Source organism: Lycium barbarum, chromosome 3 (genome assembly GCF_019175385.1).
Source record: "Lycium barbarum isolate Lr01 chromosome 3, ASM1917538v2, whole genome shotgun sequence".
NCBI classification, from domain to species: domain Eukaryota; kingdom Viridiplantae; phylum Streptophyta; class Magnoliopsida; order Solanales; family Solanaceae; genus Lycium; species Lycium barbarum.
Genome location: NC_083339.1, coordinates 7,609,043 through 7,669,990, shown reverse-complemented (window position 1 = coordinate 7,669,990; position 60,948 = coordinate 7,609,043). Strand labels below are relative to the sequence as shown.

At 34.8% G+C, this 60,948-nt stretch overlaps 2 protein-coding genes and 1 long non-coding RNA gene across 4 annotated transcripts; 1 reads left to right on the top strand and 2 right to left on the bottom strand.

Annotated features, from left to right (window-relative positions):
• The first annotated feature begins 207 nt into the window (after window positions 1-207).
• Window positions 208-5,376, top strand: LOC132630108 (nuclear transcription factor Y subunit B-10-like). The gene is made up of 7 exons (XM_060345650.1): window positions 208-396; window positions 1,334-1,574; window positions 2,030-2,159; window positions 2,282-2,287; window positions 2,365-2,442; window positions 2,546-2,596; window positions 5,008-5,376. Exons 2-7 carry the CDS (start codon window positions 1,336-1,338, stop codon window positions 5,044-5,046), a joined length of 543 nt encoding a protein of 180 aa, XP_060201633.1. The 5' UTR covers window positions 208-396; window positions 1,334-1,335; the 3' UTR covers window positions 5,047-5,376.
• Window positions 5,377-5,946: 570 nt separating this feature from the next.
• Window positions 5,947-8,097, bottom strand: LOC132633696 (uncharacterized). Its single transcript, XR_009579750.1, has 3 exons — window positions 7,254-8,097; window positions 6,507-6,567; window positions 5,947-6,421 (listed from the first exon to the last, which is right to left on the bottom strand). It is a non-coding gene; the product is annotated as an uncharacterized LOC132633696 (long non-coding RNA).
• Window positions 8,098-20,384: 12,287 nt separating this feature from the next.
• On the bottom strand, window positions 20,385-35,178 carry LOC132630106 (subtilisin-like protease SBT6.1). 2 transcript variants are annotated; one of them, XM_060345648.1, is made up of 11 exons: window positions 34,933-35,178; window positions 32,008-32,878; window positions 29,199-29,327; window positions 28,864-29,016; window positions 27,683-27,799; window positions 26,577-26,761; window positions 24,922-25,185; window positions 23,770-24,838; window positions 21,769-22,263; window positions 20,758-20,818; window positions 20,385-20,663 (listed from the first exon to the last, which is right to left on the bottom strand). In XM_060345648.1, the coding sequence occupies exons 2-11, from the start codon at window positions 32,584-32,586 to the stop codon at window positions 20,581-20,583; spliced, it is 3,135 nt and encodes a 1,044-aa protein (XP_060201631.1). In that variant the 5' UTR covers window positions 32,587-32,878; window positions 34,933-35,178; the 3' UTR covers window positions 20,385-20,580. The 2 variants fall into 2 exon arrangements, with proteins under 2 accessions (XP_060201631.1, XP_060201632.1); XM_060345649.1 differs by lacking the exons at window positions 32,008-32,878; window positions 34,933-35,178 and having other exon boundaries at window positions 27,683-27,809; window positions 29,199-29,296.
• Between the last annotated feature and the right edge of the window lie 25,770 nt (window positions 35,179-60,948).

The following is a 60,948-nucleotide window of genomic DNA, read 5'->3' as shown; positions in this document are numbered from 1 at the left end:
GGCTATTTTTTTACAATATAAGTGACTAACTTGTGTATTTCTGAAAAATTTCCTTATTTTTTTTTCCTTTTATCTTTTTCCCAATCATATTACTTTTTTTAAATTTCGTGATTGCAAAAAAAAAAATTAGGAGAGAGAGTATTGAGATAGGTAGATGACCCTAATGGGACCGACCAACCCACCAAACAAACAACACATTCATGTGGAAGAAACCGACAACATGTGGAATGAAAGAGTAGTAGTTTTATATTAAACGAACGGTGTTGATAGGGGAAAAAGTAAAAGAGAGCTTCATCTGAGTCGTCTCCCTTTCTCCACTCTTCTCCAACGTCCGATCTTCTTCTCCTTCAATCCCTCCATTCCCTTCTTCTCGCGCCTAATTTTACATATCCCCAGGTTCATTTCAAAATAAAATAAATCCCCCCTTTCTCTCTCTATCTCTTTCTCTCTCTACAATGGCAAAAATTAGGGTTTTCTTTGTTGGTTTCTGAATTACTATGAATCACGGATTAATTAATTTCTTGTCCTTTGATTTCTGCTACTATATGTTGTTTCTTGTACTTGTATTATCCTTTTAATTTGTGTTAGTCATGAATCATGCCTTTTACAGTTCTTTTTTTTTATTTTTTGTGGGGGGGGGGGGGGGTGGTTATGAATTATGAATCATGTCTTTGTACTAGTAGTAGTAGTATTATTACTCTTGTAGAATCCTAGAAGTAGGATTAGTATTATTTTCCTTTCTTGTATAATCAACATTAGTTCTGTCATTTTTTTTTTAAATTTTAGTATTCTTGTATTCTTCTGCTTTAGTTTTCTTGCTATCGTGATGTTATTTCTGCTTTACTTGAGCCACTCTACCCCTCTCAAGGTAGGTGTAAGGTCTGCGTGCACTTTAACCTCCCCAGACTCCACTTTGTAGGATTGCACTGGGTATGATGATGTTGTTGTTGTTGTTGTTTCTTGTCCTTCGATTTCTGCTACTATATGTTGTTTCTTGTAATTCGAGTATCTAGTACTGCCCCTTTTTTCTCAATCCTTTCCATTCCAGCCCATTTTACATATCTCCGAGTACATTTTCAAAAAAATCTCCTCCCCCTTTCTTTCTGTCTATACAATGGAAGAGTTAGGTTTTTTTTTTTTTTTTTTGGGGAAAAGGTAAAAAATACAGGGGTATATTTGAAAATTTTAATGACGGTAGGGGTGTTTTTGATCCAAATTTGTAATGGAGGATATTTTTAGCTCTTTTTCCAAAGTAGAAGGGCATTTTTGACCCATTTCCCCTTTTTTTCCTTTCTTCTAACTCATGTGTTTTTTATGCTTTTGTTTGTTTAAGGTATGGCAGATGGACAAGGTTCATCTAGGTCACCTCCGAGTCCTAATGGAGGTGGTAGTCACGAGAGCGGTGGGGACCAGAGCCCTAGGTCTAACGTACGTGAACAGGACAGGTTTCTACCTATTGCTAATATTAGTCGAATCATGAAGAAGGCTTTACCTGCTAATGGAAAAATTGCTAAGGATGCTAAGGAGACTGTTCAGGAATGTGTTTCTGAGTTCATTAGCTTCATCACCAGCGAGTACGTTTTCTCAATCCCCTGTTCAGGCTTTATGTGTTTTGATTGTTTTATTAGGATCCATTTTCCGCTCCTGGCGACTATTGGATTGCAAGGATCCAATGAATTCGAAAGAATTGAATAGGTTAATCGCTGAAGACAAGAATGAGTGAATCTAGTTTTGAGAACCTGCCTTACTGACTTTATCTTTAAGAGTGCATCTTTTGATTGTTAGTGAACATGATTGCTTTTTTGAACTATTTTGATTAGTATTGTCCTGTTACAAAAGACTCCATCTTGGTGTAGTGTATGTTAAGTTTGGTGTCTGTATATGCTATATATTGTAGATGATGTTCACTATTGTTGTATTCCTTTTTTTTTTTTTTTTTTTTTTGGTTTTCTTTGGGAGAAATTTATATTTTCAGTTCGACACAGTTGATTTCCTTGACAATATTACTTGTTTCCTTATGGAATTGTAGGGCAAGTGACAAGTGCCAGAGAGAGAAAAGAAAGACTATTAATGGTGATGATTTGCTATGGGCAATGGCAACTCTTGGGTTTGAAGATTATATTGACCCACTCAAGGTGTATCTTGCTCGGTACAGAGAGGTAATGATCACTACGTTTCTGATTCAGCTTTTCCCTGTGACCCTTCTCGATGGAGTATAAATTGATGGATTTTTCTTTTTGTGGTTGGTGGGATACCTGTTGGGATGAATGGATTGTTGCAGATGGAGGTAAGTGAATGTCTATTATAGTCATTTCCATTTCTTTTCTTTTCTTTTGCTGTGGGAGCAACTGATTCATTTGTTAGGGTGACACAAAGGGGTCGGCAAAGGCTGCTGATGGCTCTACTAAGAGAGATGGGATGCAACCTGGTCCTAATTCACAGGTACTCTTTCACATTCTCTTTTGTCTTGTTCGGCGTCTCAAATTGCTTAAGGGAATTTTTAGTACAATGTCCATTAATTTGCTACTCCATCATGTTGTTACAGCTTGCACATCAAGGTTCATTCTCCCAAGGAATGAATTATGGGAACTCTCAGGTAACTTTTTCTGTGTATTCATGAAGTTTAATTGCTGCAGTCATTTTTCAGAGTGCTTCACTATGCATCGAAGTCTCAATCTTCACCTGTTATATGGGGAAGTATTGTTTGTCTTAACCACAAAAGTGGTGGATTGACCATGATTCAAAATCCCAGCAGAGCGAGAAATGCTAGGGAATTTCTTTTGATCAATCTAAGTCTTGTTAGGCAAGGTTAACCGGTATGCGCGCTTGTTGGAGGTATTAGTATTCGGTAGATTAGTCAGTCCAGACACCACTATTAGGGGGGAAATAGCATGTAAAAGTTGAAAATGAGAAGAGTGTTTAAATTTTTTTTCAACTTATCAAGTTCTCCCCGAAAGGTAGAGGTAAGGTCTGCGTACATCTTACCCTCCCCAGACCCCACTTGTGGGATTACAGTGGGTATGATGTTGTTGTTGTTGTATCAAGTTCTTTCCAATCATAAGAAAATTGACCATTTAGTGGCTGTTGCAGTGGAATATTACTGACAAATGCTATTACTGATTGGCTGATTGCTACTTGTGAAAAAAATGTTAAGACGATGAGTGTTATTTCTTAGTTCAAATCCAAGAAGTCCGTGCTTTGAATATTATAATCATCCAATGACTGATAAAATTATATAAGGGATCGTAGGTGATGTTTGTGTATCTTTTCTTATAAGACTTGGGGCCTTTATGTGATTTCACAACTTCAAAAGATGCCTAGAATTTTTCCAAACTGCAAAAGATATTACCATAATTTATTCATTATGGCGTAGGAAAAAAAAAGTAGCTTCTTGAAGAGTAAAAACTAAAAAGAAAAAGTAAAATGAGGCAAATACTTAGATGATACTCCCTCTGGATCAAAAAGAGTGTCCACTTAGCATTTTTTTCTTGGGTCAAAAAGAGTGTCCACTTATCAAATCAAGAAAGAATTAATCTTATTTTTTCAGATTTGTCCCTATTAAGTGCTATGTGATCAAATCCCAATACCTATTTAGTTAGGGGCATAGTCAAATTACCTATTTTTTTTCTAGGAGTTAGTATTTTCTTAAGGGGTGTGCAAATGGCTAAGTGGACACTCTTTTTGATCCGGAGGGAGTATAAAAGAAGGGCAATATGGATAGCCTTTTTGCACATAGGTTCTGACTTCTTCCTATTAACACCAGTGCAAGTAACTAGTTCGGAGTTGATCTCATTTTTTCTTCCAGCTTTATGGTGATCATGCATATTGCTCAAAGGGCTTCTTCTTTCTTATGTGATGTCAGAATTTACTCGATAGGTATAGGAGTGATGGAATGTGCGACAGTTGTTTTGAAGTGTCAAGTCAGTTTAGAACTTGAGTGGGAAACGGTATACAGTTTTATTGGATACTTCTGCCAAGTATATGTCATGACTTGAAGACATTATGCTACACCTGGGTATTGGTGGCTACCAGATAGTTAAAAACTTCAGAACATTGTTCACATGTCGCTTGAGTTTGAAAAAAAGATTATCGGGGATTAAGCACTTGATCCAATTCATAGATAATGGTTATCTGAACTGGGAGGGGAATGTTGCTTGTTACTCCCTCGGTTTTGTTTATATGAAGGTGCTTGAATAGGCACAAGGTGTCATGTGCACCTGCCCTTCTTCATGGGCAGCACAATATAAAATGTACCAAGGGGAGTAGAAGCTTGCCGGTATAGAAGCTTGTCAGTCTCTCTTTGATCCACCCTCATCAACATGCCCTCCGTCATGGGCATCACAATATAAAATGTACCAAGGGGAGTAGTTCTCACTTCTTTGCATGTATAGGTGCTGGAATTGTCATATTTTTTAATTGTGCCAGTTGACATGGATTTCGCCTACTTCTGCCTTTGTTTTCTTCTTTTTCTACTATCCTTTTTTCTATTATGTGTTAGTCTGGGGTAGCGGGTTGAGGCCTACTATGACTTGCTCTGTTACAGGGAGAAGTGGAAATGGCTCATTAACTTGCTTCTTCTGTGGTATGATTGCCTGATAACTTTGGTAGCTAGATGAATTAGTACATACAAGGAAATTTCAGCAAAAAATTTAAGGATAGTCAAGCTTGATATATTCTCTCAGGGTCCTGCCACTTCTTTGAACACTAAGCCTGTTGCTTAATGAGTAAATTCTACCTATTGCTTGTGTCTAGCTGTGGTCGACCATCTCAGCTTGTAAGACATACATATGTTAAGATGACAATTTAAGTAGTGGGGTTTTACATGTTACTTCTCAAAAAAAAATAAAAAATAAAAAATAAGTAGTGGGTTTAATCCAGAAATTTGCGCTGGCTTATGTTTGAAGGCAATCTAATAGTAATCTTAACTGATATATTCATTCTTCAGATCCCATGCGAAGTCTTTATCTCAACATGATATTTATTTCTCGCTTGAATTGCCTTTTGCAGGGTCAGCATATGATGGTCCCGATGCAAGGGCCAGACTAGCCCGGTTGTCTTTGCTCTGTTTGAGATGGTTGGACTTAAAGCATATTCTATATATAGATCCTCCGTTGTAAGCTCTGCATCATGGTCGATTTATTTTAGTGCTCTCCAGTCAGGGCCATGTCATAGTTAAATTTGTAAATTTAGGAGATGTTCAATATAGACCTGATTGTTTGTAGTAATAAGGAGAACCATTACCTAGTATTTCATTTTTACCTCATGTCAATTGCAGGATGTTGATCCGTTTTGGATGTTAAATATTGCCGTTTTATTTTTCTTCTAGACTCTATTGGTAATTCTAAGGTCGTATTTAAGAAAAGATGATTTCTGGAATATGCTATTCTTCACTAATCTGCTTTTTTGGTAAATGTTGATATGATGAATGAGGCTGAAGTCTGTTGGCCTTTGGCCAATTCTGTTCTTGTGAAATGGTTAGTTCCAAGGCAATTTCACAATTTTAAGTTATTATGCAATTCCATTTATTTTATAAGAAATGGAGGGGTTTGCTATACAAAAGTTATGACATGTTCAAAATAATAAAATGGAAGGAGCATCTCAGAATTCACTTTCTTTTTTAGCTACGACTTTTTTGAACAGTTTATAAAATAACGACTCTTTATTTCAATTTATGTTTCTTACTTTTCTTTTTAATATGTTTAAATGTAAGCCCCAAAATTCTAGGCATTTTGGACTTTTGGTACATCATAAACATTAGTTTAAAATTACAAGATTCAAAAGTTTCTCTTACTTTCTTAAACTTTATGATCAATCAAACTATAACATATAAAATACAACTGGGAGAGTAATATTTTAATTCATTTCAATTTGCTGCATTGATTTTAATTCATCCCGAAAGTCAGTTGCATTGACTTTACACTTCAATCCTCACCGGTCCTTTTGGTGCTCAATAGAGTTTGAAATTTTTTTTTTTTTTTTTTTTTTTTTAACGTGATAATGTTCGCCCCTATTGGAGAGGTAAAACTAACACGACCGGAACCCGACGAGTGGAGGCAATTGGAGACCGATGAAAAATTATCAGGCAAACCAGCAAAGCCATAACTCCCACCAAGAGAAATAAGAGTTATTTCTTCTTTTTCTCTTAGAGAGTGGCTAAAATTTCTTTGATTTTACTGTCTAGAAATCAATCTAATCAGGGAAAAAATGTTATAGATAACTACACTAATAATACAAAACTCACCTTTCGATGATCTAGTCATTTTTTGTATGATATTACAATAAAACAACCTACAGTAGTACAGTAAAACTAAAGAATGCAAGCAAAGTCAAGTCTAAGGCTATAAATTAGTAAACCGACCTGAACCAGAACCTCTCCTCCTCCTTCGACCCTTTTGCATGCGCCAGAATAAGATCAATAGACCTAAAAGTAATGGAGATCAGTTTGTAAGAATGATGAGTGAACAAGATAAATTTTCAAATTCATCTAACAGTCCGTATACACTAACCTGCGATGGCAAAAATTGCAGGCACTAACCAATGAGTAGCTACAAGCACAGGCATGTCAATCTGCAATCAAGTAAAATGAGACAAAATGAGACATTCTTATCTTCTGGATTTTGGACAATATTTTGTTGAAGTTGAAAAAAGAGAGTATGAGCTGAAAAATATTTCAAATATTTGAAAAGTTGTTCCTGTTGGCCATAAATTACTATTTGCAAATATTGAACTTCAGTATTTGAGAAACTGGTGAGGTAGTCACGAAAACCAAGCTAAATTGGCTATTCCGATAAGAAGATGAAGCCTGATCGGGTCAAAATTGAAAGCAATTGAAATATGGAAAAACTTGTTTGAGGAGTATTTCTAACGAAATAATAGTTTCACTCACAAAAAACCAACTTTTTCCTAGTGAACTTCATGTCAAAAAATAAAAGACTTCGTTAGATATACTTTAAATGTGATTGGACATGATTTGGTTGAAATTTGAAGAAAAAGAGAGCATATTTGAAGTGACATGAATTTCACTTGGCAATTCTTTTTGAAGTTTTATGAGTTGAAACTTGAAATAGAGAAGCTGAAGTCTGAAAAATTCCTAAAACATATTTTTCTAACTTCCAATTCTCTAATCAAGCTGAAGTTGATATAATGAACCAAATTGATAGGCAAACATTTACTTGAAAAAAATTGAAAAGATTTGCACGGAGAAACACCAATGAATCAAATTTTAGAAACAAATGAGACCAAAAGTTACTTACATCATCTAAAAGAAGCCCCAGTACGCATTTCCAGGAGAGTCGACATCCTTCTGAGTCGTGTTAGATGTTACTGAAACAGGTGCGTCCACTGTAGAATTTAAACCTCTACCCAAGTCAATGACATGATAGCCAGGTAGCTTACGATTCCTTCCTCTGACCTGTAAATTGTAACCCTTAGTTCCCCATACTTCAAACCTGGAGTCACGCCCGCATAACAACTCCTTTCCAACAACTCTAGAATAAGCAGAGAAATTCACATCCGTTCTACGGGTTGGTAGCTGGTTCTTATCAACATATAACGGGTTCTCCTGTCGAACTGAATCTGAGAAAAGCATAGGATCTTTTATATTCCTTCTTGTAAAATCTAGCATTTTCTTCAAAAGTCCATAACAATTGGTAACCATATGGCTGCTGTCCAAGCAGTTAGAGTCCCCGTATACTGCTATTCGACCCCCCGCCAACCTCCAAAAGACCAAGAATAGGTGTATCTGTCTGCATTATCAAACTAAATAGCAAGTCAGATTGGCAGCTCAACCATCACAGTATCATTAGCATAATTGTGCTCATTGGAGTAAAATGGACTTCTCTTAGAGGATGTGATACCAAAAAATTATTAGTCAAAGACACTGGACAAGTGAAGAACATTCCTTACTAACACCGTCTCCCCTTTCACAATCCCATAAAACAGCTATATCTACACACATTTTTTGTTTTCCGCGAAACTCCATCTTCATTTTTAAGCAGAGGATATATAGATAAATATGTAGAAAGGCAACTTTCTGGGGTGTCATTTTGTAGTTAAGTGGAATGGTTATTATCATAGCAATTACTCCCTCCGTGCTAGATTATGTGACATAGTTTGAATTTGCACAGACTTTAAGAAGGAAATGAAGACTTTTCAAACTTGTGGTTATAAACATGTCACAACATTTATGTGGCTATAATTTTTTTGAAACTTATCGCCTTAAACATGTCATAACATTTGTGTGGTTATAAAAGTATCTCATGAGGGGGGTGTATATATATATATATATATATATATATATATATAAGGCAGGAACGTTGGAACCTCCCGTAACTAGGGTCCACCAGATACGCGTATTATCATCAAAGAACCTCATCTTTACCATTGTGTCTACATTGTACCAGTCAGCAAATACAACTACACTTAGACCTGAATTAATGACATCATCTCTCAATTTTTTAATCTCTTCAGGAAAGTACTCATCCTCAAGATCCACCAGAAGAAGTGTACCATACTGGCGAGCATCGAAGCATGTAAGAGGAGAGCCAAGAGTTTCAATATAGCCCCCGTTTGGCCATAAGAAAATTCACTTTAGTCCGGAAATGTTTTTCACTTTTTTCCGAAATCTGCGTTTGGCCATGAGAATTCCGACTAAACAGTTGTATTTCAGAATATCAAAAACTCAAAAAGCTTTTTTTTTCAAATTTTTTTCACCTTTTTACGATTACATTTCACCAAAAATTACAATTTCAAAAATTATGACCAAACACAACTCTAACTTCAAAATTTCAATTTTTTTTTTTTGATATCTATGGACAAATGGGGCCATAGTATCCAGCATCTCTTAGTGTGTCGAACATTACGTGGAAATTTGTGTTCAGATGATCCCCATGCCGGTCAAGAATGTCATTCCGAACACCTAACGAGTCCCTAGGAATATAACATTTTTTTTGCGCGGATTGCCCTTCTTTTGGGGTGGTCTTTAAATTTTGCCCCTCATATTTATAGTCTTTAAATTATGCTCCTCATATTGCTAGTCTTTAATTTTTGCCCTTCGCGTTGCAACCCTGAGCGTTCACGCAGAAATCATGAGGTTCTGGATTCGAACCCCGCTCAAGCATAAATTAAAAAAAAAAAAAACGCAAGGCAAGATTTGGGTCGCGTGTATGCCGGACCCGACATACACTTGTTAAGGAATTACTAAAGTTATGCCGAACCCGGCATACTCATGCCTTATGGACAGACTTGGCATAAGTATGCCGGGTCCGGTATAATTTTGATAATTCCTTAACAAGTTTATGCCGGGTCCGGCATACTTATGGGCAAACTTTTAATGGACAAACTTTTAGTTAAGCATAACTAAAAGTTTTTTTCTAGTTATGCCTTACGGGGCAGACTTTTAATTAAGGCACAACTAAAAGTATACCCCATAAGACAGAATTTTTTCTTAAGGCATAACTAAAAATTTGCCTTATAAAACAAAGTCTATGTCTTAAGGAAAAGTTATGCCTTATGGGGAATACTTTTAGTTATGCCTTAACTAAAAGTCTGCCTATAAGGCATAACTAGGAAAAGACTTTTTAGTTAAGGCTTAACTGAAAGTTTGCCTATTAAAAGTTTGCCCATAAGTATGCCGAACCCGGCATAAACATGTGAAGGAATTACCAAAGTTATGTCGGACCCGGCATACTTATGCTAAGTCTGCCCATAAGGCATGAGTATGTCGGGTCCAGCATAACTTTGGTAATTCCTTAACAAGTGTATACCGGTGGGGGCATAGCGAAATTTAAACTCTGCCTTGCGAATTTTTTTTAAATGTTTGTCTGAGTGGGGGTTCGAACCTGGAACCCATGAGTTTTAGCCGAAGGGCAAAATTTAAAGATTTCAAATATGAAGGGCAAAATTTAAAGACCACCCCAAAAGAAGGGCAATTCTGCAAATTGCCCGGAATATAACCCCTGGGAATAGGGGTGTCAAATTTGGCTAAAAAGGTGATGGCCCGCTCAATCCGCCCAAAATTTTATGGATTGGGCTTAAAATATTTTCATATTGAGCTGATTTTAGCCCAATCCAACATAGATCTCCAACTTAGCCCAATATTAGCCATTTTTAAGATGTACTTAAGGTAAAATTACTCAAATGACTACCTTATGGTAGTTTCCTATCATTTATAGCTACCCTTTTAAATATTACCATTTGTAGCTATGTTTTCTCAAATTAAAGTATTTTTTCGAATGTATTTGATGCTTGTAAATTCATAGAAACACAGTAAAAAAGAAAAGATATCCTTTGATTTTAGGTCAAAACGGTGGGATCATTTAATTAGTTATAAGTTGGTATTTTTACCATACTCTTCCACAAAATCAGATTTTAGATTTCTTTTCCATAACCGTTTTCTATTCCTTCATTCAATCTTCAACATTCAAACGTAAAAAATCAAAAATTCAAAATTTGAAAACATTCAACAACCAATGTATTTGAAGTTTTCAATATTGATTTCGTTTTTTATTTACCCATGTATTTGATAGCATAACTAATGTATTTGAAGTTTCCAATCAAACTTCATGTATTTGTGTGAGTAACAATTTGCATCACCCATGTCTTTAGTGGTATTTGAAGTTTTCAATATTGATTTCGTTTTTTATTTACCCATGTATTTGATAACATAACTAATGTATTTGAAGTTTCCAATCAAACCCATGTATTTTATATTAAATCTCATGTATTTGTGTGAGTAACAATTTGCATCACCCATGTATTTGATGGGATTAATTTGAACAAAATACATAAATATATAGAAAACTTACCATGTATTTGCGGCACCCGTGTATTTGAAACTAGATGAACTGATGGAATTAATTTGAACAAAATACATAAATATATAGAAAACTTACCATGTATTTGCGGCACCCATGTATTTGAAACTAGATGAACTGATGGAATTAATTTGAACAAAATACACAAATATACAGAAAAACTTACAAAAATACACCACCAACCACAACAATTGGTAGTTATATCATATAACATACACAACTACATATATTTTTCGTCTTCTCAAAACCCTAAAAAACTTTTTCTCTCCCCTTCTCTCGTGTGCGCCGCCATAACCACCACCACGGCCTGGAGCAAAAACAATCACTTCCACCAAGTTGATTTTGTGGAAGAATAATAACACAAGTAGCGAAAATTTCACGAAACAAAGGAGATGGGATAGAACGTGAGTACTTTAAGGCTTTTTTTTTTTTTTTTAAAAAGAAAGAATACGACGAATCTTCTTGATTGGTGAGAATGGAAGTGAAATTTTTGCAGAAGGGTGAAGAGAGGAAGAAGACGACTATTTCACTGGGCATTCACAGATTCTTCCCTTTTTAAAAAGGTAAGAATTTATAAAAAAAAGGAGAGAAAATGGTAATGTATATTAAGTGATTAATATTATTACCATTAAAAGGGGATATGGGATTGTGGGTGCTAATTCTTAGGTGTATTTGTGAAATGATAATTGAAAGTTACTGTGTAGCTATAATAGTTAAATTAGAAAAATATTTAGTTATTATTAGTAATTAAAATAAAAGGTAGTTATTACCACTAATTATGTATTAGAAGTAGCTATAACGCGTAAAAATTCCTTTACGTAAATTTGAGTTTATTACTTGAGATTTACTTTATTTTGTTTATGTACACACTTTTCTTGTATCCTGTATCTTATAAGTTTGTGGTATGTTTAATATGAAGGGAAGTATTTTTCACGAAAATATGTTTAATGTGAAGGGAAATATTTTTCACGAAAAATGTTTTTCTCGAAATTATTTACCACGGAAAATATTTTTCACAAAAAATCCACAAAAATATTTTTCTAGAAAATAGACCTTTCAAAAAAACTAGGTCAAGTTGGGCGGGTCATGATCCAGCTCATTTTTAGCCCATTTCAGCCCAAGTAACTTTTGGGCCAATGTTAGCCCAACCCATTTATTACCTCAGCCCATTTTGATTGGGTCAATTTCAGCTAAACCCGTCCATTTAATACCCCTAGCTTGCACCTATAGGTAGCGTTGAAGCAAAACGAATTCGAAAAGAGAATCAGTAACAGCAGGGGTTTTAAAAATACCGACTTAACCGACTGAATCGTACCGTATCGAATCGATTTTTTTTTAATAGAACCAATTCTTTTTATATAAATTTATAACCGTATAGAATAATTAGGTTGGTTTTTAATTTTATAAAGATAAACTGAAAAAATATCAAACCTTACCGAATAAGTTTATATGTGTAAAACATATTTATACGTTAAATTTAAATAAAATAAAATATTAAAATTTTCCCCTTGGGTTCGGGATGATGAAAACGACTACAAGCCGGTAACATAATTAACACCTAAAGTTTCAATTCCAACACTGAAACCTATTATACTACTACTATTGAAATTAAATTCGTTCTAGCATCTCGAGAAATAACTAGCTTGTAAGCTACAAGGTATTCCAACGATCTTGAACATAAAGCTACAAAATATTAAATATCTTTCTTCTCGTATGATTTTAAATTTATCTTATTGGATACTTAATCTTTTTGAGTCTCATCTTGATTGACTTTTTTCCCCTTGTGCGATCTAAATTATATTTTTTTTTCTTTACTTAACATTGTTTTACACTATCATAAAATAGTGGGATCAATCTTTATTCTTGTCGTCTTTCATGTTTTCTTGATTCATCACCCTTTAAATAATAAAAATGTCTAGAAAGTTTTTGCCAAAGTCCTATAGAAGTATGCATGATATCGTGACTTTTAACTTTTACTAGTGACTGTACATGATGTTTTTTTAAAAAAAAAAATACAAGAAATTAATCGAATAGTACTGAAAACGAAGAGAAACCAAGATGATGGGACGGGTTCGAAAAGTCTAATTTTGATTCTATAAAATTAAATAACCAAAAAATTGATATGATATAAATTTTATAAAATAACCGCCCGAACCGTACCATTGGCCTTAACAACTCCTCTTGCTTGGTAAAGTCACAACTCACACATTACTTCCTCCGAAACCGCCAAAGAGAAAAGGTAAAATTTTAAAATATTTTAAAATACTTGAATTTTTTCCTTTCTTCCTCATATTTTATGTGATATTATTACTGTTTGGAAAATTTTAAAAAATCTTTGACTACAATCATATCACATATTCTTAAAAGTGTTACTATTAACTGTAGAGTACTTTGAATAAGTAAGTCTTATCTTAAAATAATTAAAATGTGCATGTCTATATCTACGCAAATAATAGTAACAATGTTGTTTCTATTACTCCAAAGTCCAAATACTTCGTATTCATTTTGGGAGAGAAATTACTCGCACTTTTTCTACTAAGCCACTTAAATTGAGACGAAAAGATTAATATTTTGTTAAGCTCTTAGACTGCCTTCAAGGAAACGCTATTGAATTCTCTTTTGCTGAAAGTTTGGACAAAATTCTTAGTCAATTCAAGCGTTATATTAAGACTGGAATTTACGGAACAACCTACAATTGAAGAATTTTTACGTCAAACTTGAAATATTTTAATTTTCAATTATTTTTAAATGCATATGTTCGTTAGATTTCAATTTTTTATCTGTAAGGTACAATTAGTTATGAATTTATTACAATTTGTTAATCTTTTTAATTTTGATTTATGAAATATGAAAATCAATTGAGATTTTAAAATTAACAAGCATTTTCTTTCATTTAAAACATAAAAAGTACAGAAAATAATTTTGCATACTTTTGTTTATAACAGCTAAATAGATCTAAACATTAAATGTCAATATACATACATAACAACACTGCACTATAACAGCCATGAAATTTCCAAAGAAATGTTGCGATTATAGAAAGGTTTGACTGTAGTAATTTAAAGGAACCCGTTTATCACTTGGTGCATCGAGCTATGATTTTTCTCTTTCAAAGTTTGTAATATCTCAAATGTACTCTGTTTTTTCTGCTTATCAGTTGGTACATCTCTTTTTTGTCCTCTCTTCAACCAGTAAAATATTTTCGAACAATGATTGTAATTGATCTTCAACCACTTCCAAACATATCATATGTAGCTTTTTCGTTAATCCCTCTCTTTTAGCCCTGTTTGGACAGTATGGACAAAGGGCTTAGTTGCTAATGAGATCAGCGTGTATTCACTTTATTTAATATTTTTAGAGTAGAGTCATTCTCCAAATAACATGTAGGTGCAGAAGAACGTATTTATTTATAAATAAGAGGCTATAGATGAATAAAGAATGGAGAATTTTTCTAAATGCAAAATGCGAATATTATAAAGGCAGGCAGTAGTAGGATAACTTTTCTTGGGCATTTGCAACTCATTAAGGGCAAAAATTGTAACGTGTATGATATAATTTGTGAGATTTTGGACTTAACATCACAGAAAGTACAATTTATCCTTTGTCACATAAACATCAGATGGTTTTTCTCTCTTTTGATGTGGAAGCTTATTGTTTCTCTACACCTAATTGAATGACTACATACAGGGGCGAATTTAATATAAAAAATGGGGCACGTGAATTCATGGTCTCCCCGTAAAATTAAATATTTTATGTATATATTTTTTAGAATTATTATAATATTAACTGCTGACACTCTTGCTCCAAAAAGATTGAATAGTGCACTTGGTTGAATGCTCAGTTAATTATCTAGTGGATTAGGAATCAATTCACACGTGCTACTTTTTGTTTTTCCTTCTTTTTCAAGTGGTGCACCCATGTTATCCTAGATTCGCCTCTGACTACATATATGCCGGTTATTGACGATCCCTTTTGTTTTTCTGTTAGGCCGAGAGTGCTTCAATGGTCGCACGAGTAGGAGATAAGATGGCAGACATACAACTAAAAGGGCAATGGTAACTTGCCCTCAGATTAGCAAAATTCTTGTTATATTTTCATTCTTCTGAACTTCATCTATCATATAATAGGAAAGAAAAACCATGTAAGCATTAAAGTAGATGAAATAAACACAGAGAGATAAGAAAAAGAGTAGGAGAAGAAGACCTTGAACTTGGTCAATTCCTTTAATGTGAGAAGAGTCAATATTAACTCGCAATTTAATTGTGAATCTCTAAAAATTTGTATTTGATACACCATCATAGTTTTGGGTCACATACTCACATGGCCGAGTAAATGCACACCAGGAGCTACTGAAGAATGGAAATTAAATCAAAGGAAGACAATTGTTTTTCAGGTAGTTTTACTGGGGTTAACTTCTCAGTAATTCTGAAGTCATGCTTCGATAAATTTTACTACAATCATAGTATCTCTGCTCCATCACCACTTTAATTTGGCAGTTTCCCAAGTTTAACGTGTAGCAACAACTTCAATGCTTGATTGTGAAACTTAAAAATATGTTTTGAGTTTCCTAAGTGACTTGAAAATTAATGTATCTGCATGGAATGTTTTGATAATAAATTCCATTTGAGAGGTCACTTTTGTCAAAGAATCGAAGCGGGGGTGGCTCGACTATAAGGCCAATAAATTAGGGCCCCATTTTTTTTCCTAATGTATTTTCTATGTAAATTGTTGCCTATCTTATCCAAGATCAACAATGTCTCCAAAGAGATTGCATGGATTAGCTATATTATCGATTGAAAAGGAATTGTTAGAACAAATCGATTTTAAAACAACAATTAATGACTTCATATCTCAAAAAGCTGAAAAAGTAGACTGTAAATAATAATATATATGACGATCTTTTCTTTTAAAAAGTTAGCTAGGACCTCTTTTTGAAGTTTGGTTTTAAGCCCCCAATATTGTTGAGACGGTCCTGATTATCGAAGATGGTCTTTTGAGGGAATCCATGGATTAAGTCTTTAAGGATATTACTAGATGCTCCATGAATAGTTGCCGAATGAACGCAGAACCGGCGCAGTCCCTTATTCTGTGAGGTGTCGTTTTTTCTTTTTCTTTGCTGGCATATTTCCATGGAGCAATTGAAGTGAGTCCGCAACTTATATGATTCCAAAAGTGGGATTTGAGTTCAAAATAACCCACCAAAAAGAAAGAATTACAAAAGTATTTTTTGCGCACAAATTTTATGCGCAATAGCAGTTAACGGTAACGGTCACCGTTAAGTGCTATGGCGCACGGTTGAATAAAAGCCCGACAGTCTCTTCCTCGATCGGTCCCCCCACCTTTTTTAAAGAATATTTACGCCATTAACACTCAATTTTCTAGGTCCCACGTTCTAAAAGTGTCATTTTCGTGTTGTTTTTTAACCCGAAAATTAATATTCTCGGTATATTCAAGTCAAGGAACAAGTTTCGAAGCGTGAATTTCGGAATAAAGCGCCGTAGAACTCGATTTCAAAAACTCAAAAACAACCTTTAATCTAGGTATTTTACTATGAATTTTGCAATTACAATGTTAAATATATTATTATCCTAAGCATGATTAATGTTTAATAGTTGTGGGTTTCGAAAACAAAATTTACGCACTATTTTTGTGCGCAATAGGACTATCTAGCACTTTTTTTTTTATTCTTTTTAATTTGTTAATTATTTGTTAATTGTTTGATTATAGGAAAATATACTAATCTCCTAATAATATCTTTATTTGTTAATTATCTAATTATTAATTTAATTATTTGTAAATTTGTTTAATCCATGTTAATTATTAATGTGCTAATTAGTTATCTAATTGTATGTGTTAATCTAATTTTATTTGCTAATTAGTTATCTAATTAATTATCAATTGATAATTTTCGACATGTTTGAGAGCTAAGATGTAAGTGTTTAAAATAATTATTTTAACAAGCTAAAATACTTATACTAATTATTATATAATTTTTCTTAGGATCCAGCTCCAGCTCCAACACCATCTACAGCTCCGGTTGTGGGGCCCGTTCAGGAGCCTGCTCGGGAGACCGCTGAGGAGCCCGCTTGGGAAACCGCTAAGGAGCCAGCTCAGGAGCCCTCTCAAGTTTGATTTTTTTTTTTTATCAAAAGATAATGTATTAATTAAATCTAAATTAAAATTAATACTAATTGTTTATATGTTATTTCAGGTTCATCCTTCTGCGCCTGTGGACCCATCTCCTGATGCTGATGAGATTCTGACCGTATATAGCGCATGTAGACCCCAGAAGAAGCATATTATGGTCAAGGGCCCAAGGAAGGGGAGGAAGGATGGTCATGACATAGAGCATCCTATTATTAAGAGGAAAAAAGGAGGGAGGGGGAGGGGGGGAGGGGGGGATGGAGATGATGGTGAGGGTGGTGGGGGTAGTGGGGATCGCCTTAGGCCTAGGGTTACTCTAAAGACTCCCACATGTGAGACCCAAGGTTACTCTAAAGGCTCCCACATGTGGGATCCATTAGAGATTGTGTATATGTATATAAATTGTACATTTTATGTTAATATTATATTTTTTTGGGTATTATTTTCTTAAAGATAATTAGTTATCTTAGTCTTTATTATCGTTTATTAATAACTCGTGTGACGTCCTAAATTAATTATGAAAAAAATCTCGACATATTCGAAATAAAGTAATGCCTTGACTAAATAATAAAACGCTTAAATCAAAACCTTATAAAACAAAACACTTAAACCTAACGATAATAAGTTTCCAAACAAAACTTACTTCGGGACACTTTACAATCCCTAAAACAACGATCCAAACGTTTAGGTATACTTGATGTATTGAGCCTACATTATTGTTCGCAGAAAAGGATATCAGGTTCTATATAAAATATTGATATTCCGGAGTTTTAAGACATGACTAATCTTTGGTCAAAGTATGAAAAAAACGTGAATTTTAAAACTTTGAAATTATACAAAGTGTAGGGAAAATAAAAATAACCCCTATTGCGCACAAAATTAATGGGGCAATTCGCAAGAATGCCCTTATTTTGGGGTGGTCTTTAATTTTTGCCCATTAAATTGTTGGTCTTTAATATTTGGCCTTTGCCTAATACCATGAGGTTTGGGGTTCGAACTCCAGATCAGTCAAAAAAAAATAAAAATCGCAAGGCAGAGTTTGTAGCAAGTTAGGCCTCAGGCAAAGTTTTGAATGCAAAACTCTACCTTAGGTACAGTTTCAAACTCTGCCTGCAGGTACAGTTTTGTATGCCTTTAGGTAGAGTTTTGCAAACTCTACCTGCAGGCATACAAACTCTACCTGCAGCTAGATTTGTATGCCTGCAGGCAGAGTTTGCATTCAAAATTCTACTTGAGGCATGCAAAACTCTACCTTGCAATTTTTTTTTTTAATTTTTGACCGAGCAAGGGTTCCAACCCGGAACCAAGGGGCTTCTAACGAGAGTAAAACTTAGAGACCACCAATTTAAGGGGCAAAACTTAAAGACCAGTGCTTTTGAAGGGCAATCCGCACAAAAAAAAAATGAAATTAATGCAAGCTTAACTGTAGCCGTCACAGTTAACTGCTATTGCGCACTAATTTTGTGCACAAAAGGCACTTTTGTAACTTTTTTTTTTTGTGGGTTATTTTGGACTCAAATCCCACTTTTTGGGTCATTTAAGTTGCGGAAGTCACGCTGCTCGACTTATTTACAAACTAGTTTAAGTGTACACGCTTTCACGTATTTCATTTGACAATAAACACTAGAGAAAAAGAAAAACTTAGCTACGAACTTCATTGTTAATCCGTCGCTAAATTGCTCGTAGCTAACAAATTTTCTTACTAATTCATTGCTAATCCGTTGATATAGGATTAACAACGAATTTTATTATCTAGCTTTCTGTCGATATTTCATGTTTATTTAGCAGTGAAATAAACTAATATATAAAAGAATATTAAATAGTTTTCATTTGTTGAGAGTTGAAATATCTTTCCTAACAACATTTAATTAAAGTCTGCAATATAAGGTAAATAAGGAGATCGGGAAATCTTTGTTGAGAGTGCAGCCTCTGCATCTTGCTAGTACAACTGATGACTTTGTGGCATGTATTTGTTCGAAAGAGATCCCTTTACGTAGAGAAAGAAGACTTAATAGCATGTAAGATACGTAGAACTTGCACATTTTTTAAGAACAGATTGCGAGAAGATGAAATAAAGAATCCCAGAATTCTTGGAGGGAAATAGGTGGGTTATATTTTGGATGTTGGTTTGGCCAAATGAATCGAGTCTTTAAATTAATCTGAGGCCCTCCACGTGTCTATTTTAGAATTGGGTGGGTCATTTAATGCATGGGGCCATATTTGAACCAAATTATAATGGTTGGGGTATTTATAACAGAGTAGTATAATAGAGGGCATATGAACAATATTTGAAAGTAGAGGGGTAAATATAACTTTTCCGAAATTTAAAAGTCTTTTAACTACTTTTTTAAACTCCATGCCTAATTAAACTAGGCTTAATACCTAGATGGACCCTTAAACTTGGCATGTTTTGTAAGATAGGCATATAAACTTACAAGGTGACCAGATAGACACTTAAACTTACTCAAAGTGTATTTTTCAAGTTTTCCAGTTGTTTTGAAAATAAAAACTATATTTTTCAAACACTCACAATTTTCATGGCCAAACAAGCCCTAAATATATCACAAAATATTTTTTTTAAAATGCAAAAATAAGGCAAACGCATATACATGAGACTATAAATGTGCACTTAAACCAATAAATACTCGCTAATCGCAATTTTGCAGCTTTCAATTAACTCGGATTTTTTTTTACACTTGAATAATTAAAAAACAATAACTTTAATCAATAAAAATCCTTAAAAAAAGAAATTTCAAATTAAGAAATTTCTTTTTTTAAGGATTTTCTTCTCGGCTTTACAATTTTCTTAATTTGATTTTTTTTTTTAAGGATTTTTATTGGTTAAAGTTATTGTTTTTTAATTATTCAAGTATAAAAAAAAAAACCGAGTTAATTGAAAGCTGCAAAATTGCGATTAGCGAGTATTTATTGGTTTAAGTGCACATTTATAGTCTCATTTATATGCGTTTGCCTTATTTTTGCATTTTTAAAAATATATTTTGTGATATATTTAGGGCTTGTTTGGCCATGAAAATTGTGAGTGTTTGAAAAATATAGTTTTTGTTTTCAAAACAACTGGAAAACTTGAAAAATATACTTTGAGTAAGTTTAAGTGTCTATCTGGTCACCTTGTAAGTTTATATGCCTATCTTACAAAACATGCCAAGTTTAAGGGTTCATCTAGGTATTAAGCCATTAAACTACGACACGTAAAACAAAACGGAGGGAGTAATATTTTAATTCATTTAGAAAGCCAGTGGCTTTGACTTTACACTTCAGTCCTCATCATTTCCTTTAGGTGTTCCATTGAGTTTAAAATTCTTTTTTCAAAATCCATTATGAGATTCACCCCAATTTAGACGGACGAAACATTATCTGGCAAACCAGCAAAGAGAACTAGAGTTCATTTGATCATTTCTCTGGGAGAGGCTGAAAATTTCTATGATCTTTCTCCATCTTGAAATAAATGTAATCAAGGACAAAAACTGTTAAAAATAACTACACTAGTAATACAAAACTCACCTATCGATGATCTAGTCATTTTTTGTACGATATTACAATAAAACAACCTACAGGAGTAGTATAGTAAAACTAAAGAACGCAAGCAAAGTCGAGACTAAGGTTATAAATTAGAAAACCGACCAGAACCAGAACCTCTCCTTCTCCTCCGACGCTTTTGCATGCGCCAGAATAAGATCAATAGACCTAACAGTAATAGCGATAAGTTTGTAAGAATATGAGTCAACAAGATAAACTTTCGAATTCATCTTACAGTCTGTATACACAAATGTACACTCACCTGTGATTGCAACAATTGCAGGCACTAACCAGTGAGTAGCTACAAGCACAGGCATGTCAATCTGCAATCAAGTAAAATGAAAGATTCTTATCTTCTGGCATTCGGGCAATATTTGGTCGAAGTAGAACAAAAGAGAATGAACTGAAGAACTATTTCAAATATTTGAAAAGTTATTCTGTTTGGCCATAAATTATTTCACTACTTGCAAATACTAAACTTTAGTATTTGAAATATCGGTGAAGGTAGTCCCAAGAGACCAAGCTAAATGACTATCCCATTAAGAAGATGAAGCCTAATCTGGTAGAAACTGAAAGCAGTTGAAATACTTGCTTCAGGAGTCTTTCAAGTGATTTAGTTGTTTTCACTTGCAAACGTCAACTTTTTCCTAGTGAACTTCATGGTCAAAAATCATCTCAAAAAGAAAAAACTTCATGTCAAAAAAATAAACAATGTGTGTAGATATACTTCAACTAAATTTGAACATGATTTCGTTGAAATTTGAAGAAAAAATACTCCCTTTACCCCAATTATGGCACTTTCCCTTTTAATCTGTCCTAAAAAATGTTATCTTCCTATATTTAGAAACAACTTAACTAAGAAAATTTCAATTTTACCCTTTTTGAGATGATTTATAACTACTGCACAATTGTCTAAGGCTGGCTTTATACTACAAGTTTCAAAAGTCTTTCCTTTCTTTCTTTAACTCTGTGCCCAGTCAAAAGGTGTCACATAAATTAAGACGGAGGGAGTAGTACTTTGAGCGACATAAATTTCATATGGAACAAAAATTGACGTTTTTGAGTGAAAACTTGAAATGGAGAAGTTGGAAATTTGAAAAACTCCTAAAACCTGTTTTCAAACTTCAAATTCTCTATTTCAAGTTGGAAGTTGAAAAAATGAACCAATTTGATTGACAAACACTTATTTGGAAAAGAAACTCAAAATATATTTTGCATGGACAAATGCCAACTAATCAAGCTTTAGAAACAAATAACACCAGAAGTTACTTACATCATCTCTGTAAAAGAAGCCCCAATAATTGTTTCCAGGAGAGTCGACATCCTTCTGAGAGGTGTTAGATATTACTGAAACATGTGTGTCTACAGTAGAATTTAAACCTCTACCCAAGTCAATGACATGATAGCCAGGTAGCTTACGGTTCCTTCCTCGGACCTGTAAATTGTAACCCTTAGTTCCCCATACTTCAAACCTGGAGTCACGGCCGCATATCAACTCCTTCCCAATAACTCTAGAATAAGTAGAGAAATTCACATCTGTTCTACGGGTTGGTAGTTGGTTCTTATCAACATATAATGGTTTATCCTGTCTAACTGAATCTGAGAAAAGCATAGGATCTTTTATATTTCTGCTTGTAAAATCTAGCATTTTCTTCAAGAGCCCATAACAATTGGTAACCATATGGCTGCTGTCCAAGCAGTTAGAGTCCCCATATACTGCAATTCGACCCCCGCCGACCTCCAAAAGTCCAAGAATAGGTGTATCTGTCTGCATTTATCAAAATAAATTGCAAGTCAGTTTGGCAGCTCAACCACCGCCTAAAGAATATTGAGAAAAGTGCAGTGTCATTAGCATAAGGATTCTCCTTGGAGTAAAATAGACTTCTCTTCCAGTAATACTTTGTGCAACTTAAAAGATGTGATACCAAGAATTTATTTGTCAAAGATATTGACAAGTGAAGAACATTCCTTACTACACCATCATCCCCTCTGACAATCCCCTAAAACAGCTATATCTACACATTTTTTATTTTCCACAAAACTCCATCTTCATTTTTTAGCAGAGGAGATATAGATAAATATGAAAAAGAAGGCAACTTCCTGGAGTATAATTTTTCAGTTAAGTGGAATGTTTACTATCATAACAATCACTCCCTCTCTTCTAATTTATGTGACATAGTTTGAATCAGCACGGAGTTTAAAAAAGAAACGAAGACTTTTGAAACTCGTGGTCTTAAACATGTCATAACATTTGTGGCTATAAATTTTTCGAAACTTGCGGCCTTAAACATGCCATAAAGGCTTCTCATGAGGGGTTAAATGGGAAGTATAAAGTCAATCCTACCAAATTTAGAAGTGTATCATTCTTTTTAAAATGGACTAAAAAGGAAAGTGTGTCACATAAACCGGCACGGAGGAAGTAGTTGATTAAGAGAATTGCTATCTCATAACAGAGTATACTCTTCCCCATGTTTCATTAGAGAGATAACAGACTGCACTAGATTAGAACACAATATCCCCAATTTATTTCAAGTACTAGAGCCTCATAGAGATGCTCAGTATTCTGGAATAAGCAAAAAGAGAAAAACCCAGAAGTTTTTCTTAATAGTCGTGGAGTCTGGGCCAGCTTATGCACATCTCGACTAATTACACAAGAGGTACCTGCTACCTCCCACCAGCACAGGTACCAAGGTACCAGGTAACTCACAGTGTTGTCAAAGGCGCGCTTAAGCCTTGAAGCGAGGCTCAAAACATGTTGAGCGCTTCGCCTCACTTTATGTGTGCTTCAGTGTCATCATCAAGGCTCTAAGACATACTTTTCCTTGCCAATGAGCCTCTCTTAAAGACGTGACACTAGATAATTGATATTTCACTTTATCGTAATGTCTTTACAATTTCTTTGTCCATATATTTGTTATTCATTCTTATTATTATTAGTCTTGGACTAAACATATATATTTTTCCATTGCGCCTTTTTTCATTAAAGCCCACAGTTTATTTGCGCTTTCCGCTTAAAGCCCCAGGCAGACCTTAGAGCTTTTTTGCGCTTTTCGCTTTTGATAACACTGGTAACTCAGTCCACCAAAGCTTGAACAGATTGGACGGGATTTGAACCTGATAACTCATGGTTCTCAACCCACTTTATTGACAACCAGGCCACACCCTTGGGTGCAGCTCAGAAGTCAACTATCTGCTTTTAGTAAAGATTCTTGTGTATCTCAAAGAGGAGCAGTAGGTGGTCACAGAACTAAATTCTGAACAGCCTTCAACTCACCTTGGTCATGCCAGATAAAAGAATATTCTGAGTGGCCCCACTCTCTGAGCTATCCATGAAGGGAAAGCTGTGCAAGTATCCACCTCTTGGGAACTTCAGAATATCAGTTCCAGATGCATATCGACTCTGTTCACCATTGAGGACAAAATCTCCATTCAGAATTTTATTCCCAAATGCAATCCCAAAGGAAGCCAAAAGATCATTTAAGGCAGGAACATTGGAACCTCCAGTAACCGGGGTCCACCAGCTACGTGTATTGTCATCAAAAAACCTCATCTTTACCATTGTATCCACGTTGTACCAGTCAGCAAATACAACTACACTTAGACCCGAATTAATGACATCATCTCTAAGTTTCTTGACCTCTTCAGGAAAGTATTCATCCTCAAGATCCACCAGAAGAAGTGTACCATACTGGCGAGCATCAAAGCACGTAAGAGGAGAGCCAAGTGTCTCAATATAGTATCCGGCATCTATTAGCGTGTCAAACATTATGTGGAAATTTGTGTGCAGATGATCCCCATGCCAGTCAAGAATGTCATTCCGAACATCTAATGAGTCCCTTGGAATATAACCAGGCGGATACTTGATACTGTGAAATTGATCCCACAATATCCGCACAGATCTTGGTGGAGTAGGAACCACTTTCAATTTCAATTGAAGGACACAAGTACTACTTCGACGGCTCTTCTCACCTGGAGCAGGTGGACTGTAGATCTTGACAGTCACGTTGCCTTCAATTACCCCTGAAAACTGAGCCCCTTCTTCTTTGATTTGCATATGCAGTGCAAGATAACCAGTCCAGGGCCAAATGACATCTGAATAAGTAAAATGGACGTTAAGAAGGTTGCCTTCCTCACCAAAAGGATGCCATGTAGGTGGGCTTTCAACAAAACCAATTACAGCCATTCCATTTAGAATAGTGGCATTAAATATGACTGGCATGGCACCAGCATAAAGTGGTTGACGGCAAAATGGCCAAGAGTATGGGCAGTCAGTGTAATCAAGAACACCTGGGAAAATGCTTGCTCGAGGTTCATAGCTCATCAAAATTTCAAAGGACTCCAACCTGTCATTCAAGTTAAATGTTGAGAAGAACATCAATGTGCATTGAGTTGGAGTTCAAACTACAAGCATAAATAAAGAACTCACAAATTAACCCTGCCTGCACCCTGCTCGTATATGTTGGGACCTGGAAGCTTTGCAGCCCCCTCAACCAGTGCTTGTTTGACACTAGCTGGATTCAGAATGTCCTTCCGCTTGCTTTCAGGAATCACGCTAACAAGAAGGCATACTATACCAGCAACCACAGGACTTGCCACGCTGGTGCCAGATAAGCTTTTACAACCTGTACTAATTTTGGATCCCATTATCTCCCGTCCATATGCAACAATGTCAGGCTTTACACGACCATAACTGTCAAGTAAAATATCCATTATTATTAGTCTATGAATTGGGCGGACAAGTATAAATTACTCTTATAATTGAGAAAAACAAAAAAATAACTGTTATTTTCTTTCATATTTAAAATAAGAGAAGGTCGCTTCAGATGATTTGGTCATGTTCTACGTCAACCCAGACACACTGATTTGTAGGTGTGAAACCATGGCGAGTGAAGATGTTAAAAAGGAGACTAAATAGACCTAGAATCATATGGAAGGAAGTTTCCTTGAAAGGCCTACAAGCTCTTGCAGACTGACCGAAAGATAGAACACTGGAAGAAAAAGATTTACATAGGCGATACAATTTAGTTTGAGATATATTCTAGTCCTGTTACCATTTTTATTTCAGGTCCCATGCTTTTTAGGAGACTTTTAACCTTACTAGAGATTCTCACGCCAGTAGGAAATATAGAGAACTTCTAGTACTTATCAGTTTTATTTTTCTTTTGTAGAACGCTGGGAGACAAATTTAAATGGGGAACATGGTCGGTGAAGGTTCATATAGTTGACCCGACTTGTTTGGTAATGACACATAGTTGTCATATTTAAATATCATCTTTCTCTTTTCCCTTTTTCCTTCTTAGGAGAGGAAAAATTTGCAGAAAGTGGGCATTCTGCATTAATTGTTTTATATTCATCCACCACAACTCTTTATTTACCATCAAACAGCTTTCCATCTCTGAACTTGACAAAAAAACTATTAACTTTCGTACGGGATGTAACTCCTATGCCACATAATGGCTGTAGACCTCCGAAAAAAAGATGTGTAGAACTGAACATTGAAGAAATCCCAAGAGAAATAAAAGATTCGATGATCTAATCAAATAATAGTACTATGGTTCGAGAGAAAGTCCTGGACCAATAGGGAAATCCCAATTCATTGGGCCTTTCGATACAATCAAATAGAAAGCCCCAAGGGCCCCATATTCTAGGAGCCCAAACTATGTGATTGAATAAATCCTCCTGCGGGTCAAGGGCTCCTTCTCCCTCCCCTACTTCAAACTCCGATTCATATTTTTCATAGAGAAATCTCTGATCAAGGATAGAACAAGAGCCCTTTTGCATCATATCTAAGGGATTCCTCGGTTCGGGCCGAAGAAGCAATGTCACTCATCATTATCAAACTGACTGCGTCACAACCATGGACACAGAGAGCTCATAGACTGCATATATGTTTTAGAAGAGCTGATCTTCAAGGAATATGCAGCTCTTTTATTTCCTTTCCCCTGTAAATGAGGCTTCCACATCCATTCACACCTAAACCCTATACAGAATGGTGAAACTAATTCCAAGAGCGACAGGGAAGGCTAATGCTAAGAAAACATATACCCAAAAGCATAATATAAATAAGGAAAGAAGTGATACCCATGAGGAAGCTCCCAGGTACTCATGCCACGAGAAGAAAAAGAGGCTATGTGATCACTGTAATCAATGCCACCAACACCAATAACATCACTTTGATCTGCTGGATTGTTTAGAGTACCATATAGTGGTCCGTCATTCCCGATAGCTGAAACCATGATAATATTGTTTGCTGTAAGCTCCCAGACCTAAAAATAGGTCACATGTCATCAATATAAAACTAAAGCTTCCACTGCTACTGCTTATTCAGTATTCATGCTGACAAGAATGGTAAATTCAGCAATATCACAATCTTTACAAAGAGTCTTTACTATTAAACTGCATGCTAAGTAAAAATGTTACCCTCATGCTTGAGACCTCCATGAACATGGTGCAATTTCCACAATTAATAGAAATATGCACAGAATCAGCTAAGGAAGAGTGCTATTCTAACTAGTGAAGGGCCAAGCAGGTAAAGACATAAAGCAGTATTCACATATGCAATTTGCACTTGCATCAAAATTCATGGAAGCTAACTAAATAAGAGCTGAAGCTACTAATTCTTATTGGATCTTGGTTCTCCTTAATAGCGATGGCTATTCACTTCAGTCTTTATGTCAAGCAGCAGCGGAGACATATCATTCACATGCTGACAGTTGAAACCAACCTTCTAATAATTCTGAGACAACGAATGGCAGAAATCTTAAAGCAGGAAATTACATCGACTAATACAGCAGCAGAGAAATGCATTCATTGCAGGAGATGATACATGCCCCAAGCATCATACCACGTTACAGGTACTAGCTCCATTTGTGTTTCACATGGGTCGTTTGAACTGGGCCAGATGGGAATTTAATTTGACGTGTACATCAATTATCACATTGGTAGTAGAAGAAATATTAAAGTTGTTCAATAGCCATAGGATAGGGAAACAAAATTTAAATTTGAATTGTTAAATGATTTTTGAAAATTTGTTCCATTACTGATTTGCAGTCTTGATCGATGTGAAAGTGTATAAATTACTATAGAAGGGCGTTCAGACATTTTCAGATGCCCCGAAATGGGAAGTTCAGTATGTATCATGACAAAGAGGGTACTAGAAAAGAAAAAAGAAAGATTGGAGACCTCACCTTTTCCACAAAAGGAAGATCTAAATAATCAGGTCCACCAATACTCAAATTCAGCACATCCATGTTGGTTGCAATTGCATAATTGAATGCATCAAGAAACCATGATGTGTAAGAGACCTGCAATGAGCTGAAGATACAATTATCATAATTCATAACCTTGACAAGTGAATTAGTGATCTATCTTTTTTTCTTTTCGGATGAGTAATACAACAAGATCCATCTTTTTTACAACTTTCAGAAGTATCTAAGACAGGAAAGTGCAAAAAAGTCTTTCTCGTTTTGTATATGTTAGGATAAGGAGTAAAGGCTCACTGTTTCTATTCCCAGCATTTCTTTATGTGAAGATTCACTTTTAGGACACTTCATGACAATATTAACCAAAGCCCAATAGAGTAGAAGAGTGAATTAGAACTTTTACTCGGTCCAGCCGAACCGACTTCTTTCACACCGGAAGAACAAGATCCGGAGGAACGACCCCACGGTTTGGAAGATATCTTAACTCTTGAGGAAAGAGTTTGCACTGGTGTATCGTAGATGCAAGCTTCTTAGGGCTTCAGAAATGGATACAAGCCATGTGTACATATCTAGGTCTTTCCAAGTTTTAGGAGTCAAAAAGCAACCAAGTTTGTCTTAGCTTGTTAAACAGTGTGTTACCCTCACTGGAAGAGAAAGAAAAGTAAATGAGCCAGACAATTTCTCGAGTTTGCAAATTAAATGATGATAAGTTATTTGCAAATATTAAGCTTCCATTTACATGCTTGGTGCAATTCAAATCTCATGACATAGAAGTTCCAACAAGATTTTGGTGGCTAAATTTGATCTTTTACATAGCAACTACGACTGTAAGGTTTTACCGTATTAGATTTGTCATCCAGGTCCTGATGTGACAACTGACACATTATACTTGCAGACTACTATTGGGAGATCGTAAGACAGCTACGGTCTGCTGTACTTCTAACAACTAAACACTGAGAGGGCTTGCTTTTTAATCATGGGAAACCATTAGCAGCAAAAAATTCCCATGAACATTAAGCCAGGCTAATAGAGACACAAAATCATTAATACTAAGTCTCCGCCTGCATACATGGTTGAGTATATATGTTTTTTCAAAAAGAACATGGTTATAATGTATAAAACGCCGCCGCTACAGAATTGGATGTCAAAAGATTAAAATCCATTACCTGTGCATCTGTGAAAACACGGAAAGCATATATCTCTGTGTCAGGAGCAAAACCAAGACATTCTTCATCCTGACCAGCAATGACACCAGCCACAAATGTTCCATGTCCTAGATTGTCATTCAGTGTATCTTCATTGGTCCAATTTGTACGTTCCTAAAATATATCAGGTATCAACTCCAATGTATGCTAGTAATAGGGTCTCAAAGTCAAACGCCATGTATGTTGATGATAAGGAAAAGATGGCACCCAAAGATGTACATTAAAATATATAAATGTACGTAAATTCGTTTGCTCAAACAGTGAATTAAACTAAAGCATTTGTTTGATCTACATACCTTAATATTCCGGAAATGAGGGTGATCTGACCGTATACCAGTGTCAAAAATAGCCATTTTAACTTTTGCACCAGTGTACCCTCTCGACCAGAGTGAATCTGCCCCAAAAAGGGATGTGACTTGAGATTTCTACAAAATGAAAATGCAGAGGAGACAGAATAAAGTATATCAAGACACAAGTAGTAAAGTAAAGCTTAACCTTAGCTTATTTAGAAGTACTACCAGAAACAACAACCACGTGCAACCATGCATTCAACAGCTCATTCTTTACCATCGTACCCAGATTAAAAGAAATTAATAGAAGGGAGAGGTGAAGCATGAAAAAGGGCAGCTTGGTGCACAAAGCATCCGGCGTTAGCAGGGTCCAGGGAAGGGCTCTGCCCCAAGGGGTTTGAAGCATCAAATGGCTTAATCTCATTCCTTTTCCCTCCTACATTAGCCAAAGGAGCACAACAATCTCACCCTATATTTGTTAAACAATTCGACTTTGAAATAAATGTTTTTTGGAAGCAAGAATATGCAGCCCAATTTTAGTTTTCAACATGCATTCTTCTTAATGGAAGTACCTAACTGACCTGATAATTAACTTTCCCTAGAACCCACATGTTTATGCATGTTTTTCTAACAAGATATCTACTTGCATTTAAAACCTTTGTTTCTGCCCAGAAGGTCTTTCAAAGAGCCTAACTAGAGAAAAAACAGCACGGTGAAGAATGTCAATAACATAGATACGCAAACACATGCACCTAAATAAAAGGACAAAGTCTTCTTTCTTTATAAATGAACCTACACATATATCTTAGCAAATAGAAAACACTGTTCACCTAAGCAGATGTCATATATCAGTGGTCCTTTTTTTTTTTTGATAAGTCATATATCAGTGGTCAGTGAAATGCAATTCTGCATAAGGGATCTATCATTTAACAGATATCTACTTGCATTTAAAACCTTAGTTTCTGCCTGGAAGGTCCTTCGAAGAGCCCAGTGGCGTCAGTGTTATCAAAAGCGAAAAGCGCAAATCAACAGTGAGCTTTAATGAAAAATATGCAATGGTGCAAAACTACAAATATACATATGTTTAATCCAAGACAAATAATAATAAGCATGAATAACAAATATATGGAAAAAAAAACTGTAAAAATATTACAATAAAGTGAAATATCAATTATCTAGTGTAATCTTTTCAAGAGAGGCTCATTTGCGAGGAAAAGTATGTCTTAGAGCCTTGATGATGACACTGAAGCACACATAAAGTGAGGCGAAGCGCTCAACATGTTTTGAGCCTCGCTTCAGGGCTTAAGCGAGCTTTAAGCGCGCCTTTGACAACACTGAGTGGCGTACGCAGGATTTTTCATAATCGGTGTCACAAATTAAAGGAGTGAGCAAATGAATAAATCACTATAAGGGTTTTTAAGGGTATGAATCAAAAGTTTTCTGACGAGTTGTGCCCACTGAGGAGGTTTTATTTAAGTGCCAGTTTCTTTTAGAATTTAAAATAAAAGTGTAAGGAAAAAAAATGAGGCTGAGCAAGTTTGAACCCACGACATCTCATGCAAATCTAGAGCGCCTAACCACCAGGCGAGTGCGCAGCTTTGTTTAGAAGCAGTGTCCTTTATTATTATTTTAGTGCACCGGGCTGCCCTTTTTTTATATCCAGTAAAAAATTTCGACGGAGCAGTGTCATGTGACACTCCTTGGGCCACGTAAATCCGCCCCTAGAAGAGCCTAACTAGAGAAAGACAGCAGGGTGAAGACTGTCAATAACAAGGGTATGCAAAAACATGCACCTAAATAAAAGGACAGTCTTATTTCTTTATAAATGAGCCTAATATATATCTTAGCAAGAAACAACTTGTCACCAAAGCAGAAGTCGTATATCAGTGGACAGTGATATGCAATTATTGATAAGGTATATATCCTTTAACAGAACCCCAAAACACAGTGTCACAAATAAACTACTACAAATATGAAATAGCATAAGACAAAACTTCAGTAGAATAAGGAATTTAAAGCAGATGGCTCTAACTATTCAGTTTCAGGTGAATCTCTCCCCGTCTCCCTTTTCCCTTCTCGCACCAAAGACATTCATTCACTGGTTGGTCTTCAGCAGAGAAATTCTAGAAGAAATAACCAGGTGGACATATATAGCTATTTCACGTTTAATTTTGTAGGACAGTCTCATCATTTTTACCTACCACAAGGACAGAGGCATAAAGCAACTATGTAAGTCCACCATTTTTACTAAAAAGCAAGTAAGAGCAAACTATAAGTTTGTAACAACTTCCAGAATATACGGCCACCTCTCCAGAAAAAAGTAAAGCTAAAAAAAACATAGGGAGTTAGGGACTCTAACCCGAGGCATTGGGTTGCAAAACAGAGAAGAACTATTTTATAAGATTCTATTGCAGTTTCTAATTCAACTCTTTAGCTCTGACACCTTTCCTTAAAGTCCCTTAGAAAAGCAAAAGTTCTCTTCGATAAATTTATAATGCTTTCAACTTCAAACATAATGCCAATTATAGAAGAGAAGATCCATGATAAGACTCAAAAAAAAAAAAAAACAAAGATAAAAAATGGACCGACATCAGAGTTGCTCTATTGGTGACCTTTATGTCACGACTTTGAGGTGTAGAAAAAGCCTCTTTGCTGAAATGCAAGGAGAAAGCAGCGTAAATATACGCTCCCTCTCCCTCTACCCCTGCATTAGCCAGGGAGAATTCCATGCATGGCTAAGCCCTTAATGTATTGCTACAGTCAAAGCAAGCAGTAATTTCACATGTAACAAAATACAAGATAATCAAAGTCTTACCTGCATCAGTAGCTCTCTTTTCCAACTAATCGTCATGTTACTTGTGTTAGCCACTGCATCATTTTGATCTTCACTGAAGGACATAGCTGTAAAAATCTTTCCAGCCCTCTTATTCTCATCAACAAAAGCCCCAATCTTTTCATTTTTCTCCTCAAGAACTACCCTTTGATAGCTCAAATCCAAAGAAACATCCTTTACAAGAACTAATTTTCTGAAATTTTCCAAAAGAAGTTCTTTCACGGACTCCTCAATTGCCACCAATCCGAAGTCTGTAGGAAACCTTGCGGCAGGATTTTTTCTCTCAATCCATTCCCACCCCTTAAATTTCACATTGTTTTGCAGATAATTACGGAGATCTTCAGCTTCCTTATAATGATGGAACCGAACAATATAGTTTGTGCTAAAGGATTGCTGCCTCCCGGGCTCGGATTCTGTTGATGTAGTAAAGGGACGGGTTTGGTTTTGAGGGCTCCACAGGAGGGGAAAGGAAATAGAAGGATACAAGCGGAGGAGAGTATACGACAGAAGGAGGGAGATAAGAGAAAGTGTGAAGACTGATCTTTGCGGAGTTCGGGGCATGTTACAAGAATGAAATATCCCTCATCAAAGCACAGAGGGACGATTAAAGATTTTCCCCTGTACTCGAACACGATCAAAATCCTCTTTTAGAATAGCAAATGTCCCGAGTCACAATTGTTTGCTTTAACAGAGATCTACAGATCCCAATTGACTAAAACCTATAATCCTCTGCAAAGCATGGTCAGCCTTTAACTGACAGTAAAATGTCCACTTCAGCCTGTAAATCACTACCGTATGATAAACACAAGCTGCTTTCCCGTCTAAAAAACTTGAGATCCTGCCCTCTTTAAGGCTGAAAGAAATATCGAATTAATTTGGAACAATTTCAACAAGGAAAATAAAAGGCATATGTTAATGGAGTGCAAATTCAAGACAAGTGATTAACTAAAAAGAAGAAACGTAATTATGGCCATCAAGGGTATCAGATATCTAGCTGACCTTTTTCCTATGTAAGGATATCTTACTGACTTGGAGCATGTGAAAAGGATATCTTACTGACTTGGAGCATGTGAAAAGCTTACCTTTTTTTTTTTTTTTTTTTTTTTTTTTTTTTGGGTATTGTAAAGCAACTAGATTCACTAATTAACATTTCTTAGAGCGTGATTCAATGTAAATGTCTCCAATATTTCAAACTTCCACCAAAATCTTGGAAGAAGAAAACAAGATTTCCTTGAAAATGACATAGTGGAAAACCGAAGCCATAATATGAAATGTAAATCTACCAAATGTTTAGACCTCTTTGTCAATGAAGTGGGCTCAAATAAGTGACCTCGATGTTCACAATACATGGACTAGTTTTGGATAATTAGTAATAAATCTAAGAAATCAAATATTCATAAACTCTAATTTTCATGTTTTGTCGATCCAACACTCGATAAAATTGCCCTTTCAATCTCTCACAGTCCCTCCCTTTCACTTCCCAAGAGCAAAGGCGGAGACTTTACCCAATAACTAACTCAGAAATAATTGATTACCACAATTATCAGACAAGAAACGAAGCCAATACAAACAATTTAGTGATTAATTCAAAAAACAACCCGCTAAATGTCAATCAATTAAATCTCAATCGGTCAATCCCAAACTAGTTGAGGTCAGTTATATGAACCCTCTATATATACACACTACTTTCCAGCCCATTTTATTGGATTTAGAGTTAGCTATACGAATCTTCCACATCCATTTCATTCCCAATAGGTCAATTTATGATTTCACTCCCAAAAAGGTCAATGTTCTATTTCACTCCCAAAGACTAAATTTGCAGAACCTGATCAAATCGTAACGAAATTTAGTTTAAAATATGCATATTGCAAGCACAATACAATACAATCTGATCAAGAAAATCCAAAAAATAATTAAAAAAGAACCCTCTAAATCTCAATCAACTATATCTCAATCCCAAACTAGTTAAGGTCACTCCACTACATTTGAACCCCTTTTTTTTTTGGATTTGGAGTTAGCTATATGAAATTAGCTCAATTTATGATTTCATTCTCAAAAAGGTCAATTTTTTATTTCACTCCCAAAAACTAAATTTGCATAACCTGATCAATTGCTACAAATTTAGTTGAAAATATGCACAAACACAATCTGATCAAGAAAATCCAAAAAATAATTAAAAAAAGAACCCTCTAAATCTCAATCAACTATATCTCAATCCCAAACTAGTTAAGGTCACTCCACTACATTTGAACCCCTTTTTTTGGATTTGGAGTTAGCTATATGAAATTAGCTCAATTTATGATTTCATTCTCAAAAAGGTCAATTTTTTATTTCACTCCCAAAAACTAAATTTGCATAACCTGATCAATTGCTACAAATTTAGTTGAAAATATGCACAAACACAATCTGATCAAGAAAATTAAAAAAAAAAAAAAAAAAAACTCTAAATGTAAATCAACTATATCTCAATCCCAAACTAGTTGAGATCACTCCACTACATTCGAGCCCTTTTTTCTAATTTTTTTTGGTCAATTTATGATTTCATTTCCAAAAAGGTTAATTTTTTATTCCACTCCCAAAAAACTAAATATGCAGAACCTAATCAATTGTTACAAATTTAGTTTAAAATATGCATATAGCAAGCACAAACACAATCTGATCAAGAAAACCAAAAAAAAAATAAAAAATCAATCCCCCTTCGCAATTTATGTGATACTTTTCGCTTCTCGAGATTGAGATTTAAGAACTTTGACCAATATTGTAAGATGTACTTTTTCAAATATATTTAAATATTAAGTCAATCTAATCCAATTAAGCTTCAAAATTTAGTCAAATCGACTCTCGAAAAGCGAAATGTATCACGTAAATTGGGACGAAAAGAATAATTAAAATGAGATTTAAAGGTACCTGAAGAATTATAATTGGCGATTGAAACGAATATACGTTTGTATTGAATAAATCAATCCAATCTAATCTAATCAAATTTCACTTAAAATTATATAAATTTTGATTTTTTTTCCCGGTGACCCGAAACGGTGACCCGAATGAAACGGTTGGAATTTGAAATGTTGAATCGCTGATTTGGTGTCTGTTCTATTTTCGTATGTTGTCTTTTCCCCTTCTAGACTTTGACTTTGTATGTGTATTAACGACTTTCCCCATTTTTCATACATATTTATACATTCAAACAAGTTCATTAATTGTTATAAAAGTTTTAAATTTTAATATATAATATTTCTCTATCAAATTAATCTTATAGGGTGTGTTAGGTAATCACGGAAAATATTTTTCTCTACGAAAAAGTTTTTTTTCTGGTATATTTTTTGTGTTTGGTGTGCAAGTTGAAAAATGTCATTTTAAAAACATTTGCATATATTTAAAGAAAAATATTATATTTCCATATATTTAAAGAAAAGCATTAGGAGATTTAGACCTATTCCAATAGTTCAAGGGCATTTTTGACCCTTTTTCGTAAATTATATGTATGTATTGACGTTTTAAATTGTTTGTATAGAAGTTTTCATAGATATTTAGGACCTGTTGTGGTCTTAAAATTATTTAGTGTTCAATGGCTTTTTAATATCAAATTTTTTTTTAGATAAAAATATCTTTATATAAATGTCTAACTAGCTATTTCTACAATATTCAACAAGTAATTACAACCAAGACTAAACATGAATTATTCCCATCATCAACTCATTCTCATACGACACCAAATTTAAATCTATGTACAAAATTCTTTCAGTACTATCCTTATCTTTCTTCCATTGAACAGCTTCAGCAAATTCATCACTCTTCGGATTCTCCTTCAATTTCTTCTTCTTTTGCTCGAGTTGATTCACTCATGGCGATGTTTCCTCACGTGTCCTTCCAAAGCTTGGCTCAGAGCAAATTCTTCGCCACAAAGGGAGCATTTGTGTTTTTTTGGGCTTAACGGGTAATAAGTTGTCAGTAGTACTCATCGCGATGAGCTTATTCATCATATTCTTGTGGCTCGTTCTGTGCCCACAAGTGCTTGAAACGAATTGAATTTTTTCGTGCATGTCTTGCACTCAAAGAACTTAAGTCGTCCTAACGACTGGTTCCTCTTCATCATATCCACACAATTCGCCATTGCAAATTTCTCTACTGATTCTTTTTCTACTCTTCTTCTCTTCAACATCGGCATGGCGATAGTCGTGCTAGATGTACTGGTCGCTTTAATTCGTCAGTATTTCTCAGAAAACTATAAAAAAAAATAGAATTAGTTACAAATTTCGTCGCTTTTGATTTAGCTATATAATTTAAAGTAGTCATCTGGTAAGTGATTGTGGTTTGTGGATATATGTATTGGAAATATTGGAGTGAGTCAAATGGTGTGTGAGATTTTGATTTTAAGAGTAATACTAGTTGCACTCGAAGTAAAAGGAGTCAATCCCACTTTACCCCCTGACATTAAGGGTTGGAAAACGATACACCCTTCACATATTGAATGGGAATAATAACCCCCTAATGTAATATTTTTCGGTGAGTTTTTTTTTTTTTTTTTTTTTTGGGGGGGGGGGGGGGGGGGGGGATAAAGATCTTTTTTTGTTTATAGAATTAAATTACAAAACTATATACTAAATATTATTATTGTTCCATTCACCTATTCCGCTGAAAATAATGCATTTATCTTTTAGGATATAACAACTACTTGAATTAATTTGATACTAATTTCAAGTTAGGAGTTAGTATTTTCTTAAAAGGTGTGCTAAAGGCTAAGTGAACATCTGTTTTGAATCGGAGGGAGTAATTTAATTTTAAATTTTTTAGTTCACTATTAATAAGATGATTTATAGTCATACAAATATCTTATAATTTATTTAGACCACAATTTTTATTAAAAAAAAAACTTTGTGTCTAGTCAAAATTCTCATATCAATTGAGACAGAGAGTAGAATTTTATCAAAATTTGTAATTTGGCATAAAACACACACGTTGAATGAGATTTATATCTGTCCTAAATAGAAGTATCGAATGTCTAAAAGAAGTCCTAAATATTTCCTAAATAGCTTAGCTCTCGAAGAGAAAACCAACATTTTTCAAACTTTAGTTCATACAATCTTTTTTTCAAAAACTCTAAAACTTTAAACACCAATTATATCCGGCCAATTAAATTAGTGAAGAAAAATTATTGATACAACACTTGTTATTAACATATGGTATGAAAAATGATTGATAAAATGAATGTCACACAACTTGAAATTTATTAACAAATTATTTCAAGTAGTTGTTATATCCTAAAAGATAAGTACATTATATTTAATGGAATAGGCGAATGGAACAATTATGAATTGGTATAACTTTTTGTAATTTAATTCTAAAAAGAAAAAAAATTATTCAAAAAAATAAAATAAGAGTTCGCGTATACCATTGCCAACATGTGAATTGAGTTTCGATTCCTTTTTATTTTTTATTTTTTTCACTGCATCACCCCACTCCTCCTCCTTCAGCCCTTCTTTCCACCATAAAAACAGATTCAACCCTCACTTCCTTTTTCTTAAATCTCTTTCTCAATTGCTATAAAAAGTAGGAAGACTCATCCAAATACAACTTTTTAAAATGGTAATTAAAAAAACTATAACTACTTTATAAAAATTACATAAATACAACTTATTCAAAAATTTAACTTTTTAATAACAAAAATACAACTTCTTACATTCCTAAAATATCAATAATAATCAATTTTAAGATTACTACCATTTATTCACTTTTTACTTTTTCTTTCTTTCAAACCGTTTTAAAAATATATTTTTTCTTTCGTTTCCTCCTCTTTATTCTTCTCTTTTATTTTCACTACATGAATGCAATTATTTTTTTGTGACTTAAAGAAATTTATTTAAATATATTATTATTAAGAAAAGTAAATGAAGAGATATGGTATATGGTAAAAGAAAGTACATGAAAATATACCTGATATGGTATATGGTATATGAAAATATACCTGATATAGTATATGGTATATGGAGATATGGTATATGATATAAGAAAAGTACATGAAATAACCTGGATATGGTATATGGAGATATGCTATATAGTATATTGATGCACTCATGCATATATGCATAAATATAGTATGTAGTATATTATTTTTAATATATGTTATATTAACACTATCTATCTTCGAAGGCTAAGTTCAAGGGGAAGGTGGAAAAACCTTCAAAAGATGACTTAAAGGTACATGTTTAATATATATGGTATATGTATTTTTTTTTAATTAAAGCTATGTATGGTATATGTATATTGTTTATGTCAAGTATACTTAATATTATTGCATTCATCATATTATTAATTATATTATTAATCGTAGGTAGGGAAAGAGAATTTGTAGGGACTAATAAAGGAAAAAATATAACCTGTATAAAGTGGTTACCATATTTATACTAAATTGAACATATCTAAAGATTTAAGGAGATTTTGTAGGGACAAATAAAGGAAAAAATATAACCTGTATAAATTGGTTACCATATCTATACTAAATTGACCATATCTAAAAATTTATGTATATTATTTATGTCAGCTCTGGATCTTTGATGATCTTTAACAAATCCACAAGGTTATTACCATCTAAAACATTGATATTGGTATCTTGGAATTGAGAGAAGAGATTATAAAATTCATCCTCTTCCTTATTGCCCTTACTAGTACATGGTTGTTCCATTTGACATGGTGCACATTCTTCATCTAAGCTGGGAATTCCTTTTAAATTACCCAAAGCTTATATCTGCCAAGACAAAGTTCGTATACCAGAAAGTTTTGTGCTGGTAAAAGATATTTCCAATCAAATAATTTTGAGAACCCCATTTTTTCAAAAAATATTTCCTATCCAAAAAATAGGATACTAAAGGTATTAGAGGAACCTTTGAAGGAAAAGCCATTAAATTTCAATTTATAAATGAGCCATTTTCAAGAATTATAAATGAAATCAAGGATAGGTTGATGAATAAACATCAACAAGTCAATTTTTTAAAATAAGAAATTTATACTTTTAATATTGAAGAGATTTTGCAAAATCCTAAATTACAACAAAAAATAGATTTTCTAAAAAATCAATTTTCATTACAAATTTGTAGTGATCATCCTAATGTTTTTTGGGATAGAAAAAACATATTGTGTCTCTTCCATATGAAAAATCTATTTTTTCTCTTCCATATGAAGAATCTTTCTCTGAAAATAATATTCCTACAAAAGCGAGACCATGTCAAATGAATTCGGAATATTTAGAATTATGTAAAAATGAGATTTCTTCTCTTTTACAAAAAAGTCTTATAAGATATTCAAAATCTCCATGGTCATGCACAGCCTTTTATGTTAATAATTATGCTGAACAAGAACGTGGAGTTCCTAGATTGGTTATTAATTATAAACCTCTTAATAAGGTTCTGAAGTGGATTTGATATCCGATTCCGAATAAAAAAGGATTTATTGGATTGCCTCCATAATGTTATCATATTTTCTAAATTTGATTGAAAATCGAGATATTGAAAAATTCAAATTACCGAAGCAGATAAATATAAGACTGATTTTTATGTCCCTATTGGGCAATTCAAATGGAATGTTATGCCATTTGGATTAAAAAAATGCCCCCCTCAGAATTTCAAAAAATTATAAATGATATTTTTATGCTTATAGCAATTTTATCATTGTTTGTATAGATGATATTTTTGTATTTTCAAATACTATAGAAATGTACTTTAAACATCTTGATATATTCAAGAAAATTATTATTCAAAATGGTCTGGTTATATCTAAACCAAAAATGTCTTTTTTTCGAACAAAAGTAAGATTTTTTGGGTCATAATATTGAAAAAGGAAGAATTATTCCGATTAATAGAAGTATTGAATTTGCTTCTAAATTTCCTGATATTATTACTGATAAAACCCAGCTTCAAAGATTTCTTGGAAGCTCAAATTATATTTCACCATTTTATAAAGATTTGGCGAAAGATACATCTATTTTATATGATAGATTAAAAAAGATTCCTAAACCATGGACTAATGGTCATACCCAAGCAATTCGAAAAATTAAAGAAAAGGTTAATAACCTTCCTTGTCTCACTTTAGCCAATCCTAATTGGCAGAAGATTATTGAAACAGATGCTTCGGAAATTAGATATGGAGGAATATTGAAACAATATTTTCCAGTTGATAAACAAGAATATTTAGTACAATTTTATTCTAGTAAATGGAATAATAGCCAGAAAAATTATGCTACTATGGCTAAAGAAATTCTTGCCATAGTCAAATGTGTTCTTAAATTTCAAGGAGATTTATATAATCAAAAGTTTTTAATAAAAACTGATTGTCAAGCTGCAAAATTTATGTTTAATAAAGATTGTAAGCATGATTTTTCTAAACAAATGTTTGCAAGATGGCAGGCATTATTAACCCCATTTGATTTTGAAATTCATTATAAAAAAGGGACTGATAATAGTGTCCCTGATTTTCTCACCAGAGAATATTTGAGGTTAGGTTCTGAATTTAATAAAATCTTGTATAAAGATTCTTTTAGGTCATCATCAATATCAAGGTTCTTAATTTTCTCCTTGACTTTACAATTTTTGTGAAAATGACCAACTGTACCACATTTATAACAGGCTAATATGACCCCACCTAGCTCAAGGCCATTCACTAGGAGTCAAGCAAGGGAGCTCCAAGAGATGCAATCCATGTTCATGAAGAAAGGAGCCTTGGAAGAGCTTGGAGAGAAGATGGCCAAAGCTTACAATGTTTGGGAAATAGCTTGGGAAGGCCTAAAAGACCAAGGGATGACAGGCTAGATGTTAAAGAGGGACAGTTTTGCAAACTGTAGGCGTTGGATGCAAATCTTGTCCAAGAATGCAATTCTAGACCAAAGGTTCAAATTGGAGGCCACATTTGCAAGTTATGACCATTGGATGAATGAAGACCCATGTTTGGGGTTAATTTTGCAAAGTGCCACTTTTGGGCCTTTGGTGTAAAGCTCTAGACTAAAAATAGAAGACTTGTCTTATTTTTCATCTTTAGCTTGAATTTTGAAGAATTTGAGTGTAACAGTTTGTAAGGTTATCATAATATAGTTTGTTTGGTTTGCATAATTCTAAGTGTGATTATTAATTGCAAAGTAAATTGCTTATTTCCATTAGAATCCTATTGAGTTGTTCATTTGTGGTCTTCCAAATTTGGGTAATCTCTTGAATTCCAAATTGCTAAGGTTCATTGATTGAAATCCCATTAGGAGGGTTTAGGTTTCAAATACCTAAATTTGCCTATAGATTTCTTATCAATTGAGTCTAGTATTTATCCTTCTATCTTTCTTCCATTCCTAATCTTCCCCATCCCTATTTTCCATTTCATAGTTCTTTAAGTTTTTAGAGTTTCCTAGGTTAAATCTTATCATTTGGTATCAGAGCATAGGCTAAGAGATTGTTCCTACAATTTCTAATCCTAGTCTCAAAATCTGAAAATAAGAAAAAATAAAAAAATCAAAAATTACAAAAAAATTCAAAAAGGGATTTTGTGGTTTGATTTTGTTGTTTTTGAAGTTAGATTTGAGTTCATTGAGGTGGAAAACATCTAAATTTGAAGTTTGAAGTTGTTTGGGTGGGTTTTGAAGTTTTCACCATTGGAGCTTCATCAAAGCTTGAAGATCTCAAATTGGGTTTAGTTGATTTTGATAAAATTGAGCTTCGATTGATATTGGGATTTGTTGTTTAGGTGGAAAGAAACTTAGATCTGAAAATTGGAACAAAAACGAGTTGATTAGGACTACATTGGGTTTTTGGGTGTTCTTCATTGTTCATCCTTGTTCTTGGTGAAGAAGAAGATAAAAAGGAAAGTTAGATCCAAGGAGTCGAAGTCCAAAGTTGAAAAGTTGTTTTTCTAGCCAAAAAGGGGAATTACAAGGTTGAGTGGGTCCCAAGAGGTCAGCAAAATTCAGAAAATCTTGCACAAATCCTAAGGCAATCGAGGTACAAGAAAATTCACTGAAGCATAATGAGCTCACTATTTTTGGGAGACATCGCTAAATACGGCCCATATTTCACTTTACAGACTGTATAGTAGCTCGTAATTTGAAACGTGTCCAAGTAGTCTTCAAGTTGAGCTCACTGTCTCGGGAAAAAAATCCTTAAATACGGCCCCTGTTTCACTTTACTGATTGTATAGCAGCTCGTATAAAGTAGGATCCAAAGTTGAGTATTCTGCCTCTGGAGTTGATCCTTAAATACGGTTAAGTATACGAACCGTAAGGGTGTCAGTCGTATAACTTGGGAGCTGAGCCGTATTTCACAAATACAGACTGTATATCCAAAAACGGACCGTATTTGGTGAACTTCCAGTCGTATTCCCTAAGGTGCATATCTTGATTCAAGCTTCGATTCCTTTCATTTCATCTCAATTCATTCTAAAAAATTTCTTGAGCCTTGATTGTAAGTGATTGTGTCCCTATTCCTTATGTAGGGAACAAAAAAAAAATGAGTCTAGAAATTTCTAAAAATTAGTTATTTCAAATTGATACATTGGATCAATTGAGGCTTCAAAACCCCATTTTCAAGTTATCACCTACCCGGGCCCAAAATTTTATTTATTTCCCCGATTTTAGCATTCGATTTTCTTGTGTCTCTCAACTAGTAGCCATTTAGTAGTTGTTCCTACTTGTGTTTGCTAGTTCTTGTGTCAGCATTTCTTTCGTGCTAATTTCTTTCAAGCTTTTCTTCGTTTTTATTTCATTGAAATTTTATTGGTTCTCGTCCGTTTGCTTTTGAGTCGTCCTTTTTTCATCTTAACAAGAATTCGTTCTACCACAAAGTATAAGCAACCGTGTGAATTCGATTGGTTAAACGATTCATCAACAACTTCAAAGGCGCACATGAGTGTGGTAAGGTTTGAGAGTTGAATACGAGTGAAGTGAGGCTTTTATTACTAACGTTGTGTGCTAGTTTTGCAGGTTTACATGTCGGTTGAAAATACGCAATATTCCCCTAACATGGAGGGAATAGAATTGATTCTCCAAAGGATGGCGGCGATGGAATCCAAATTAGAAGCTAAGATAGATGCTATGGATGAGTGGATGGTGAGTATTGAGAAAGCTCAAGCGAATGGTTCGAGTAGAATGGGCACTCCCCATTCTAGGAATGAAGGTGATGGGGATAAAACACAAGATACCACACCAACCCTTACCACGGGACAAACACATGCCTTGTGCAAGCCCAACACCTCCATCCAAAGAGCTCCACTACCCCAAACAACCAACCTTCCACCCCAAAACTCCACATTCCAAAACACCAATCGACAAACCTATCCCTAAGTTTACCAAAACAACCTGAATGAGGCAATCCCTCAAATAATCCCACCACAAGCACCCCAAGCCCAAATACAAGATCCCTTTTTTAACCAAAACCAATTTCAAAACCAATACCAAAATCAATACCAAAACCAATATCCAAACCAATGGGAGGATGTAGACTATGAGGAGCGGTGGTAGGATGAGAACCGCCAAGGAGGACGGCGATGAGAGATGAACAACCAGGGTAGAGGGAGACAAGAAGGCTTTAGGAGATTTTCGGGCCATGACGCTAGATTCCAAGGTCATGTCGACCAAGGAATGGCTTAAGGGTATGAAGATCGAGGGAGATGGCAAGACAATGACCGGACTTTGAACATAATCAAGGTCAACCTCCCTACTTTCCAAGGAGGTAGCAACCCAAAAGAGTTCCTTGAGTGGAAGCTACAAAAGTGAGCGCATCTTTCTCACCAACAATGTGTCCGAGGCCTTACAGACAAAGTATGCCCTCACTCAATTTGAGGGATACGCTTCCACATAGTGGGAATCTAAGAAGTTACAAAGGGCTCAACAAAACATCTATGATCTTCCAACTTGGAACGACTTGATGGAGCTCATGGAAACAAGGTGGCTTCCATCCATATATCGTCAAGATGCAATCAAAAGGGTGTATTTGTTGAAACAAGGGTCGAAAAGCGTGGAAGAGTACTTTGGTGAGTTTGAGGACTTGCGGATGAAAGCTAAGCTAGAAGAACAAGAGGAGTGCACTATTATAAGATTCGTGGTCTACTTCAACTGTGACATTGCTAAACCCATGAGGCTTAAGACTTATAATAGTCTAGAAGAGGCATTCCATGATGCATCCAAGGTTGAAGCGGATCTAAAGGAGGAGAAATCTTATAAAGACAAGGGCAAGTTATCTTCAACTTGGAGTAAAGGCAAAGAAAAGTGGAAAACTTCCACTTGGGAAAAGCCCAAGACTAATACTCCAACACCTCAAGCCAAGTTTAACTACAAAGCCAAGGGTTGATGATAAGGCTAAAGGAGGTAACAACTCTAACCCCAAATATAATCGTCCTTCTACCGTCTAATACTTTAAGTGCCAAAAAAGAAGGCACTATGCAAGTGAGTGTCCCAATTGAAGGACTATCACCATTGTGAGAGATGGGTACCAGACCGAAGATAAAGATGAGAGCGCAAATGGTAATGATGGCAAGGGAGAAAGAAGTGAGTGTGAGGGTGATTCCAATGAAGAGGTTGAGATAAGGTATGAAATAGCCTTGAATCATGCTATTGTGGCTAGAAGAGCCATGGGGCTCTAGCTAGGGAAGAGAGTGACCAAAGGGAGAATTTGTTCCATGCAAGGTGTAAAATTGTGGATAAGGTGTATTCCTTGCTTATTGATGGTGGGAGTTTCACGAAATGAATGTGGTGAGGTGAGGGTAAACAAGCAAGACATTATCAAATTTAGCATTGGCAAGTACCAAGATGAGATTTTGTGTGATGTGGTACCCATGCAAGTTTGCCATCTATTGCTTGGAAGACCTTGCCAATATGATGTCGATGCCCAACATAGTGGGAGAACTAACAAATACTCATTTGTGGTCAAGGGGAAGAAGTACATTCTTAACCCACTACCTCTTACTAAGTGAGTGATGATTATAGAGTGATGAAATAGCTTCAGGAGAAGTATAAAAAGGAAGAGAATGAGAAGAGTGAGAGGGAGACTTTATTGGTCATAAGTAGAGAGGGGACATCTCAAGGTGGTTCCAAGAAATGTTTGTTAGCCAAACCAAGTAATTGCTTAAAGGGGATTGATAAGAGACACTTCATGGTGTGTCTTGTCAACAAGGACCTTCTCTTAAATGCTAACCAAGCTACTAGCACTTTGCCTATTAGTATGTCTTCTCTTTTGCAGGAATATGAGGTATTGTTCCTGAAAGAAATGCCCGATGGCTTACCTCCCTTGAGAGGTATTGAGCAGCAAATTGATTTTATACCGGGTTCTCAAATCCTGAATAAACCGGCATATAGAAGCAATCTGAAGGAAACAAAAGTGTTGCAAAGACAAGTTGAGGAGCTACACAAGAAGGGTCTAGTCAAGGAAAGCCTTAGCCCATGTGCCGTACCAGTAATTCTTGTTTCGAAGAAAGATGGCACTTGGAAGATGTGCATTGATTGTAGAGCCGTCAACAAAATCACGGTAAAGTATCGCCATCCCATTCGTAGGCTTGATGATATGCTGGATGAGCTTTGTGGCTCAAGTGTGTTTTCGAAGGTTGATCTTAGAAGTGGCTAACACCAAATTCGAATGAACCCCGGTGATGAGTGGAAAATAGTCTTCAAAACCAATTTTGGCCTTTGTGAGTGGCTTGTCATGCCATTCGGCCTAACCAAAGCACCTAGCACCTTTATGAGATTGATGAACCGTGTCTTGAAACCCTTTATCAATGAGTTTGTGGTTGTCTATTTTGACGATATTCTTATGTATAGCAAATCAATTGAGGAACATGTAGGCCATTTGAGGCAAGTATTTGATGTCTTGTTGCGTGAGAGATTGTTTGATAATCTCAAGAAATTTTCTTTTTGTGTTGATAAAGTGGTGTTCTTGGGTTTTGTGGTGAGTGTAGATGGTGTGGAGGTTGATGAAGAGAAGGTGGAGTCTATTAGAACTTGGCCAACTCCTAAAAATTCGAAAGATGTGAGGAGTATCCATGGGTTGGCGAGTTTCTATAGGAGGTTTGTAAAGGGGTTTAGCACAATTGCCTCTCCCTTGACTGAATTAATTAAAAAGGATGTTCCTTTTGTTTGGGGAGATGGCTAAGAGAAGGCATTCCAAGAATTGAAGTCCATGTTGAGTTCGTCACCATTGTTGCAATCAGTGTTTTAAAAGGCGTTTTCGGGGTGAGCCCTGAGGCGGGGCGTACAAAAAATGCCCCGTGGCGATGGGTCGGGGCGAAAGTCCCAAAAGGCATACGCCCAGCAATTCGGGGCGTACTCCCGGGCGTGTGGGGCGAGTTTTTTTTTGTTGGGGCGTAAGCCCAGAAAACTTCTTCAAACTAAAACGAAATTTGTTAAATAAGTCCTTATTATAATGCCCAAATTTTGAAAAGTCAACATGTAATTACTCAAATGTTTTAAAAAGGAACCGAAACATTAAATTTAAAAGTCAAGACCTTTTTTTATTGCTAGAATGCCTAATATATGTTCTTTTTCAATTATTTATCTTGTCTTCTACTATCTCAAAAAAGTAACGAGTAGTCATTTGTACTTGTAAGTAGCGTATAATAGATTGTTCTAATTCGTTATTTTGTGGGGGTGGAGTATATATATATATATATATATATATATATATATCATTTATTTATAGTTTTCTTTAATTTTTTACGTTATTTCACCTATTTAAAAGTATTTATTATAATTATATCATTTTATAAAATACTAAAAATTAAAACCCCATGGGGCTTATGCCCCGTGCCTTAGGGCTTACGCCTCACTGAGGCAGACGTAAAATGCCCCGCCATACGCCTTCGCCTTTTAAAACACTGGTTGCAATTACCCAATTTTGAGAAAACTTTTGAAGTTGAGTGTGATGCTTCCGAGGTTGGCATAGGTGGGGTATTGATGCAAGAAGGCAAGCCATTGGCTTACTTTAGTGAGAAACTAAAAGGGGCGTCTTTGAACTACTTAACCTATGACAAGGAGTTGTATGCACTTGTGAGGGTTTTGACCCATTGGCAACATTATTTGTGGCACAAAGAATTTGTGATTCATTCGGATCACGTATCCTTGAAGCATTTGAAGGGTCAATCCAAGCTCAACAAAAGACATGCCAAGTGGGTAGAATTGATTGAAGCTTTCCCTTATGTGATCCATTACAAAAAAGGGAAAGATAATATGGTGGCGGATGCTTTGTCTAGAAGGTATGTCTTGCTCAATACAATGACTTATAGAATGACAGGTTTTAAAAGCCTTAAGGGATTCTATTCTCAAGATCCGGACTTTAAGGCAATTTGTGAGGAGTTGACCCAAGAGAAGAGGGTTGATAGATTTTAGCTTGTTGATGGGTTCCTATTCAAGGATGGTAGAGTTTGTGTCCCAATGAGCTCATGGAGAGACTTGTTCGTCAAGGAAGCACATAGTGGTGGAATGATGGGCCATTTTGGAGTGGCCAAGACACTTGACATTTTGGATGAGCAATTCTATTGGCCCAAGATGCGGCATGATGTTGAAAAGCTATGTGGTAAATGTTTGGAATGCAAGCAAGCCAAGTCACAGTTTGGGCCAACTCGAAATCCAAACTAAAATCCAAACTTTTTAAATATTTGGTTTTGGATATTTGGATTATGGATTGGATTTCGGATTTTATTTTTAAAATTTAAGGATTTCGGATTGGATATGGATTTAGTATTATGAATTTTTGGATATCCGAAAATCCAAAATTTTTATACATTTTATCTTGACCTACCTATATCATATGTGTCCAGTACTAATAAATCTAGTTTCTACATATCCAATAGATTAGTATCTAAAACCCTACCCATTAAAATATTAAATCAAATATACAATTCTCTACTAAATCAAATATAATATAGGATTTTCTTACTTCTGATCATGTCTCAAAAGTCTAATGTTAGTGTCACCCATGACACAGTTCTTTGTTATTTTTCCAGATGACTACTTAGATTTTATTTTGTTCATTTTCACTTTTCTAGAATGTTTTTATTTGGTATGGATTTACTATGTTGGACATGACTTGGATTTGTTAATCCTAATTTGAACTGGAAGGCATTTTTTACTGAACAATTAAGATTTAGATTTACCTCTGTGGAACTAACATATGAATTTCGTTCCTAATAAGTTTGCCTTAAGTCTCAAGAGTCAAATCCAAAATATCCAAACCGAATAATCTGAAACCAAACTTAAAATATTCAATCCAATCCGAACATATTTGGATTGGATTTGGATTGTAATTTCTTCAATTCGAAAATCGAATATCCAAATCAAAAATTTCAAATCCAATCCGATGGCTCGAACGTCCACCCCTAAGTCCAAGACTCGGTCCAAGGTATGTATACTCCTCTTCCTACTCCTATTGGGCCTTGGATAGACATTTATATGGATTTTGTGTTGGGTCTTCCAAGAACAAAAAGGGGCCATGATAGCATTTTTGTTGTGGTAGATAGGTTCTCAAAAATGTCTCATTTTATACTATGCCATAAGCGTGATGATGCATCTCATGTAGCATCTTTGTTTTTGAATCATGTGCTTAAATTGCATGGAGTTCCTAGAACTATTGTTAGTGATAGGGATTCTAAATTCCTTAGTCATTTTTGGAAGAGTCTATGGGGTGCACTTGGCACCAAGCTCTTATTCTCTACTTCTTGCCACTCTCAAACGGATGGGCAAACTGAAGTGGTCAATAGGACCCTTAGAAGCATGCTTATGTGTTTGATTAGGAAAAAGCCTACTTCTTGGGAGGATTATTTGCCTTTAGTAGAATTTTCTTATAATGGTTCTTTTCACACTTTTATTGGCATGGCCCTATTCGAAGTTTGTTATGGTTTTAACCCATTGATTCCTTTAACCTTAACCCCCCTGTCTAGTGATGTTGTTGTGAACTTAGATGTAAAACAAAGGGCGGCCGAAATGATGAAAATTCATGTCAAGGTAAAGGAGAACATTGACAAGAACAACACCAAGGTAGCAAAGAGGCAAAACCGTGGGAGGAAGAGGATAGAATTCCAACCTAATGATTGGTTTTGGGTTCATTTTCGGAAGGAAAGATTACCTTTATTGAGGAAAGGGAAGTTGAGCCCAAGAGGAGATGGTCCCTTCAAAAAAAAGATCAATGACAATGCCTACAAGATCGGCTTACCAAGTGAGTATAATATTCACAATGTTTTCAATGTATGTGATTTTCCCCTTGTGTTGTAGGTGAGCCTTTAGATTCGAGGACAAATCTTCTCCAAGAAGGGGAAGATGATATGACCCCACCTAGCTCAAAGCTATTCATTAGGAGTCAAGCACGGGAGCTCCAAGAGATGCCAGCCATGTTCATGAAGAAAGGAGCCTTGGAAGAGCTTAGAGAGAAAATGGCCAAAGCTTACAATGTTTGGGAAATAACTTGGGAAGGCTTAGAAGACCAAGAGATGACCTCCTCTCAAAATGGTTAGATGTTAAAGAGGGACATTTTTGCAAACTGTGGGCGTTGGATGCAAATCTTGGCCTAGAATTGCCCAAAGGTTCAAATTGAAGGCCACATTTGCAAGTTATGACCATTGGATGAATGAAGACCCATGTGTGGGGTTAGTTTTGCAAAGTGCCACTTATGGGCCTTTGGTGTAAAGCCTTAGACTATAAATAGATGAATTGTCTTATTTTTCATCTTTAGCTCGAATTTTGAAGAATTTGAGTGTAATAGTTTGTTAGGTTATCATAATATAGTTTGTTTGGTTGCATAATTCTAAGTGTGATTCTTAGTTGCAAAGTGAATTGCTTATTTCCATTGGAATCATATTGAGTTGCTCCTTTGTGGTCTTCCAAATTTGGGTAATCTCTTGAATTCCAAATTTCTAAGGCTCATTGATTGAAATCCCATTAGGAGGGTTTAGGTTTCAAACACCTGAATTTGCCTATAGATTTCTTATCAATTGGGTCTAGTATTTATCCTTCTAGCTTTCTTCCATTCCTAATCTTCCCTATCCCTATTTCCATTTCATAGTTCTTTAGGTTTTTAGAGTTTCCTAGGTTAAATCTTTTCATTCGGCTCTAGGATTTTTGGATTTAACAAAATCCTTTCTCTTCTTAAATTCTTTTCCTGCCTTGCTTTTTTGCAAGCGTTTTTCTTTCCATGCTTGGAAATCTTTCTTTTTTTTCTTGCACCTATGAGGTGCTTTGGTTTATGGAATACTCATACCAAATGGTCCACATAATTCTCCTAATTGTTGTCTCTCATTTAGACCATGTCTCTTGATTTGTTGATTCAACTTAATTTCATTGCGTAAGGCTAGACCTTTCTACATGCATGTCCCTATTAACTTTCCATAAGTATAGTTATCATAGTTGATACTGGCTTCCCTTTTTCTAAGAGCTTTTCCAACTCTTTCTGCAAAAAAGGCGGCTAATCCATCTATAATCCATCATTGCACTCAGGTAATTCCATAACCCGACAAAGGAATACATCCTTATACCACCTAAATGAGGTAAAGGTTTTGCATCTTAAATTTTGAAGCATAGTCCTAATGGTTTCATTATTATCCGACCATCTTCCTGAAAAATGCGCTATAATATTAATAACCAATGAATAAATAGCATTTAGAACTATAACTGATCCTTGAGTTCTTGGATCTCCTTGCTTCCTTTTTACAATAATTAAGATATTACCACGCTGCTCCTAGGTTAAATAATTATCCCACCAACCTTTTAATTAGTCAATAAAACTAGCAATAATCATATCTGCGATAGTTTACTCATTATTTTTACTAACCTTACTTATCGTACTATACATCAACATTCTATGTATGGTACAATAAATCTATCTTTCACTATAGTCATCTATGTTCCATTCATAGATTTCTTTACCACTATAACTATTGGTAATAATATGCTCATGCTCCTCTAATAATACATCTTGAGGAGTAGGCGTAGGATAGTAGTACATCCTCTGAGCAGGTTTATCAGCATAATATTCATCTATTTTATTAATATCTGCTGCAAGCTTGACCTTATAATCTATATTAGGACAATTATCATCATCCTCTGCTATTAAAGGATTAATAATTAAACTTTTGAATTTTTCATCAAGCATTTGCTCTAATTGTGAAAAAGATTTTAATTTAGAGGAGCATGAGCATATTATTACCAACCTTTTAATTGGCAAGTAAAACCAACAATAATCATATCTGCGATAGTTCGCTCATTATTTTTACTAACCTTACTTATCATACTATACATCAATATTCTATGTATGGTACAATAAATCTGTCTTTCACTATATCCAACTCTGCCACATTTACTCTTGGATTTTTGGATTTAACAAAATCCTTTCTCTTCTTAAATTCTTTTTTCCGCCTTGCTTTCTTTTACAAGCGTTTTTCGTTCCATGCTTGGAAATCTTTCTTCTTTTTCTTGCGCCTATGAGGTGCTTTGGTTTGTGGAATATCAATTGTCCACAGAATTCTCCTAATTTTTGTCTCTCATTTAGACCATGTCCAATATCTTTGCAAGATGATAATTATTTAGATGCTTTGATACTAAGTGTTAAATTACATGGCTATGATTATATGCCTGGTACAGAGGTAATAATGTAAGTGGCTTGAATGCTACTTGTACTGACCCAATATGCATAAATCTATGGGTTTCCCTATAAGGGGCCAAATCACTTTCAGATAATAATCTAAAAGTAGCATGGTCACTATCAACTGTAATTATTTCTTCAGTGGTTTTTACCACTTGCTTGAGACTAATTTCTCAAAAGTACCCATCTGATAAATTAATCTAGGCTGGATTTTAGGGATAATCCACTTATTAAGCAGGTCTAATTGCTGAGGCATATCACGTTCCTCTTTTTTTACTATTTTTAATAGTACTTTTACTTCTAATGATATTCATTAGGAGATGTGTGTTGAACGTATATCATCTATTACTACTCCTGTATCATGGCTCTGATACCATCAATCGGCACGGATCGCACGGTGAGATGATACTTCAGAGAGACTTTTAATAGGTTAATAACCTTGGCGATAGGGTTGTCCAACTCAGAACAAGTCCAAAAACAGCCCTAGATGCCACCTCGGCTAAGCGGGCAAAATAACAGGACCACTGCTTGAGTTTGAACAGTTCGCTTGGGTTATTTTCTACTTGGCCTCATTACCATCTTCGGTAAATCCTAGCTAATTAAAGCATTTTCACCATAATTGCTAGTAGTCTAGTGTGATATAGTTCAACACGAGATTTTTAGTTTGTCATTTAGGATAAACATGAACAAGTAATTTAAATGTAAAATAAAATAAAACAAAGTAAAAATTACCTAGAAATTAAAGTTGTGCTCAGTAGATATGGAGATAATAAAAAACAAACTTTTTTATTTAGAGAGTATTTTTACATAGAGAGAAGGGGGTATGTGAAAACCTACCTTCTTTCTTTACAAAATGATCCTTTTATAACGGATCAAAAGGAAAACTGACAAAAAGAGGGCGGCCGACGAGTGGCTAAAAAAGTCTAAAGTTAAAAGCAAAAGTTTTCAAAAGTCTGAAGACTAAAAACGTGCCTAAAGACTAAGAAAAAACAAAGTTTGAAAAATTTCACACCTAATAAATGTTACAACAACTTTACTTCATCAGTAAAGTTTAATAACTACAAATTACTTTTATAAAAGTCTAATAATTATAAAAGACAAACTACTTTTATAAAGAGATATGCTTTATAAAAGCAGATTCTCGTAGCGGGGTCCGCTTATCACTTCATTTTGGATTTTCCACGATGGTATCAGAGCCATTTTTATAATAATAATAATAATTATTATTATTATTATTATTATTATCAGTATTACTATTACTACTACTACTACTATTATTACTAGATGGCCCGAGCCCGTGCTTTTTATTATATAAAAGTGGTTCGACTTTCGAAAGGTACTTCCTTATTCGTTTAATAGGAGTTTAACCAATAAAAAAGAACCAGTACTATCAAGTTAAATATATAATATGCTTCATATTGTGCGGAACAAAGTTATACTATTACATTGCCAAGTTTGTTAGAAAGAGAAAAGCTCTGAAATTTTTGATGTTCTTTGTGTAAGGGGCTACAATCTGGATTCAAGCAGCTGTAGTTGGCTGTAGAATTTGCATCTGGGTATTAACTGGAAAAGAGAAGAGAAAGCATACAAAGTTAGATAAGAATTGCTATAGGTTACAAACAATAGAATCAAATTGTAATGCAATGTTTAAGGTTTACCATCAATTAGAATTCCGAGCCTTGTGAATAGGACCCTTTTGTTCAGACCAGCTACATGAGGCGAGCTTAGGCGTGAAATTATTGGATTGGATAGGAGACATTTTGGCAAAGTCCTAAATGCTCCGATAAGTACTTTCCTAAATGCTACCTGGTAGTGGAAGTCAGTTTAGAAAGATGGTGAATAAACAATAAAGAGTATGCATCAGTACAAATTTGAATGCTAATCAAGAGAGACAAAATGAACACCTATTTAGAAAACCATAAATTTCCTCAGCAGACATAAGATACAAAAATTAAAAAAGTACCACCCATTGCATGTAAGCATAATGGCTGTAGAAAAAGAAAATCTAAGAGATGTCCACTTTTCACACTTGCAACGGATAAGAACTGGATAATTCTCATTATAAAAGAAAAAAATGGATAATTTTTGACATCTAATTGGAGATAGCTGATGTCTCCTGAAAAGGAAATTTTTTCTATTACATTGGTTGTTTGAAGTTGAAAGATTGACATAAAAAACAATACAAGAAAGTAAAATCTGTAAAACTATGAGTGTATGGAAGCAAGAAATATTAGTACATATCTTGGCCTAGCAAGAGGTAAAGTAAGCGTTGATTGAACCAATTTTCCTCCTCTTATTAGACCTACTACAGCTAATATAAAGTGTACGTGGACCTTAGCTTCGTAAGTAAAATTGATTGATTGTAAGAAAAGAAAAAAGGATGAGTAAATCAGCTAAATTAATCGACATGCATGTTTAAAATCCAAGAAAGACTACCCAAAAGTTATGTTGTACAAAATTTTATTTTTGCTGCTTAGAGGATTTGCCTCTGGGTGGAAAACAACTTTTTTTAATACACAATCGTTAGCCATACACAATTCCAGGTATACGATGCATACACTGATCTTCCTTGTTCAAACAAATAACAATGATAATGAGGAACATGAAAAGTGATCAATATCTTATGCAGGCTCACAAGAATCCTCAAGTTGCCTCTTGAGCCAACATAAAGTGTCATCACAATAGAGTTTGAGAAATCCAGCAGCATATCTCCCATGAGCTGCAACAGTAAGATAGATGTCTATAAAGATTTAGGAAAGAAGAAAATGTGTTTTAGCTAAGAAAATGTGTTTTAGCTAAACACATGTTCATGTTCATTTGAAAATATCCACCGTCAAAATAAAATGAAGAATGAGGAAAGTGATAAGTTATATGTACTTTTCTTTTAATCAAGGTTATATAATAACTTGGTTTTTGCTTGTCTTCATAAAAAATAATTTGTTTTTTCTTGTTGACGCAAAGTTACACAAAATGTAGCAGTTGCGCAATAAAAATACATAACGCAAGCAAATGGACTACATTCTAACATGTTTTACAACAATGCATATATATTGTTTACCAATATTGTGAAGTAGAAGTATATAATATACCTTTTCAGCTCCTGAATGATAGAAGAGTTGGTCATAAAACACCCGTGGAGAAAGAAAAGAGATTAAAAAATTAATTGATTTTGGTTCATTAGTCCACACTTCTTTATGTGAATCACATATTGCACAGAGTACTAACAATAAGAAAAGTAAAAAAGAAGAAGAGAAGAATTTCACCTTATAACTCCACCTTCTTAGGAAGGAAATAATTAAAAATAAACAAGAAAAATGCATATTCTCAATATTAAAATTGCACTAAAGCAGAAGCAAGAGAAAAAAGAAGAACGATGCACTATCAACATCAAGTGACTTAAATAATAGAATCATGAAACAGCAGGAGGCTATCAGATGGATACATGAATATGAATCAGGCTTTTGGAGGCCTGTTAATGTCATTGGGATCCTTAAGCTGCATCATACGCTTTCTCAATTTCAACAGCCTCCTCACTTTTATAAAACTAAAAAGTTAAATGAGTAACTCGCCATGAGACCTAGACAGTCAAACCTGAATTTCAGATGTGATAAGAGTAATTAAGTGAAACCCAAAAACTTATCCATTAGAACTTAAACACAAAAAAATGCTAATATGCGCTAATATCAAGATTTCCACTCCTCTACAGTTATAAATATGGACCCTAACCTCCACCTTAAGTACTTCCAATAGATTCAACCCAATAAATTAAAAAGAAAAAACACTAATGTGCATTCAACAAACAGAAAGATAAGTAATCATTATAACTAAGAGGCAGAGACAAGCAACTTTCTAAAGTGCAGACATTTAAGAGAACATAATGTAAGGGACAAAAACACTAGATTCCTGAACATTTTCGAATAGGGGTTGTCCGGTCAAAAAAGAAATCCGTTAATTTACGCATATTATCAAACATCTTGGTGCATTACTGTGCAAATCTAATACAACAAAAGAGAAACAACAATGGAAAATCAAAGAAAGAGAAACTTTAGAACGAACCGACAAATAAGTGTAGTGAAAATCTAAATAAACACAATTTGCATAGCCAATTAAAATATACGAATAATGTAAACTTTGGAGGAAACTTTGAATTTTAGATTAAACTCATAAAAGCTAGAACTGAAATTATATAATTGCTAATCAAGAAAGGTTGGTACTGAAGCGTCAGTGAACAACAAATTATATAATTTACAATTTTATTATTAGTCTTTCATTTGTTTATAGAACAAACTACATACATAGAAATTACAGATCAACAAATATTTATTTTTTTGATCCAGTTGCACTGTTTCTAAATTTTGAGGATTATTGCTTATATCTTTTTTTGAACTCTCTACTTTCTTCAAATAAAGGCTAAATGTATCAGAAAGTTGTTAATGCCTATGCTGGTTCTCTCGTTGGTTAATACCAATCTTATCCAGCTCCCTAGTTCTCTAGGCACAAGAAAATTCCATCTGATTCATCAACATCGCGATTATTTCATGAAGAAACAGAAAAGCTTTAATTTTCAATTTTGTTTGTCTAATAAACTTTCATGGAGTAAGCTGATTGAATAAAATGGGAAAAATCTGATCGAATATTCTTCAGTCTTGTCAAAATATTAAGAATCATCAGTCATAGTTGTATCTACTGTAGGTTTCACAACCATTATAACTTTTGGTTTCAGAGGAATAATATCAAAACTAAGATTACTTTTTACTTGAAAATAAAATTTCCAAGCACATAGTTACTTTGTCAGATATCAAAAAGGTGGAAAGTCCATGTAACAAGAATCCCACACATCATCAAAGCATTTTTGGATTATATAAATAATATATTTTTTAGTTTCCACAAGAATAGGTTGAAAATGCAGAAAGATAGTAACATATGAAAATAAATAAATAGAGTCAAAGAAATAGAAATGCAGAAATAAGAAAGCAGTAAATTGGGCAAAATAAATTAAGATTAGTTGAATAAATGTAATTCTTATTACCTTTGTTTGATGGATGTATATGTTTTCAGAACATCTAGTTGCAAGACAAAAAGTCAAAAGCAAGCTTCAAAAGAGAATTGATTTCCCTACAAAAGAACTGTTTAAGAATCAATAAATTTTAGTTGTGGTTGATGTTAAAAATTTGTAAAAAGAAAATTATGGAATGTTTAAGTAAGGGAATAGGTTAAATAAGTTTTGATATAAATTACCTTTGTTCCGCAAAACGCAAAAGTGGTTGCAAAAAAAGGTTATCCTGCAAATGTGTTTACCTGAAAGAGGGTAGAATATATTGGAAGATTATAAGGAAAAAAATAGTTGTTTAATTAAGATATAATATAATATATTCATACAAAGAATGAGAAAGAGAATTTTTGTGGTGACCTTTATTTCTTTTTTACTGGAGTTGTTGGCTCCAGTTTTTGTTTCAGCTTGAGCGAGTGACGTCGCTCGGTTGGTACTTCTGTTTCTTCATCAAAGGTAATTAAATATTTCTTTTTTCATTTTGCTGCCTTCTTCAATGTCAGTTTTTGGTGATTCGGGGAGAGAATGCACCTTCCTTTCTCAGTGCAAGACAAAATGTACAATTTTCCGGATGTTGCTTGAGAAGTGCGGAAGAATGATTTTTTCACTCGAATTATATAAAAGTTCTGATTTAGCTTGCTTTGAATATTCTGCATTGGTAGCAACTCATCCCGGGGAGAAATATATTTTAGCTTTTTGTTTGTTCAATTGAAAAGTGAGCATGTGTAAATTATTCAGTTAGAATGCTCACCTCATTTGAAGCAAGGTCGTAAATCTCATATGTGGTAAAGGATAATAATTTTTCTGCTTCTTTGTCCATAATTATCCCAATTATTGATCCGGAGGCATCTTGGAGATTTACATCAAATCTGCACCTGCAAGTGTATATGTGCAAAAGATAATTTATTTTATAGGAACAGAAGGATTGTGGTAAACATTGTGTTTGGACGTATGTGTAAACTTAGAGGTAAAAGTACCTGGGAATTGACATATTTTGTTGCTTACAAGTCATACACAGAAACTTTCTTTTTATTGAACTTCTCACTTCTTGTTTGCAGTAGGGACATAGTAAAACATAACTTTTGAGTTTATTTGGAAGTGATACTTTTGCCTCAATGGAGAAGGAATTCCCCTGCGTTAAAAGAAAATGAGACTATTCATTATAAGGATAAGTACAGGCAGAAATTATGAATTATGTAAAAAGAAATTATACTAACGTCCTGTTGTGATTGAACATGTCACGACCCAACCCCGTGGGCCGCGACCAGTGCCCTAGCTGGGCACCTATACGTACCCGATACCCAAATTAGCATATTATCAGAATAATATTATAATAATATTAGTGGATGCCACAGAATTTATCAGAAAAAGCAGACTTGGCACACATAGGCCGATAAGGCCATCATAGAACAAAGTATCCCAAACATATGTACAGAACCCACACAGATGTATCCACAGACCTCTACAGAACATATCATAATCATAAGATGGGACAGGGCCCCGTCATACCCTGAACAAAGTACATATCCAGATAGCAGTGACAGACTGTACCAAAAGATGGGCTCTGTAGAAGAGAGCGCCCCAAATAGCAGAAATAGGATCCTAAACTTGTGGATCAGCGAACCTGTCGTCAGTACCTGCGCGGCATGAAAACGCAGCCCCCGAAGAAAGGGGGTCAGTACGAAATATGTACTGAATATGTAAAGCGGAATCACAGAAGTCAAATCATAATGATTACAGAAAATGGGTACAAAATCCAGAGTGTCAAATGCATATTTCCAAATCAGACAGAATGTGTACAGAAACATATGTCATATCATATCCGATCCCTGCCACGGGACTCGGCAGACAGAACGTGGTCACCCTCCCGACACTGGTGCCACAATACAGAGGAATCAGAAAAGGGGGCGTGGCCCCGTATCATAAAATGTCATATCAGAATGGCCATAACAGATCAGATCAGAATAGGCGGACATGGCACATCATACTCCACAGACCCATGTACGCGTATACCTGCCCCCTCACATCGGGGCGCGGCGAACAATGCAGAGAATTACGCTTGACAACATATCCTGGCCCGGGCTCAGTGTGGGAAACATTGGGACATCCACGAATGGAGTAGTGAGAGACTAATGCAATTTAAAAATATAATAAATGTTTTCAAAGACTCGATGAAGCGTATCAAAGACAAACAAATCCAATGGGGTCGGACGGAATCATAATAAATGTATTTCGGATATCATAATAAATTACAGAAGTATAACTTTCCCGAAGTCATTCCGAGTGTCAAAATAATTTATAATATTTAACAGAATATTTAAAATAATATTCGTTAAGCGATTAGTAGGGTAATTAAAACATTTCTTTCAAAAATCGCTTAAAAAGGAAGCTTTAACACATTAGGGGCAAAACCGTAAATAGCGGGCCCGTCTTGGGACAAACAAGGCGGCGGGCTCAAATTGTGCCCTCTAAGCATATAGTATCACCTAAAAAGGTTATACAAACATTCTATGACTTTCTGAATAATTTAGAGCAAAATTGCATAATTTCAGAAAAAGCGTATCAAAATGGTTCAATTCTACTGAAGGAAAAACTGAAATTTTGTCTTGCGGATTCCGAGGGCCAAGAGGTCCTTCGAGGCCCGGATCCGACCCTAACACACTAGGGGCATGCCAAGGGAAGAATTGGGGTTGCTTTACATACCTTTTGCGCTCCTTAAGCCTTTCCAAACTCACTTCCCGTTTCGTCGAAAAACTGCAATTGGTCAAGTTTACCAATTGTGAATTATTAATGCCATTATTTCAACTTTAAGCATATTTGGCTACCGAAATTTCGGCAGCACTTCCCCTATACATATGACACCCCGAGAATTCAACTCGGCTATAAATCATCAACAACAACCCAAACGACAACAACAATATCAACAATGAACATTAAAAACACAAATATCCTTCAACTAGTCATTTTTCTCACAAGTTGACATAATCTTCAATTCAACCCAACTTTCAACTAAGATCAATAATTTCATATTCAACAACCATCATGATCATCACCATATAGTTCTAGAAACATTTCATATCGTTTTCCTTAAGATATACACTCGATATACATGATATACAATCTTCCGCCAAAATCATAACTTATGCAAAACATCAAATCTTTGGCATACAACTTCATAACAAATTTCCAACTTCCAAATTCATCAACCATAATCATAATTCACATCTTAACAACTTCATTTCCATAATATCACAAAATTATTCTAAAGTGACATAATCATCTATATTCCAACTTCAACCAAAATTCATTCAACTTTCATTCCCAATATAATTTCCATCATAACCACAACTAGAATGCAACATAAAATTCAACTCATATATGTATACAACATATATACACCCATGGCTACATATATATATATATACATACCCACTTTGCAAACTTCCTTATTTCCATAATTTCTACTCATTTCCACATACCACAACATAAACAAACCTTCATAACATAAGAAAAAGGAATTGATTCTTATCTTTTTCTACAAACTTCTTCACTTGAACAAGTTGTCAACTTGAAGAAATAAGTGCTCCTTCTTCCAAAACAATTACACCAAGTTGTAGAGGACACTTAATTTAGTAGGAATTCAACAAGAAAATAATTTTAGAGGCAAGATTTTGAGGGGTGATTTTTCTATGGCCAAACCCGAAATGCCCTCTTTTTGTTCTTGTTTTTCTCTTGTTTTTCCTCCTATTCTTTCTCTTGAAAGTTCTATGGAATTTGGATGATTAAGTGGTCTTTTATTCATTGACCACATGACTTAATTCCATGGGCTTGGATCCTTTTTATGGACCATGGCCGAATGGCTCCTCACTTGGGCCTGAATTTTTTTTTTTCATTTTTTTTGGGCCAACTCGGTTGGTCCCGAGTTGGGCCTAGCCCACTGACCTTTCGACCTTAAAACGTTCATATCTCCTTGTACCGACGTCACCTGGGAACCCACGACCTATGGATGGAAAGCTAATTCAATTATCTACAACTTCTATTTCAAGGTATTTTCGAAATTCCAAACTTACAATACAGTTTTTGCCCCCCAAAGTCAGGTCACCCGAAAACGTTTTCTTAAAAATATTCGTTTGGAGGGTTTCCACTTTGATTTGGTCCAAAGGTACTTCATGAGTTGTGTTTAACTTTACATATGTGATTCATATGACTTTTCAGATGTTCCAAAAAAAATCTCGGTATGTGGGCCCCACCCCAGCAGATGCTCCGAGGTTCAAAAATACGGGATATAAC

Bases quoted from the DNA above. Each gene is read 5' to 3' on its own strand.
- LOC132630106 (XM_060345648.1), bottom strand. From the start codon at position 32,586: ATGCCCCGAACTCCGCAAAGATCAGTCTTCACACTTTCTCTTATCTCC. The intron at 29,017-29,198 runs GTATGTAGATCA...GATATATTTTAG, and splicing joins CTCATTTCCGGAATATTAAG to GAACGTACAAATTGGACCAA. The intron at 22,264-23,769 runs GTGAGTTGAAGG...TGATAAATGCAG, and splicing joins TTTTATCTGGCATGACCAAG to ACAGATACACCTATTCTTGG.
- LOC132630108 (XM_060345650.1), top strand. From the start codon at position 1,336: ATGGCAGATGGACAAGGTTCATCTAGGTCACCTCCGAGTCCTAATGGA. The intron at 1,575-2,029 runs GTACGTTTTCTC...ATGGAATTGTAG, and splicing joins ATTAGCTTCATCACCAGCGA to GGCAAGTGACAAGTGCCAGA. The intron at 2,597-5,007 runs GTAACTTTTTCT...TGCCTTTTGCAG, and splicing joins TGAATTATGGGAACTCTCAG to GGTCAGCATATGATGGTCCC.